Source organism: Coffea arabica, chromosome 11c (assembly GCF_036785885.1).
Source record: "Coffea arabica cultivar ET-39 chromosome 11c, Coffea Arabica ET-39 HiFi, whole genome shotgun sequence".
NCBI classification, from domain to species: Eukaryota; Viridiplantae; Streptophyta; class Magnoliopsida; order Gentianales; family Rubiaceae; genus Coffea; species Coffea arabica.
The window spans coordinates 28,695,105-28,767,193 of NC_092330.1; the positions used below are offsets into that span (position 1 = coordinate 28,695,105).

General features: G+C 34.8%; 1 protein-coding gene, 1 long non-coding RNA gene and 1 pseudogene across 5 annotated transcripts; 1 reads left to right on the top strand and 2 right to left on the bottom strand.

Annotated features, from left to right (window-relative positions):
* Window positions 1-9,218: 9,218 nt before the first annotated feature.
* On the bottom strand, window positions 9,219-12,139 carry LOC113715482 (uncharacterized; annotated as a pseudogene).
* A 4,329-nt stretch (window positions 12,140-16,468) lies between these two features.
* LOC140016732 (uncharacterized) lies at window positions 16,469-26,860 on the top strand. Its single transcript, XR_011822938.1, has 4 exons — window positions 16,469-18,022; window positions 18,213-24,515; window positions 24,832-26,290; window positions 26,500-26,860. It is a non-coding gene; the product is annotated as an uncharacterized lncRNA (long non-coding RNA).
* LOC113717221 (ADP-ribosylation factor GTPase-activating protein AGD4-like) lies at window positions 19,241-51,869 on the bottom strand. Of its 4 annotated transcripts, none has more exons than XM_072070363.1 (20): window positions 51,611-51,869; window positions 51,393-51,469; window positions 49,762-49,862; window positions 48,630-48,713; window positions 47,151-47,221; window positions 44,651-44,713; window positions 43,980-44,024; window positions 41,203-41,268; window positions 38,005-38,052; window positions 37,802-37,897; window positions 37,667-37,708; window positions 36,900-37,115; window positions 36,617-36,748; window positions 32,558-32,776; window positions 31,981-32,064; window positions 31,614-31,883; window positions 27,962-28,083; window positions 27,630-27,714; window positions 21,827-22,284; window positions 19,241-19,749 (listed from the first exon to the last, which is right to left on the bottom strand). In XM_072070363.1, the coding sequence occupies exons 1-20, from the start codon at window positions 51,656-51,658 to the stop codon at window positions 19,635-19,637; spliced, it is 2,442 nt and encodes an 813-aa protein (XP_071926464.1). In that variant the 5' UTR covers window positions 51,659-51,869; the 3' UTR covers window positions 19,241-19,634. The 4 variants fall into 4 exon arrangements, with proteins under 4 accessions (XP_071926464.1, XP_071926463.1, XP_027097733.1 ...); XM_072070362.1 differs by having other exon boundaries at window positions 27,630-27,717; window positions 51,611-51,868; XM_027241932.2 differs by lacking the exon at window positions 48,630-48,713 and having other exon boundaries at window positions 27,630-27,717; window positions 51,611-51,867.
* Between the last annotated feature and the right edge of the window lie 20,220 nt (window positions 51,870-72,089).

Consider the following 72,089-nt stretch of genomic DNA (forward strand, 5'->3'; position numbering starts at 1 on the left):
GTGAAATGTTCTTTTTTCTTCTACCTTTCTGTTCATTAAGCACAACTATAGAATATACCAAAGCCTTAATTTGTGTTGTTTCCTTTAAAATTCAAAGTTATTAAGAAAAGGCATTATCGTCGTACCAGAAAAGAATTTCTTTTGATAATAAAAAGGGTTATTATCACTTTACTTCCTAAACATTTGGTGTCACTATCAATTTCCCTCTTAATGTTATATTTTAGTCATTTTAACCCCAAAACTAACAGTCAAACTTAATAGAATTTATTAATTCAAGTGATAAAGCATGTTTAGCCTTTAAAATTATTATCATTTTACACCCATAAACTATAATGTTATTATCAATTTATCCCCTAGAGTTATTTTTTTAAGTAATTTATCCCACTATTAAACCAACTTAATAAGTTTAAAAACTTTAGAAAATAGTACCCTCTTTTTGTATAACAAAAACAATGAAAAATTTAGAATGGCTTGAAATCCTTTTTAGTATCAAGAAAAAAATCAAAACATTAATCTCTTTCTTCTTGAAAATCTTATTAATATTTAAAAAATAGAAGAATATTGAGAGAGAGAGAGAGGGAGCTCAAATCTTTTTTTTTAAATATAAATAAGAAAGAATTTAATATTTTTTTATTTTAAAATTACTTTATTTTTCGATTTACTACCCAATTCTAATCCTAATTCCAAGGACGTTAAAATAATATGATTATATTAGATTCTTCCTTATTTTCTTTCTTTGTAAAATCTAATTTTCCATCTCCTTATGTTCTATCTCTTTTTCTTTTCCTAGTATTAATAAGTGTGAAAAAAGAAATTTGAGAAAACCCTTTATTTTTATGTTTTTGGAACTCTTAGAGTGAAAAAAAGAAGAATAACCATTCCAACTTTTCTATTTTTAATTATATATAAAAAGGGTAAATACATTTAAAATTTTTTGAACATGCTTGTTAGATTAACGATATGGTAAATACCTAGAAAATAATGTTAGAGAGTAAAACAATTGTATTACTATAATTTAAAAGAATAAAGTGATAATAACAATGTAGTAATGCTATAAAATAAATGGGTATTTTTGTCAAAAATTTGTTAACAGGCTGCGTTGAATTACCTATTGGGTAAAGTAACTAAAAGATAATATTATGGGGTAAATTGATAGTAGTGATATAGTTTAAGGGCATAAAGTGATAATAACCCTAATAAAAAACTTAACTAGTCTAAATACTTGAACAGTTTATCGGGCTAGAAAGCAAAACTGTCCAAAACTACCATTTCTTTTTTCTTTTTTTTTTCATGAAAAATTCCTGTTGGGACCAAAATAACTGAAACAAAAACTGAAAGCAATTTATAGGAAAAAAACTTATTCTATCTAATTAAATCAGTAACGCGCAACTTACTATAGTTACCAAGCATTTGCATATACTGCAAGCCCAAAAAAAACTTCATACAACGACATAAATTTTAGATAACATTGAGACCATGAAGTTGGTAGAAAAAATTTGGGTAAATTACCTTTTATTCCTCTATGATTTGGTGTTTTATCATTTAATCTTCCGATGACTTAAAAACTTATATATAACCTGTTCATGGTTAGATTAAAGTGTCACCGTTAGTTTTTCCGTTAAAACTAATGACCAATAGTAAACAATCAAAATCAAACTAATGAATTGACAAATTCATCCTTTCACTACCTCTTTTTTTTTTCCCTTTTTTTCTTTCTCTCTTTTTTTTGGGAAGAGAAAAGATGATTTTGAAAACCTATACTTTGGTCTACAAAATCTTAATTTTCTCCAAATACAAAAGAGATAGAAGTATAATAAAAATAAATAAAAAAGAAACAAAAAAGATGGAAAGAAAATATAAAACAAATAAATAAGAAACAAAAAATTACCAAATCTTTTTTACTAGAAGTATTGTCATAGGTTTTTAAATCAAATCTTTAATGGTATTTTCTATTTCTTGTTTATCTATTTTCATTTCAATTTCTTCTTTTTATGTTTGGCGGAAAAAAAAGAAGTAACGAAGAGTAAATTTGTTAATTTATTAATTTGATTTTGAATTTTTACTATTGACCATTAGTTTTAATGGAAAAACTAACAGCAATACATTAACCCAAACCATGAGGGGTTTATATATATGTTTATAAACTATAGTGGGGTTATGTGGTAAAAACACCAAATTATAGGGGGTAAAAGGTAATTTACCTAAAAATAAAATAAGCTCTAATATTTTTTGTTCTTGTTGTTTCATTTAGAACAAAACATAGTTCTAGATGAAGAAGATTGTTAATTGGATATTTTACTTTTCTCACAGTTTACTGAAAGCAACAATATCTTACAATGAATCACTTCACAGGTCTCTTCACGTGTCCCTTCACACTCATTGGGAAAACGAATTACCTTCAAACTCATCTTTCCATGTCCCTAATGGCCCCCAAGTTACTCTGCAAGAGCTTTTCATTTGGAAGAAACAATCTTAAGCCTCCATACCAATACCAACCACTTGGAGACTATGCTTGGAACATCTTGTGGTCTGAAAATCTAAACTTCATACTCCACTGGCCTTGTGAATTTCCTAAAAATCTGGTTCTTAATAATAATACTTAAATCTTGTTTTTAATAACTGTTTTAGGTCGTACATCGACTTGGAAATATCTACATCATGGTCATCACCTATTTTGTCTTCGAGCAGAGCAGTCTTTTCTCCCTAGAAAATCAACTCCTCAAATCTAGGACGGTATTAGTCCATTCATGTTATATTATCACGTGAGAGTAGGATTATATAATTACGAGAGTATAAATTTATATTATTTGTAAGAATAAATTAGTCTAAAATTTTATCATTTTATCTGTTAGTCATCCCGGGATGACTAATACCACATCCCCTACAGGATTATTTTATCCCATGAATAGGAGATTAATTTGGTTAGTTAGGATGTGTCATTCCATATATAAAATGCACTTAAATATGAAATTATAAAGGATGATTAATCTAATTCTGTGTCATTTCATGAACTAAATGAACCCTAAATGCTTAACAAAAAGGGTACAGTACGATGATTTGAAACCAAAACAAACCAAAATTCAAACTGAAAGTTGCGACATGGAATCGGTCCACAGTTGTTGCTGTTAGTAGACTATGACAAATGTATACCAGGACAAGAAAGCCAAAAAAGCCTAAACCCTGTCATATCCTCGAACATTGCTTCCACCATTGCAGCAACTGAGACCTATGAACAGCGAGAAAAAACTATAACTGAACTTGTTGGAAAGTCAAAGTAGCTTTTTGTTGAGGATGGTCTACATTGAAATGGTTCTAAAACATTTTTACTATTGTGTAGCACCAACTAATTGTCACTCCAACCCAAATATTAATATTCTTGTGAACTAGACCATATATATGCTAAGCAGTAAGCACCACTAGGTACTCCAATTCAATTTCTTGAAGTTTTTGCTTATCCAATACGCACAATAACTAAGTACTATCTATAAGTATAACATAGTATTTATAAAGACAAACAAAATTATGTGCAAGATAAAATTGTTAAAAGATGAACGAAGCATACATGCATCACCATAAAATATTAATTCACAGGTGCAAATTAAGTCAATTTGTTTGTAGGATTCATAACTAAATAAGAAGTTGGTTGATGCGAAAGTAATGAACTAGTACTAAGTATAAGTATAATGTATTTATAAAGGCAAACAAAATTATGTGCAAGATAAAATTGTTAAAATATGAACGAAGTATACATGCATCACCAGAAAATATTAATTCATAGGTGCAAATTAAGTCAATTTGTTTGTAGGATTCATAACTAAATAAGAAAATAAGAAGGTGATTGATGTGAAAGTAAGAACTTCCTAGTTCATGACTGTGATTATGGCATGAGCATAAAAAATAGTAGGGAAGAAAAGAAAAACTAGCAAGGCTGCCAATACAGTATTAAATCCTCTCCTTACAAATTAATTGTTTATTTACTTACAACAAAAGAATTAATAATCATCTAATCATATTATTATCTTAATTTTAGCAACTTCACCAGCATATTTAGAAGTTAAATCATCTATTAATAGTTTGCCACTAAAGTTGCATGAAACATTTGGATAGTGTACTAATCATTGAAAATCAAAATTTAGTCAATTTAGTTTAAACTTTTAAGTATAACAAAATAACCTACCCAATGTATTGCGCACCATTTTGATTCTAAAATATAGTTTTAAATATAATCTTGTTAAGGTGTAACAAAGAGGAATTCTCTCAAATTCAGAGGTGCATATCCTTTCAAGATTACCACCATATGTGTACACTAGTTTGAGCTGAAATTTTAGGTTTTTTTTTTTTTTTTTGGGAAAGGTTAATAAATCATCAGATGTATAAAGCTGTGCATGAAAACGCAGCCAATGTCGAATTTTAGGGTTTTGTTCAGGAGGGTAACATAATTCATTAGATGTCAAAAGTTGTGCATGAAAACATACCAAATGTTTATTGTTAGACGAGTGTTGCTAGATTTAACCCGTTTTCTTATGAACATATGCCACAATCTTTGATGATGCAGATTTAAATCTTAATTCATTTCTAAAGCTTTTGAACAACATTACGGAAGTGCAATTGAAGTGTAGAACTAAAGTGAGAATATCTAAATTCTTAAAACTTAGAGATTCCAAAGCAAGATTATAGGTACTTCCCTTTCCATTTTGCTTGTTAAGAAATTTATTGAGAAAATTTGCCTTATGAGTGGAGGAAGAATGGATTGCTATGTAGAAATAGATGTAACTTTTTTATATTAGTAAAAATGGAATAGGTCACTGTTATAAAAAATAATAAATAGTAAAAATTTATATGAAATTGTGCAAATGCCCTTTGGGGATGAGATTATGGAAGTCTATACTACACTGCGGACTAGTAGCTTGGAAAGTCTAATAGTTGGCTTTTGACTAATGAAATAGAGCTAATTGGACAAATAAAGACCTTACAATTTTATTTAAAACTATTTTATGTGGAATTAATGAGCCCAACAATCTCATTATGAGCATTTTCATTGGTAAAAAATCAATTACTAGGCTTACTAACTAGTTGTTTTGGACCGTGAAGGCTCGTGGGCAAGCTTAGCTTGAAAACAAAATCTCAAATGTGTAACATATTATTACAAAGATTCCTATGAAATGCTAAAGCATGTACTGCATTAGGATTTATGCATTTTTTTTGGGGTGACGGTTTGAGGACACCCCACGGAGAAAAAAGAAATATCTCCTCATAATAAAGAAGTATTTCCACATAATAAAGAATGGACATATGAATTAATCCACTAGGAAATTACCTTCAAAAAGTTTCTATGTCAAACATTAAAATAAATAAAAATAAAAATGAGAAAACATCTTAATTTCTCAATTTTTAAACTATGACTCTCTTTAGCCACTACAATGCTTTCACAGCCTACTTTTCCATTACACCAGTTATCCATTTAATTCATATATATGATTTGGTCTATGAAAGTAATATTTAGCTAAACTATATGATTTTTTTTCCATAACAAAATATCAAATATTTATCCTTAACTCTAGGTAATTGTCTTTGTTGGATCCAAACTTCTGATTTCCAAATAGGTATCTTTGTACAAAACCCTTAACATTTAATGCTTAGAGGTGGATGTAAAGTAATAGTTGTTTACCTTTTCTTTTTTTCTTTTTTGGACAGCCCCATATATAGGGGTGGGATATTAGTTCAAATTTTATTAATCAAAAAAGAAATAAAGAGGGGGCAAGAACCTAACTTCCAATACTATGCATGAACCAAGTAATAATTTATTACCTATTTTGGAAGGAAAAAAAACTATCATTAAATACACAGTGACATGGCAAAGGATTTTTAATATAAAAAATATAACAATGGTGGCTAGAGAAACTATGCCAATGACCAAAACACTATCATTAGTGATGCCATAAGACTATAGCTTTGATTATATTTAGGCGAAAGAATGGTCGAAAAAAAGATGGTATTTTGGGAATTTTATCAAAAAATTTGTTCCAATTGACACAATTTACTAGTGGAAAATGTTTAGTTAATAAAACTGTTTGGCAATTTGAATCATTGGACTAATTTGGACAAAACCTGAGGTTCACTTTGTCATTTACACAAACTTTAAGGGTGGTAAATATAACTTGGACAGACCCCAAGGAAGTAAATATATTCAGCTTAATTTACTGATGTAAGCATCACTTCTAACGGCAAATAATATTAAAGAGTACTTGATAAATGTTTCATCATTTAAGGGGCTTAGTTGTAATTTGATCAAATTATAATGTTGCTGGGTAATCCGTCCAAACTTCAAGGGAGATGAATGTAATTAGACCAATAAATGATGGTACTTATGGTAATACAAGGAATAGGACTATCAACGGGCCATGTCCAAGCCCAAACTCAACTCAAACCCAGTCCGTTTCTCCAGATCGAGGATAAGCAATACATTTAATCAAACTCAGGGCTATTCTAGACAGCCTAGATATGGATTTAAATGACCGGACTGATTTTGTATCCGTATCTAATTAATAATATATAAATTTGCAAGGACCATTCATCATCAAATACTTTAATACCTTACGCGGATACATTCCTCATTTTATAAGTATCCTAGAAATATAATTTATTTTCTAGAGGAGATTTCGAATCCTACAAGAGAGAATAGAAAAATAAAATGATCTAAAAATTGAATCAAAGATCTCACAATCATCTAATTAAACATTCCTGCTAGCCAAATTGGGTTTTGAGAATGACAAATGAAATTTTTAACAACATATATGGAGTCAAAAGTTCAGGGTCTGCCCCCTTTTTACTCGACTAACGAAAATGCCCTTTCATTTTCGCCAATGCATCATTTGTGATGATATTTATGCTTAACTTGACGTCCCAAATGGTTACAAGAGATGAAAACATGCGCTGTTAGATTCAGGGGCAAAAACAAATATAATCACTAATTCAAGGACTAAAAAGTGTACACAGTTAGAATTTCAAGGACCAAATAGATTTCTTTTTCCCTCTTAGACCCTCTTTATATAACAAAAAATACTAGTGATCATTGTTCATTGTCCTTGCACGGCTGAATTGCTCCTGAAATACTTGCTGCATTTTACTACTTGACAAGCAGGTCCTTCAAGGCCTGGCCCTGAAGCCAACCGTTCAAGCCAACACGACATTGTCCCTTTTGCTTTATGCTCCGCTGAAAGTCGCGCTCTGTCAACCACCTTGCAGCCTCCACATGAACTAAGCCCGTAATGGCAATAAAAATGACAATAACCATTAGAGCATCCACGATGCTATTACACCTTGTGGAGTGTAATCCACATACCACGTCAGCATTTCACTTTCTCCTCTTTTATTACACTTTCACTCACAATGGATTACACTCCATAAGGTGTAATAGCATGGGTCCACAATTAAATCAAATATTTATTTTAATAATGCATAACTCATATCTCATAAATAAATAAAATAATTTTTAAAAATAATTTTGTTATTTTTAAAAAAAAAGTACTAACTTTCATTAAATTTTTTACATTTTGAATTTTTTATTTTCTAAAAATGATATTATTAATTTTTAAGTTTAAATAATATATCTTTTTCTGTCTTTCAAAAATAATATTGAAAAAATTGGATATGTTTTAAGTGTGTGAGAGAGTAAAAGAAATAATAGAGTAGAATAGTGATATGTTTTAAAAAAAGTGTCGTGTGTTTATATAGAAGGCTAAAATCTAACCGTTGGATATAACCATTGAAAAACTAAAATGTGTTGTGTGCTGGCAAATTTACCGTTGAACCAAAAATTGGATGTAACCGTTGGTGGCTAGAATTATTTTACATTTAATCATGAGTCCCATCTTCTAATGGATTACACGCATCATGGATATGATGCGTGTAATCTCCATCCATGATGCGTGTAATCTCCATGACACGGCTCCAATGGGAGGCCGTGTCATGGAGCCGTGTAATGGCCCTCCATTACACCCGGGCTGCTGTTGCTCTTAGAAGAATGGTTGCTTTTCTGAGATTCATTTTGAACCCCAAGTCACCTAAAATTCGGAGGAAAAATGAACCAAATTATTTGCTTAGTAGCGAGTAAATTAGTATTTTGTTAATATTTGCTATGGATGTTCGTCGCATTTATAATGGGGCGCTTCTTGTCGTTTGAGTCTTGTTGGAGTTCAAGCCTTTCTGTAGTTGAAATTCAGCAGAATATCCACAAGAAAGTGGAAAAAGGCGACACCAGAAGGCCACCTAATAACGGGGGTCTCAATGGTTCAGGTAAAAGACGTATCACCATGTACTACAATTGATTCTTGAATCCAGTTGGCGCTAGAATTGACTAATGGATGCTTCTCCAGAAGAAATTAACAGATGAACAAAAAATACGTGTTCTTCGTTTCCAGATTCTTCTGTTAGTAATACGAAGAATAAATAATATACGAAGAATATGAGATGGTGTCCATGAGTAACTTTGCTTCCAAAATAACATGACCTGATTTTAATTGTCAATGAACAGATGCTAAACCCAAAATTTTTTTTCCTGCAACTCATAAAGACCCAGATCCCCACACATTTCCTAGGTAGTTCATCAACAGTACCAGTGAACGTGCAATTACCAGAAATATAGTGATAGTAATAAACATTTTACCATCCATACTGAAACATATATCACAGACCCAGCTTGTCCGTAACCTATTTTATCATTATTTTGCTCGATCAAAGTTTAGAATTCATCACACCCAAGTCCAATGCATATCAGACAGCAGCAACTTCTAACTTGAAAGAAAATAGTATCACAATCGCGCAATGGGAGATGTTGTACTCGTGTATTTAGAAAAATGGTTATTTGATCAATACAACTAGGTTTGTTGCTCTAGAAGGCATGCATCTATGAAAAAGAAATCATGCAATGGACAGGGGAAAAAGAGCAAGCAAAGCGGGTGCTAATTTCAATAGAGAATTGAGTAATAGTATCTAGTAGTGCAAGCAAACATAAGTCAAATATGTTCCGTCATATTTCAGTGTTCTTATTTCACATCAAACTCATTATCTTCCATGTCTGAACAGGAGATATCTATAGTTTAAATAAGCAAAGCACTTCTGCAGACCTGTTTCAAAGCAAGACTGCGATCATTGGAATAATTGGAAATGGAAAGCCAGCAAAATGTCAATAGAACCACAAACATCCCAAACCTCACACGGAATCAGGAATACATAGAAAAGTAGATTTCATCATCAGGTTGTAAGAAACTGATTTTCATGATCTCATAGTATCTTTAAGAAACATATATCACCATTAATGACAAGCAAGCTTAGCAAGCTATTAATACTAAGAGAGAACGCGAGAGGTACCTTCATGCTGGCCCCTGATGGATGTCACAACAAACTATCAACATTCTAAATGTGCAGGTAAGAAGTCCCAAAACTGAATGTTCTTCATATCTCACCTAGATAAATCTGCTTATCACTACTACAAGAACCAATAACAGGTTCACTAGGATGGAAGACACATTCATTTATGGATCCAGTATGACCAGGAAGTTTATACAGTATACGCCGAGAAGTTGTATCCCATACGTAAACCATGCGGTCAGAACTTCCAGCTGTGACCTTGCTTCCATCAGATGACCAGCTGCATTTCAACAAGTTCTTTTCAAAATTGTGCTGGTGACCTTCTAAAATCTTCACACATCGGTTCTGAGGGGCATATGGACGCATATCCCATATGCGAAGTGTACAGTCCATGCCATTAGTAAGAAGATACGAACCATCTGGACTTAACTGCATACCAGTTATCATATCCTGATGGCCTTGCAGTGTCATAGTAACTTCATTTCTTCGCAAATCCCAAACTTTGACATCGTTGTCTATACCTCCACTGTAAATCTTATCAGATGCATCAGAAAAACTCACTGCAGTAATTTGGTACTTATCTGGAAAAGTTTGTATTGCACCCCTTTGACGCATATCCCAAAGTTTAGCAGTACCATCGTCAGATCCACTGACAATTAAAGGAGGACCTCTTCGAGCAGGACAACAAGAATTTACAAAGGAGGAGTGTTCTGCCATCTTTTTTATCTGTTTTCCGGTCTCAACATCCCATGCCCTAATTGTCTTATCTGGGCTAGCTGAGACTATTGTCAAGCCATCAGTAGTCCACTGTACATCCAAAACTGCATTCTTGTGTCCTTTCAAAACCATGTAGTTTTTGCAATCACCGTGTACATTCCACAGAAATATTTCTTTATCATGAGAACCAGATGCAATGATGTTTCCTGCTGGATTGAACTTCATTGTATAGATGGCACTTTGATGGCCAGTCAGCAGCATTATAGGTGATTCCAAACTTGATTTTCGCTGCTTTCCATTAGTATCAGGACCAATATTTGGAACAGTAGATATTTCCATTGGCCTTGAACCAAGCACAGAGAGAGCACTTTCAGTTTGCATCTTGGCTTCCTTTTGATGTCCAGCAACAGCGGTATAAAACAACTTTTACCTGAAATAAGTGCTTACAAGCTCAGTCAAATTGTATGCAGGGCTAAATGATACATTCTGCTTAGTTAAACTAGAAATAACACAGAAAGAATTGACTCTGAACCAGAGGCCTCAATGGAGAAACAAAAGTTTTATGCATAAAGCACAATATTTAAGCACAGGGCATGCACACGCAACCATGCCAATTAAAACCCTTGTCCGTGCAGATAAATTTGATATACTTGAAACTGACGCAAAATTCATTCAAGAAAATAAAGTAGCACATTCTGCCCACTGCAAGAGGGCTGCAATGGAGAAAGAAGAGGACAATACTAGAAAACTTCACCAAAAACTAAGCTCAAGGCAACAGCTATGGTCCTATCAGAGCAATTTTACTTCCAAGCAGGATATACTACTACTTTCTTCTTCAGTGACATGCACATATGACTGTTGTGGAGCTTTAAGGAAATAGGCATCCTACACATTCCCTACACCAACCTGTGATAGTGGAAGATAATATCATGCAGTAAAAAAAGGTCAAACTCCTCATTGTTTGCCAACTTATTTAGACCTACTAAAGCAAATTGGGAAAAGAATTTCCCATCTGACTTCAAAATTACACTATTTTGCCTCTTGACAGTCTGACAGGGTCCAACAACCAAAAACTTAACACACATTACAAAAATTGAATACTAAAAAGCCAAAAGAAACCCATAACTCAACGAAAATTACAACCTAAAAAGTGTGCAAATAAAACTGAATCAAAATAATTACAAACTATGAGTAGTCAGCCAGAAGTTCACCCATTAAATCATTAACAAAACCCAGCCTAAATGAATGCTTAGTCCAACACATTTGGTGCCACAAAAAAAGAACTCACAAGCCACACCCAAAATAAATATTGAAACTAAACATAAAAAAAAACATAGTCTCCCTTCAATTTAGCAAATTATCGGCACAACAAGATCAAAAATTGTCTAAGCACTTCCACATCATCCAGAACAATCTGGATTTCATCGATAACCAGGTTCAATTCTTTCCCAATATTTTCTCTCTTTTATAATTTTCTTTTCCCAGAAGGGGCATCACAAGGCTCAAAATAAGGAATGGGCTCTAGGAATACGAACCCTCAATTGGACACGAGGAACAAAGACCCTTCACTACTGAGCTATACCCGATTCTGCAATACTCTTTCCAATATATTAACCCCCCCCCCCCACCAAAAAAAAAAAAAAAAAGCTCCCACCAGATCCTGGAAACCTAGAAAACTAAAAACTAATACAAAAGCAAGCTAAGGTTTACCTGGGAGGCAAGTAAGACTATATACTAAAAACCCATTTTCTACTATTCACAAGATATTAAATCTTGGTGCCTAACTGCATAAAGGGCGTGATTTCAATCCTAACAAAATTCTTGACATTATAAAAAACAAAAAAAAAAAAAAGAACCGTGTTAATCATAACAGCTGAAATGAGCAAGAAATAGTGAAATTTATAGAGAGGAAGAAACATTACCTGGATTGAAGGGTTAGCAGAAAAACCCTAGAGGAATCTTGAGGAGAAAAACCCCAGGTTTCAAGAATTTGCAATTTATCGGCTTTTGACTGAACTGTGATAATTTTTAGGGCTTTTATACTGTAGTAACGGTCAAGACAGTATTGGAAACAATTTGTGCGTATTTTGAGCCTGGATGGGGCAGGACAGTCAGTGGGTCAAATTTTGAGGCCCAATCTAAGCCCTTTTGTTACACATTGGGTTTGCGGCCGAAATTGGACTGGCCTAAAAGGTTTAATTTGTCATCCGTAGAATTTACTTGAAGATATATCTTTGTCCAAGAGAGAGACTAATGGCTAGTTTGCGAGTTTGGGATAGAAAAGAAAAGATGGGAAATGTTAAAGAAAATAAATAAATAAAGTTTGATGTTGTTTGGAAGTTTAGGAAAGAAATGGAATGATTTTAGACATATACGTCATTAAAATTGTATTCAATGGCCATCTAAGGATAGAATTAGCAATTAAAAAAAATTTAGTGAGATTCTCTCAACTTTCCATTGTTTTCCCCCCACATATTTGGGTCGAAAACCTTATTCAATTGTAGCTACAAAAGTATTCTTTCAAATCAGTTGGTTTCTCTTCTTTTGCATCCTTGAAAATCTCTCGAATGATATAAATCTTCCTCAATCTGCCATTTTTCTTTCTTTTCTGTTGAAATCTCAACTTCTAAACAAGTTGTAAGAGTTGAATGTAGTGATGCAGGTCTCATCTTCTCTATGAATTTCAAGTGCAATTTAACATCTTTGTAAGGGGGTGTTCAAATTTCCAAAAAAATTGAGAAATTGGTCGATTCAATTTAGATCAGTTATCAAATATCAATAAAATGAATTCCTGATTAGCGTTTGAATTATTGAATTTTATATGTTAATAATATATTATTTGTATTAATTCCTACTAACGTACTGTACTATATGCTAATCCACTGCTAAATAATGTTATAAATTATAAGGATTAATCTTGTACATACTATTAATATATATAAGATTTATTCAAATTAAATTAATCATGTTTAAACTGACAGTGTATATATACTGACAGTTTTAGATGAATGACAACTATACAAATTTAAATTTGAAATCTAACTTTTACACATGTGTCAAGGATCAAACAATGATAATGCCGTCAATGTATATAAAATTTATTCAAATTATCTATACCATATATAAAAAAGGAGAGAGGGCTTTTGGCATCAACAAAAATCGGTCATTTTATATACTTTCAAAACTACTATTGATAACTACCCACTATCAATATGGCTTTATACCAAGCAACGTGTAATTTTTCATATTCTCATTTTAAATTATTCAATAAATGTTATAATTTGTATTAGCAACTACCGCCTATAGTTACAAATTACTACCAAATAACTATTTTTTATACATTTTATATCTGTAAATTTTCTATGTTTGTTTTGTCAAAATATAAAGTCAATTTTCTTAAACATAATTTCAATAAAACTCAAAAAATTCTACAAATATTTTTCCTATTAGTTGTACACACATTAGTGTGTGCCTGGAACACTAGTAATTTATAACTCATGATACAATAAACTTATTTTTGAACTTTTATTTGTATTTTTTATGTGATGATGGGAGGAAATTCAAGATTTCTTATTTACTTTTTAAAGTTTTAGATATCACTAAATTACGGATTATCTGACTAAAATTCAATTACTAACATCCAATTTATCAAATTAAAGTTTGGATAGAAAATGGATATCGGTCTTGTAGGAAAAAAAATAAAAAAATTAATATTTTTAACAAAATTCTCGATTACCAGCTACATCCTTATTAATATGCTTTTTTTTTTTTTCTAAATGTCCATTCAAAAGCTTGGGAACGAGCTTTGCCATTATTGAGGGAATGGATGGGTTTGACAGTTTAGGAGGAGGAAGTGTAAATAAAAAGTTTCGGGTTCGATCTCTCACACTTAGGGTCTGTTTGATAATATAAAAAAGTGTTGAATCTGAATTTTTTCAGACATTCAGATGTTGTATGTATTTTTTTCAGCACTTGGATGTTCAGATGTTTTTTAGGTGTGTCCCGCAGGGAGTGGACCCCGCAGACTATTCACCACCCTCACCAACTTGCTGGCAGCAAGGTTCGAACCAGGGACCTGAAGCTCCATCTTCAGCAACCTCAACCACCAGACCAAGCCCCTGAGGGCTTGTTTGTTAATTATGTTCAAAATTTTTATCTAATTAAACAATATAATATTCTCTATCTAACGATTTTTAGTTTCTCTTTTCTCCCTTTTTAATGACTTTCACATCTTCTCCATACTCATCATATAATATATTTCATATTTTATATTAATTTGATTTAAAAATAAATATTATCATTTTCATACCTAACAATTTTAAACTAATTAAATCATAGATTCTATTTCTTTTTTGAATGAAAGGATATAAGGGCAAAATTGTCAAATTAAACTTATTAATCATTCAGCTATAAATATTTATCAAACAGTATAAATAGGTTTAGCATTAAAATTCAGACATTCATATATTTTTTTCAGTGCTTAATATTCAGCAAATTAATTGTTTCAGTATTCAGATTTCAGAATTCAAACTTCAGAATTCAGATTCAGTTTTATTAAACGGAACCTTACACTTAAAAAAAAATTAAAAGAAAAGGAGCTTGGTCATCATCATGGTTTTCACACATGCAAATATAGATTCACAATTAAAGCATCAACAGTTAACAGATTTCATAATTAAATGCTACATGAATTTAAATAATCATTAATGTAAAAAGGCTCTTTCTTGACTTTGGTTTTATTAATCTGATTTCATCTCAAAATTTTAGTCTTGGATGCTATATATTTCTGACTTTTTTCATATATTCAGGAATTGAGACTAGGTTTTGGCTTAACCTAATTTAGTGTTGGCAAATTAGGCGTTGTTTTAGATACCTTATTAACATGTTTTCAAAGATTGTTGCTTGTTTTTCCTTTGAGACGACAGTCATTAAGCATGTTTCTATGGTTATTTTAATCTTCTACGATTTTTCTATCAAAAAATTCTTATCATTGTTGTTGTGATGATCAAGTCTTTCCTTTGAGGTCTTAATTGCAGAACATTGAAGTTTTGAAGTAGAACTTTTACGGGTAAAGAAATTTAGCGGTTGGTGTGCGTTTAAATAAAATGTTGGAGGAATGAATTGTGGCAGTGGGATTTCACTATGCAAGAAATTTTATTAATTCCTTTCTTCTTCTTCCTTTATCCTTTCTTATTCTCTTCCTCTCCCCTCTTCCGGGTGAGGAAAACCCTTGGTGATTCAACTCAAGTGAGTAGCTAGGAGCTTGGAGAACTTGGTATCAATGCCAGAAGCTGCCACTATCAAAATGGAAGGTAATTTTTACTATATTTTGATAGTATTATTAGTTAAACAAGTTAATAGTATATTTTAAATATATTGCATAGTCCAACTTTCGTTTTTCATTGTACTTCTTGTAGTATTTGACATTACTAATACCATAGCCTACTAATTTTTGGATATTGTATAATTTGATTACTTTTTGACACATGTATTTTTAGAAATTTATAATTTACAACTACTTTATAATCATTTGTGCGAACCATAGTGGTTAAATGTTGAAGTTTTATTTAGATGAGAGGTAATTTTTAACATATTTGATAAAACCATTACTCAAATAATTTCTTTTTCCTTTTTAGAATTTTTACCATATGGGGTTGTGTCTGGTTTTGGCCCATTGATGAGGTTTTGATACATCAATAAAATAGCTAACTTGGTTTTTTTTTTTTTTGAAAAAAGAACAATTAGATAGTTGTTTTTACTATATTTGACAGTACTATTTTTTATTTTCATAGTACTTCTTTTTGTATTTCACAATACTAATATTATTGCTTAATGATCTTTTGAATGCTAAAAAAAATTTAACAATTCATTTGCACTATATAGTCATGAAATATGTCATTTACAACAATTTCATCATTATTAATGCAAACAGTAATGATGAAATCTCACAATACTATTAAGATGGAATGTAGGTTTTACCATATTTTGATAGTATTATTAGTCAAACAATTATATAGTACATTTTTAGTATCCTAACAAGACTAGTTGCAATTTTCACAGTACTTTTTTTAGTATGTGATGGTACTCCTTTTTTCTTTTTTCTTTTTTTCATAACTTTATCACCACCTTCATATAGGCAAAATTTAAGCCAACAAGGAACGTGTTACAGATGATCAAAACCACTTGATTAACCTACTCACTAACAAAGAACACATAATATTATGTAGTCTATCGAACATTTCAAGGAACACAGATATAAATAAGATAACTTAAAAACAATCGCTAAAACTAGTTGTACATGAACCTAAATTTAGCAGCATTTGCTGTTTGCAGCTATAGAATCGAAAATTCAACATGTGAAGGTATTAATCCCTCGAGCTGTTGCTTGGCACAAAATCTAGCTAACTTTTCCTGCTTCTTTTCCCTGCGCGTTTTGGGCGAATTGACTTTACGTGGATCACGAGGGTCAATTGTAAGTTTCTCGACGACAATAGCATTGTCGAGAAAGTATTCAACAAGTTTTAGTTCACTTCTGCGACCATAGTATCCAAGTAACTCGACCTCTTTCAGATGTTGGAGCGGAAAGCTGGCAGCTTTCTTCAACTTTCTATCTCCCCTAACCATATCATTCCACCATGATTCCAACTTCAGCACAAACTTCTCCAAGCTGGGCGAAGGCCTGATCAAAGAAGTAAATCCAATCAAACTGTCATCTTTTGATGCAAAAGCTATTAAGACGAACTCTTTCAGATTGGTAAGTTGAGGAAGCTCATGAACAATTCCGTTTTCCTGTGAAACTTGAAGCTCTTTGGCACGTAAAGTAAGAATCTCTAGTTGTGACAAGCAGCAAAAAAGCCAAGAAATAACATCCCTAACCAAGAAACCCATATGAAGAGGTGATTTCTGGTTTGGTGAGCTGTGCCGACCAGTTGGGGATTTCTTCCTAAACGGGGTGCAGCTACCTCAAGAATCACATGCTAAGATTACAAGAGACGGGGCTATGTCTCCCCGATTCTCCTCCGACGGTCTAGTTAGTTTGGATAAGAGTCAAAGTGGAGGGAACTATTGAAAGTGATTCTTACAGAATATTCAGTTGCAGAATATTCAGTTGGGCCCTTCTGAGCGAGGGGTTTTGATATTTATATGAGACAACTTGGAGGGAAGGATAGTGGGATCCAAGTTTCCAAAATCTGACTGAGATTGAGCGTATCAGCTTGATTTGACAAATCAGTGCAGTAGATAAGTCCTGTCAGATGTCACGTTCATCCTGTAGGTATCAGAATCTTGGACATGACCTCAGTTGTCATGTCAGACATAGTGCCAAACGAAGATGAGAGTAAATGTAGGAGCCATCTCTGTCATCCATGTGCAGCGTGTAACCGAGGTGACTAGAATGGATAAGGGCTATCCCCAGAGGTGAGAGGATTATTTAGGTACGACTGAGCCGATGTGACCATTATAAACGTCCATAGGCAGGTAGGAGGGCTTGGCTTGGTAAGCCGAGCCGGGATGACCATCCTCACCATACATTCACAAGCATGGGGACATTGTGAAGTAAAAGATGATGTGCTGCAGTAGTTTTAAGGGAGACTAAATTTGTGTCGCTGACAATAATGGATTGTAACCTCAAACAGCTGCATACCTCCAGATATTTCAAGGCAATAGATGGACCACAAACTCGAAGGTTGATCAAAACTGAAGAGCCCCCCACTACCAGGCGCTCAAGAAATGGACAGTCGATAAAGAAAAATTCTAGTACCTCCACAGTTACATTCAAACTTTTCAAACTCAATGCTCTAAGGGACTTGAAGCCAATCTGTGCATGATGATGGATTTCAGGGTAACCAGGTTGAGATTTGCCACTGCTACAGCGAAGAAATTCATGATAAAAAGTATATGATTCTGGAGAAGAAGGCGGGCTATCATCTGGAAACAGGTCCAATTCTAGCCTTTGCACTCTCCTTGCAAATGCATGCTGAAGCCATTTATGAGTCTCATCTCCATAAAAATTGTCCAAATAAAAAGCAACTCTCAAATAATCTAATGCCAAAGACTTTGTCTGGTTGGAGCAGCACCTTGTCAACCCATTCAATATACTTACGCCTTTCCTTTATAACAAAGTCCAGATACCTTGCCCCGTTGCGCATTGAGACCATCTTCTTTAGCACTTTCGAAGCATCAAAATCAAGGCAAGCCATAGACCTCCACAGATCTATCCAACGCTATGAAAGAACACTTGTTCTGGCAGCTTCTTTTGGCGTTAAACAAGACAGAATATAAACGAGGATTTCATCCGGAAGCTGACTAAGCTGATCCTTGAGGGGCTGCCTTGTCTTTGGACACTTCCTCGGTCCAAAACCAGTGGCAAGTATTGCCCTTGATTCCATCAAGATCAAAATTTTCTGCTACCTTTCCCCTGCTGCAGCCCACCATCGAGCCAGGGGAGATAAGTACAACCACCGTTCTAAATGCCCGGTATCCACTACTCAAATAATTAGGTAATAGCTTTTTATAATATTCAAAGGTACTTTTTTTTTATTTTCATAATGCTTCTTTTTATATTTTACGGTGCTAATACCATAGATTAATGATCCATTGAACACCAAAACACATTTAACAATTTATTTGACGGTAATGGACTTATAAAATCGGTCTCTTACAACTATTCCATGATCACTAACATAACTACTATATCCCATTTAATATAAAAAGTTTTTACTTGTTTATTGCGTTTTAATTTATATTGACATAATCAACAACATATAATATAATTTTTTAATAATATTATAAACTTTTAGTTTTTATTTTTGTTAATACAAAATAAAATTGCTATTACCTTCTCATATATGAAATAATATCATATGAATTTCTTATAGTTTACAGTACTTCCTTTGTGCCCACGGATCTTATGGCATTGGCATTAAAAAATATAATTATTTTTTGAAGAAACAAATTAATAGTTTATTTTGTTACTTTGATATCCTACATGATAAGACATAGATCTTTATCCCCCATCCACCATGGATGGAGTAGCTCATGTGAACCAAAAAAGAACAAAAAAACTATAGATCTATCACACAAAATGATAATCATAATCTATTATAGCAGGTTGCCAAGTATTTGGGAGGAAATTTACCATGTAGCAAACTCCATATGACCAAACGATGTGGCATCTATGTATTGGATTTGTATTGAGGGAATGACTTCCCTTGAAAACACATATGGTACTGTAGAATTTCCCAAAATATAGATGTACAAGAAGGAAATACAGTGACAACTTGACTTCCAAGTTCATAATGTGATTCGAGTAATTTCTAAGCTGAAGCAGCATTAAATCCGCCTCCTAAACCACAACCTGAAACATTCATGTTTCTTTTTCTCTTTCTTTTGTCAAAACATTATAGATCGCGTAATGAAGATAAGCAAAAAATGACAGAACAAAACTGAATGAAGACAACCCCTTTCTGAGTCTGTTCGATGAATATGAAATGATAACTCATCCAGCCCCTATTTGCTGAATTCATAGACGTTGCACAGTACTTGCCAATTTAATCGCTCTCGGAAAGCAGGACAAACAGCTCCTCATCAGTGATTGCTCCCATTTCCATAGCTCTTTCCAAAGCACTAAGGCCTCCAGCATCCCTTATTGATGCACGTGCACCTCTGAAGAACATACATGTTAATATACCACATGATAGTGGAAACAAGGATATAATACCACCTTCAAATTTGAAAACAATTACAAAGATTTCTACAGATGCAAAAACACAAACGAGATTTTTATGGCTACCATTCATGTTAATGCTGAAGTCAACTGCTCCAGCTGCAGGTTAATTAACAAGGGACATTCAACATGGCTGGGAACCTATATTGGGAGAACATAAACAATAGACGAAAAGTTTTTAAGCGCTAGCCAAAACTAGAAGTTTCTTATGACTTTATACTTCAGGTCTAGAAGAATCTCATTTTCTGTAAGTTACAGTTGGAAAAGGATGAATGACCAGTCTGAGGTTTCCAAACGCACAGGAAGTAAAAGATAAGAAATAATGTTTGAACGTTGGAAAGCAGAATACTAGTGCATTGAGAAGATTGGCAACATATTCTTAACATGTTCAGGTTTAAAAGGCTAACCATGCAGAAATAAAGAAGTTGGACATAATTATGAGACATTAGACCATCCTGCAATTGAAATCAAACATCCGAGCTACAACACTACGTAGCACAAAATTCTTTATGGTCCAGAAAGAGACAAATAGAACTAGCATAGTTGGATAACAGTTCATAGAAAGTCAGACCAGAAAATCCATTAGCTTCTCAAAGAGGCAATAAATTGCCCTTCCGCTTAACAAGTCCTTCGTCGTGTCTTGGGCCTCAAAAAATGGTTTAATTATAATCTAACCAATCTCAATGAAATTTTACTTCAATTAAAAGAATTTATAATGGAAGCTAGGGCATAATGTATATTTGATTCAATAGCTTTGCTAATTAATGATGCTACCAGAAAACCTGTATGGGTAACCTCTATCTTAAAGCAGGACAAACTTATCTTGCTTAAAACTTCATAAAGATAGAGCCATTCCGGAATATTAGTTATTCCAATTAAGGTTCTCTCCTTTTCTGCTTTCATATCATTTTGCGTCTCCAATTTTATTTGTGTAGTTGGCTCCCTTAATTATGAAGCTGATGGATATAGAAGGATCAGGCTGGAAACAAATCAACCAGCAATCAATGAGTCACCATTTATTTCAGCTCGAACCCAGCATAGTGATTAATGTATTGCACTATCTAAGAGAAAAGAGAACCAAAACACAGGCACTGAACCAAAATGAGCAATAATTTTGAAGCAGGCTGCCAGAGAATTAAAACCAAGCATTTGGTTCAAACACTAACATACAGATTAGGTTTAGAATGCGACCTGTACTAAAATGGCATCTGATGATACTCATAAATGTCTAAACCTATGCTTTATCAAGTCCCTGTATACTATAAAGATGCACAGAACCACCATAATACTTCAAGAGGCTAATAAGAAAAGATTCTAAATCAGCCTGTGGCAATCCCAAAACAAAGTTCTACTACATGACATAAACCAAAAACAGAAAAGGGTTTAGAAAAAGAAGTAGAGCTGTTTGTTTTATGTTATCCATGTTTAGTCTCTGAAGCAATCTAAAAAGCAAATCCTAGTGGTCCAATCCATCAACAAGCAAAAGTCTCTCTCAAAAGAAAATCCATAAAGGAACATATTGTCCCAAATAGCAAGAGATGTGTTCTCGATGCAAAACATTCTGTACCGTTTTATCAAAGAAAAATGTGCAAGAAAACTGTGTTACTTTAGGGTGCGTGTTTCGGATTTTGAATGCATCATCAATTTAAGGTGTAATAAATTTCTAACAATAACTCTCAATGAAATTACTGCTGATGCACAACACTAATACCCCTTTGCATTGATCTTTCAGCTTCTTGTCCAGCACATTGTCATCAAATTCATTTATATAGATTAATGATAGGCAACCAATCAAAACAGAGAAAACCAATTTCTGCATTTCCCTCTTCCTCCCTGACAACCTCCCTTCCAGACTGAAAGTGCAATATAAAGAAAGCATCAATTGACAAGAGTTGTATCTTTTGTTTCTTTTTGGCTCAGGACTCATAGAGAATTATTTTTCTTCTCATTTCTGAAATGCAGCAATAAGTAATATCATTTTTTTTTTCGAGTTAATAATAGTAACAGAAGAGTTACCTTCTAAGCAACAACTTTGCCAGATGGCTGTTCCCCCTGGCTATACAGTATTGCAAAGGAGTTCTTCCATGGAAATCACACCAGTTTATATCAGCACCAAACTGCAGTAGCAGTTCCAGCATTACTGCATTGCCTGTGTGGCAGGCTAGATGCAGCAAGGAAGATCCCTGAAGGCAATTTCCAGCTTCACTAGAAGACTTCAAACAATCTACTGGATGATAATTTTTCTCTTCAAAATTGCTGGAGCCTTGTTCGGGGTCCCCTCTCTGAACATTATGATACAGATTGGCACCAGCTACCTCATCATAGGTTGAGTTGATAATATTTGCATTTGACACCACGATTAATCTATATACTTCTTGCAAATTGTTGTCCAACACTGCTTCCCAGACTCTAGTGGCTAGAGAGTGATTACTAGAGGTAGTAGCCTCTTTATTCAGGAAGAGTTTTTCAACGTACTGAAGAAAAGACCACAGTTATGCTTTGTTAATAGATCATTGAATCACAGTGAAATATTTCACTACAACAATAAAAAAGAACGATCATTTATATCACATTAGCTGTAAAAAATTTGCAGCACTTGGAAATGAGTTCCATATCGACCAATCTTAAATCATGACCAAAAAAAAAAGAAAAAAGAAATATGTAATGAAACAGCAAGTGCAAGAATTTTATCTTGATTGAAAGCCAAAATAATCTAGAAATGCTAAAAAAGAAAAGGAAAAAGTTCGGTTCATAATTCCAAAAGAATGTCTTGAAATGGTCAATGGTTTGTTAATTTTGTTGAAGTGTGATGACAACTTCTAGATTTTCTAAACAACACGATGATCTTCAAGAATAAGAAATTCAGTACTACTTGGGTAAGTTTTATTTCTGCCCTATCTATGTCTCCTTTTTTTTTTTTGGCTGTTTGCTTTTCCTTTTCTAGGTTGGGAAGGACCATAAATCCCTAGATCAAAAGGATGATACCAGGAGAAGATAGCAGATTCATCAATAAAATGCTGAAGATATCATGTAAGCTAGGAGAATGAAACATCAACTCTAAGCGTAACCAGGATTTCCTGTCTTGGCAATTAACTGACTGGAATAATAGGTATAGGTCAGAACCTAGCTATAGAAAGAAGTTGGGGAGAAGCGCCATCACTGAGGCAAAGATCCTTAGCTGGGAAGTGATTGCTTTAAAGTGGATAATCAATTCACTTTGCACAAGTTGCAAAGGTAGGTAGTCATGGAATTTTAAAAATTAACTCTTAGTAAAACTTTTTAAGAATTGAGATTAATGTCAGATGACAATTTTGAGCATGGTAGAGAGAAACAAATAAAAAAAACAAACTAAAATGGAAAAAATATTTGACTAGTGCTGCCTGTTGTAGGACCCAATTTGGAATTTGTAATGTTAACTGTTAAGAGAATATAAGTATTCTTGTAGATAATAAATTAGTAAGGATATTCTTGTATATAGTTTGTTAGGTTTGTATTTCTATAAATACTAGTTGGTCACTCATAATACGGTGATTAGATGTTTTCCTCTTAAAATACCTATTTTCATGGTATCAGAGCTAAAGTCCTAGAGTTAGGGTTAAACATCTAGCAAAAGTCTTGTTCACGTGATACTATTCATTGAGCACTGTTCACGCGGCACTGTTTATCTCGAGTTTTGACCTTTTTTTGGTTTGAAGTGCTATTCGCTATGGCTGAAAGTTTATCAAAAGGTATCGTGATGTCTACTAATATTATGCCAATGGTGATGCATCAAATAACAAATTGGAAGTTAAATGACACTAATTATCAACAGTGATCAAAAACCGTTAAGATTTATCTGACAGGCTTAGGAAAGCAACGATATCTCACAGATGACTCTCCTATGAAGGACAACAAGAGACTAATGTGGATTCAAAAGGATGCCCAAATTCTTGGAGCGATTTGGAATTCTATGGAGCCACGAATTGGCTTACATGTGTTCTCATTGTGAGACAACAAAAGAAGTTTGCAATTATGTCCGATTATTATACTGCAGTAATCTTTCACGGATGTATAATATTTCTTTGGAGTATTTTCAGTTGCAACAAGATAACAAGACAGTAACTGAATACTTTGCTGATCTTAAGCGAGTTTCAGAAGAATTAAATGCTGTAATGCCTCTCTTAAGTGATATTACAATTATGCAGAGGCAAAGAGAACAAATGCTTGTGCTCAAATTCTTGGTTGGCCTCAAGTCAGAATTTGAACAAATCAAATCTCAAATTTAAGCAAGTGAACAATTACCATCATTTGCAGAAGCGTATGCTCGGGTCTTACGTTCTGCATCTAAGGACAATGCATAAGGTGATGGTGCTCTAATTAATGACAAATCTGCTTTTGTTGCTAGCAACAATCGGATGGAGCAACTTAATTTTAGACGTGACCCTCGTGGAGGAAGAAGTAGAGGAGGTCGTGGAGATCGTGGAGGTCGAGGTATCTGTGAGTGCACTCATTGTGATTTAAAAAATCACACTCGTGATGCTTGTTGGAATTCAGTTGGAAAACCTCCTCAGTTTGCTAATGCAGTTATCACTGATCAAGCTGAATCAAGTTCTTCAACACAAGGGTCCCAAAAGACTTTTACCATATCCGAGGAAGATTATGTCAAATTTCTACAGTACCAAACTGCAAATCACACATCCCCTCTCTGCATCTTTAGCACAAAAAGGTAATGCTATGGCTTGTCTCTCCACATCTTCTAATTTTGACTCATGGATTATTGATTCTAGAGCTACTGATCATATGTCAGGTACCTCTAAAACTTTTTCTAATTTTCAAGAGTCTACTTCCTTCCCTCATGTTATTTTAGTTGATGGATCTACAACTAAAGTTAAAAAACTAGGCACTGTAGAAATTAACCCATCTCTTCCGCTATCTTCTGTTCTTTACGTACCCAATTTGATTTTTAATCTAATGTCCGTTAGTAAGCTTACTAAATTTCTACAGTGTTCAGTTATTTTTCTCCTGATTTTGTTGTCATTCAGGATTTGAAGACAAAGAAGTTGTCATTCCTGATTTTGAGGACGATTGGTGGAGGGCATGAGCATAATGGTCTTTATTTTCTCAATTCCAATGGTCCGATTGCGTGTCCTGCTACTATTTCTCATCTTGAAATTCACTGTCGTTTGGGTCATCCGTCTGTACAAAATTTAAAGAAGTTGATTCCTACCTTGAGTCAGTTGTCTTCATTAGAATGCGAGTCTTATCAATTAGGAAAGCATCATTGTGTTTCTTTTGCGCCTAACGTCAATAAACGGGTTTTGAAACCCTTTTTGTTAATTTATTCTGATGTTTGGGATCCTAGTCAAGTCACTTCAAAGTTAAGTTTAAATATTTTGTAATCTTTGTTGATAATTTTTCCAGAGTTACATGGTTTTATTTAATAAAAGATCGTTCAGGACTATATTCCATTTTTTGTGCATTTGTTGCAGAAATAAAGAATCAATTTGGTGTACGTATACTTCGCAGTGATAATGTGAAAGAATATTTTTTCACTCTTTTTGATACCTTTAAGACTAAGTGCGGTATTCTTCATCAGTCCTCTTGTCCCCACACTTCACAACAGAATGGAGTTGCTGAAAGAAAAATTGGACATTTAATCGAAGTTGCTCGAACACTTTTGTTGTACATGAATGTACCCAAACAATTTTGGAGTGATGCAGTTTTAACTGCATGTTATTTAATTAATCGCATGCCATCCAATATTCTTGGAGGCCAATTACCTCACTCCATTCTTTTTTCTCATGAACCTATATTTAAATTACCTCATTGTATTTTTGGATGTGTGTGTTTTGTTCATCAGCTTGCTTCCGGGGTGGATAAATTAGATCCTCGTGCTATTAAGTGTATTTTCTTATGGTACACACGAGCGCAAAAAGGGTATAAATGTTGCAGTCAAGTTTTAAATTGTTTTTTTTTTTACTTGTGTTGATGTTACTTTCTTTGAATCCACTCCTTATTTTATGAAACAAGGTATGTCTTGTAAGTTAAACCAGTGTTCCTCTTTTCCTTCTCCTGTTTTATCAGTCCCTTCATCTTTATTACCTGAGTTATCTAGTCCACCAGATTACACAACTCGATTATCTCGTCCTAATTTTCAAGTTTATTCTCGTCGTTCCGTGGTTGAGAAAGCTGATATGCCACGCACTTCACCAATTAATTCTCAATTTTCAAATCCAGGTATGACGCCCTCCTGTGAGTCAGATCTTTCTATTGCTTTACGCAAAGGTAAGAGACATTGTATTTCTCATCCTATTTCTAATTTTGTTTATTATTCTCGTCTCTCTCTATCATATTCTTCTTTCGTTACTTCCTTTGATTCTATATCTATTCCTAAATCTATTACTCATGCTCTCAATCATCCTAGTTGGAGATTAGCTATGCAAGAAGAGATGTTTGTTTTGAAGAAAAATGATGCTTGGGATCTTGTCCTTCTTCCTTCTGGTAAGTGGATTGTTGGTTGTAAATGGGTGTACACTATAAAAGTGCAGCCTAATGATTCTATTCATAGATTCAAAACTTGTCTGGTAGCTAAGCGATTTACTCAAGTGTATGGAATCGACTACTTAGAAACATTTTCTCCTGTAGCAAAGATTGCCTCTGTTCATCTTCTTATCTCTTTGACAGCAACTTATACATGACTATTGCATCAGTTGGATGTGAAAAATGCATTTCTACATGAAGATTTGGAAGAAGAGATATATATGGGGCCATTCAGTTGGATGTGAAAAATGTGTTTCTACATGGAGATTTGGAAGAAGAGGTATATATGGAATAACCTCCTGGATTTGTTGTTCAAGAGGAGAATTCGTTGTTGGTTTGTCATCTAAAAAAATCCTTATATGGATTGAAACAGTCTCCGAGGACTTGGTTTAGCTAATTTGTTTATCAAGAGTTTAGAGAGCTCTAGGGTGAAATATATTTGTAACAAGTTAGGTGCTTATGATATATATGCTTCAACTTGAGGGGGAGTGTTAAGAGAATATAAGTATTCTTGTAGATAATAAATTAGTAAAGGTATTCTTGTAAATAGTTTGTTAGATTTGTACTCCTATAAATACAAGCTGATCACTCATAATTCGGTGACTAGATGTTTTTCTCCTAAAATACCTGCTCTCATTAACCATATAATACAAAACTTTATACTTCCGACCTACACGTACAAGAATGCAAGTAGACAATTTTGACTTGAGTTCAAGGAAAGGATAAGGGGCAAATTGGTTCTGTGACTGATGCACAAAAATAAAAGAATTAAACCACCATTATGGCTACCCCGGAAGAAGTATAGACATGAAAAGATAAATCTGTTGTCTGAAAGTAATTTATGCTAAATTATTTTAGTCTCTACTACAGATTATCTATTACTAGTGGGAAAGGCACAAACTATGTGTGCGCACATTAAAAAAATTCGTAACACATAAAAAATTTGTTAAATAAAAAGATATTAATTAGTTGGTGATTATTTGAAATCTTATTGGGCTTATAAATGGGAATGTACTTTTTTTTAACAAGAAAGGAGGTTATTGACGCTTTTCGGAAATTTTATTCTAGTTCTAGTTGTAAAAGTGAGAGAGACCATGTAACAGCGTTGCTTAATCATGGGGTATGGAAGATGAGATGTATAGTGCTCCATCAAGCAAAGGTAAAATTGGGATAACAAATAATGACAGAATTTTTTAACACCAAACTCAGAACAAAAGGTTCTTGAATATAGCAAAGACAAATCAGAATCTTCAGTCCAAACAGGAATGTAGTTTATGTGCCAGGAGATATAAAGACATACCTTAGCTTGAATGAACTTCTCTTTTTGATGAGTGACATCTTTATTACTTGGTTTGGAAATTGATGGGAATGAATTAGATCCTTGGCTGCTGTGGAGCGAAAAAGATGTCAGTAAAACCGATGACTACAGGTATTGTAGACAGACAGATACAGGGGGAGACAGACAGAGACGTGCGCACGCACGCACACACGCATGCAGAGTTTGTAGAAGACTCTTTCGCTAACAATATTAAACTCATTGCAATTACAAATGAAAATATTATATCCTCTTCTCATCGAGCAATAGCATACCATATATCAAATTTTAAGTAGCAACAAACTCCAGTATCTTACCCATCATTCTGAGGTAAAAGCAGTTCCTCCCAGATAGAGTTACAGTATGTATTACCCAAAGCTTGAAACAAATCCAAGACTGTAGGTTCCCAGACCTTAACATCCAGATTTATGGATCTCACCTGTAATTTGATAAAAGAATCTCTAAATATTTCTTATTCCAAAGCTGTAAAAACTACTTAGCTATCACTTTCAAATTCAATCATTGTGAAAGCAAGCTTGGGATTTGATGTCTGTGTAATCCTAAATTATATGTCTACCAGGTACCGCAACTACATCTTTTACTAATTTGACAAAAGGTCATCCATAAAACCAAAATGCACTTTGGAACCATAGGTGCAACAAAGCTCGTGTAAATTTTTATCTAATTTTGTGCCATTGTGAAGTGATCAAATTCAAAATTAAAGAGCCATGTACTAGGAATTGGTACAAGAATATACTGAATATAGACAAAACAGAGTCTAAAAATTTGGCATTATCAGATTCCTAGAACCTTCAATCAAGGGACTGATGTAGGCTAGTAAAAGATGCAACTCAGATTTGGAGCCCATATAACAGCGACGACAAAATCAACCATATAGAACACAGACATTTATGTCATAGATTACGACTTGATGACACATAAACGTCTGATTTTTGGGTATTGCAAAAGCATTTTCAGTATCGAATCTTATCCAACTCTCATGATCCTGATCAAGTCAAAATCTTATATTTTCTCAAAAGCAGACTACAGGAGAGCCCCATCATCCAGGAATTGTAAGGAAACCACTTAAGAATTTTTATGTCATCCCAGAAAGTCATGTACAGGAAATGCCCCAAGTGTTGTCAAGGTAATATATGGTAGAACTAGACACAGTGCCATAGCTGCACGTATATACTTTTTTGCTGTCAAAGTATGCCTAACAAGGTTGGTGTAAGTAAAAATAATCCTCCAATTCAGGCCATAAACATCCAAGCGGCTAATGGAAATTTGGAATTTATTTACGTGATTGACAAATGTATAAATGTTAAAGATGAACCAGCAAGGATGTTAGAACTTTGTAACATGAAAATCTTTCTCAGCATACAGGGAATGTGAATTCATTTTGCTTCCTAGCACTTATTTTGACAATAGAAATATTCCTCTGACTTGTACAGAAGAGAAGGAAATTGTCAGCTTGCACCATAAGGTGCTAGGGAAAAAGCAAAAAATTTGAGAAATTAGATGCAACACAGGACAATAAGGATGAACACTGGTTTGGCAAGCCGGTAATTTTTTGCTTAAATAGTTAAAAATGCCCAAGAATTGTCATATTTATTGGAACCTAAGAACAACCCTTGTAATGGTTGAACCACAGAAGAGATCCCTATAACTCTGCCAAAGTTTCTAAAGGACTATAATCTCTACAATTGCCACATATATTATGCATCCATGCAAACTAAAGGCCAACTTAAGACAAGCCTTAGCTAAATTTTTGTTTTCTTATTAGTTCTATGCCATTCTGTTAAGGAAGTAAGGTGCTTTTCTAAACACTGATAATGGACTGCTACTGTTCAATAAAGTGCACAACAAATTTTATAACGTACAACAGAGATAGTTCAATGCTATCCGTAATGCCTGTTGTTCACTGTAAGTATCAAGTCATAGGATTTTCACAGGTGAATCTTTGTTTCTACGGCTGCTATTGAAGCCCCAGTTTATTATGAATCCTCAGATCCATCAGCTTAACTACCTTCTCCAACTACTTTACCATCAAAAACCCCTCATATAACCAGAAAGCTACATTTATATTTAACATATAATTCAGAACGAAATTAATTTAAATCTAGCAAGAAATCAACAGTCACTGAAGAAAGCAGTAATTAAATGTACCTAAACTGAAACGGTGAATTTTAAACATGTTGTTTCCTCGTGGTAGAAAAATTTTTAACTGTAGCATTAATTTACTTGAAAAGTTTAATTTTGCTGAATGTGAATGAAGAGACTCAACAGTCTAGATAGGTGATAGAGTAAGCCAAGACTATACTATTCACAAACTATAACTTAAACCTAAATCTTTCACATTAAACAACAGTAACAAACTTCAAATCAACTGTTGCCTGGATATTACTATCCAAAATCTGGAACTTTTACATGATAAGGAGTAGCCACTTAAAAAGAATAGTTCTTGCAATTTTTTTTATTTGTACAGTTAACCTAAAAGTAGGTTAAGCAATATCATATAAGATAGATTTGGATGCTAAAATACTGTCAGTTTTTTTTTTTTTTTTCAATTCTTAGGAGGTGCCTTGTAATCCTTCTAACCCCGTCCACCGACCACAACAATCTTTTCCTTATTTTACGTGCTTCAATAAAATTCTTTCTCCAGCCTCATATCTTCCATGAAGTACTTCCTCTATTCAAAACTGTTGTTCACCTAAGGGAAAATTCACTTTTTATCAGGAGTAAGCTACTACAGGCTAATTTTCTGGTTTTCTCCAATTCTAGCCATAGACAATCTGATCATAAATCCACGTGGATGGGATCAGAAGAACGCATGTGAACTGAAATTACAAGTGAGGCCTACTCAGCCTGGAATACTATGCTGGAATTAAGAGGGTGTAATGCCCTATGGCAGTATGCAGAGAATATACAACCACTTGTGCTAACAACAAAAATTTTAGGTTAGTCCAAATAGAAAGCATGACTATGAATGGGAGGAGGAATTACATTACGACACCAAAATAATATCTCTGTACAATAAAACTAATTTCCAAGATCAAGACAAACATGTAGCATGAACATTAATTTTGTGAAAAATAGGGTGTGGAATTATTTCTAATTGATCTATTTACAAGAAACTCGAAACAATTTAAGTTTACAAGGGAGTTTTCAATTTTTAAAGTAGCTCTTTAGTAGCAATCTATTTACTAACCCAACACCACGTATCACAGTTGCTGCTCTCTCTCTCTCACAAGCTCCTCCGGCTCAACAACCAACCAACCCACATTAAAAAAGCAGTACGTATGGCAGAACCACCATGCCCTCCACTAGTACTATTTTTGTCAATAAATGCTGTTTTGGACACTCAAATAAGCAATTGGACAAAATAAATTCAAGAAGACTGATCTTCTTTAATTATGAAATGTTTATTTTTTGAACTTTGTTACTACCCAACACCACGTATCACAGTTGCTGCTCTCTCTCTTTCTCACAAGCTGCTCCGACTCCCAACCAACCAACACACTTTAAAAAAGCAGTATGTATGGCACCATGCCCTCCACTAGTACTATGTTTGTCAATAAATGCTGTTTTGGACACTCAAATAAGCAATTGGACAAAATGTTTATTTTTTGAACTTTGTTCCTCACTGCAAGGTTCTGATGTTTGCAGGGCTTCAGCAAACTTGAAGGGTAGAATTCCTGGTTTTGTTGACATGTTGTGCAATGCAAAAGAATACGAGGCTCTTTTAGTGATGCAACCTTTTCCATTATGACCTGGCTCAAAATTTCTAAATGAATTCCACAGTGAATAACTAGAATTTTATATCAGACAATCTAGGAAGTTCGTGAGAAAATCATTAATCCAGTTGTGTAACCAACTCATCACTGGAATTTTCAGCCTTTTTAGTCAAAGTTTAGGTGAGTTTTACAGGTGAATGTTTAGAGAAAATAAGATTCTAAGGTGATGCACCTTTGATATGTGAACACCCAGATTGCGGTGAATGCCAGAGCATTCAATGCACATCAAGATGCCAAGATTTAGAGATGCCCATTCAGGATCAGGAGCTCTGCATTCTGCACAATGATCATTTCCCGGTATCTCCCGAAGAATCTTCGAAACAGAATATGCCCGATTCGATCTCATGTCATCTGATGGATTCTCACTGTTACCCAATAGGCTTAAGGCAGAAGAAGCACCAACTGAACCATTATTTCTGTCAACATTTTTCCCTGAATCTAACTGCAACAGGTAGAAAAGAAGTTAGTTATGGTAGGTTATTTGGCAGTCTTGTGTCTTTTTTTCATATAATTGTTTGATGTATCAATTTAAAGTCAACCTGCTGCAAGTGAGAATTCAGGAGGGATGCAATAACCCCTGTAATTTTATCCATCCAGTCAATTCTATCAGCTTCATTCTCAGCCTATGCATGATGAGATAATGCTTCATTAGTTTGACCTGAGTTATTTTCTAATATTATGAATGGATAACGACATAAATTAAAAGAGAGCAATGGTTGTTTATTACAAACTCACTAGCACATTAAGTTACTGGTTTGTGAAAAGCCATAGCATCAGAGATGTCACTTTGCACGACAAAAATTAACATACTAACAAAATATGCCAAAACAAGAAGAGATCTGAAAAAAGGCAACGTAAAGTCATTTGATCATAAAGTATTCTCAAAGCTAAATACTAAACAAGTCAGCATTTCGCCCATATTAAACAGAAGGGTAATAGGAGCTGTGCCAGTTCACTACAGGCTACAGATGTCAGATGTGCAATTCAAGTTGCACCTTATCTAAGTTCAATGTAAACATTTCAAACCCTTTTACTCTCTAGATAAACAAAGTTTTAATTTTCATCATATGCCAGTGCTTAAATCATCATATGAATAAGAACTGCGAACCATTTTACCTGCAATGTATACGTTTTCAATGGTGAAATTATTCTAAAGCACAGCCGCAACTCTGCATCTTCAGCATCCATTTTGATAATGGAAGTGTGGAGATCAACAGTACGACTACCTAAAGTCTCCTCATTCAGGGATGATCCTCGCTGATGCCTTGCTCGGAATCTTCCAAATACACGAGTACCATGCTCACTTGAGCTAGTGGGATTTAATGATTGAGAACCCTGAGAGAGAGGGAGAGAGAGAGAGCCCATAAGAAGCAATTCAAAATGACTCAAGCATCTTCTCACACAAACTTCCAATGTACGGTACATTACAGAAACTACAACAATTGGCTTCATGCCTTATAACTGCACTGTACAAATAATTTGATCACTTGAATATCTTCCACAGGATATGAACCAAGATTGTTTCACTCATCAGAATAGAGAGTATAAGAGCTTTTCTAATCCAATATAGCATTGTCAGACAATGGAAATTGATGATCTCATATCAATAATTTGCACCACCAAGCTCTTGCAAACCCCAAAACAATATAGGAGATTGGGTTTCCAGAAGGATAACAGAGGAGGATAAGATCCAAAAAAGGTGCAATAAAATTAGATTTCCAACAACATCAGATTTTAAATGCCTTGTCCTCTTTCACTTCGTGGAAAGAGTAACAGAATAAGGTTTTACAAATTTCTGAGAAGGTTTGAAAGTTTTCTTCAATCATGCTCACCGCACTTCAGCACAAAAAGATATGGTAAGTTATTCTGCTTCCCCTGCTTATTCCCCAAGGAATGTAAGAAGCAAAATAAAACTGAGTCAAAGAATGGGATTAAATCCTGAATTAGGAATCATTGAGCTTTCAATTTTCTTTACTTTCATGTATGCACCAGAAATGTTTAGATACAAATTTAATTGAGAAGAGAGAAATGTCAAGGCAAACTCATTTGGAACACAAGGCCTACTGTGCTGTTTCTAAAGAACAAGTGCAATGATTCCCAAATGATTCTTTTTTCTACCCCCTCTATCTGCAAGTAAATGTGAGCAGACCTACACCCTTTTATCTTTTACCACCTTACATTATTTGATGGAGTCCATTTCCCAAAGTTCTCATCTCTATTCCTATTCACTGAATGTTCCATTTAAGTCCATGGGCAATTTCATAAACAAGCCTAATCAATCAAGAGATAAGCAAAACAGCTGCACACACCCCATGAAAAATCGTAACAATAAGAAGAAAGAAATCCAAAAGACAAGCACAGGAGGCCTTCAGAAAAGGTCTTTCTGCTCCACCAATTAACATGCATCCCCCATGATTTCAATGCCAAAACCTCCTCTTGCTATATTATTGTGATTAAATTAAACAAAAAGATAGGACACAGGAAGGGTAAACAGTTGAAAGTAATCCTCCTCTTGCTTGGAAGATATTTCATGTAGAATAAGCAACATAAGTGAACACAGAACGATTCTACTGGAAAATTCTTTGTTACTTCTAATGCTGCGCCCCGAGGTAGCAGCCAGCAGACAAGACTGAGCTGCCGCTGCGAGGCACAACTTGTTTTGTGTTCTTGTTTGCAAGTCAAAACAGGATATCCCAAGTAGTACGTGAGCACTTAGCATCTCACTTACATAAGCCAATCGACATTATCCTATCATCTGGATGCGGGAAAACACAGGCACAGCCTCCTCCCCATAGAGACAACACAAGCTCAATGGAAAACACAGGCTCACTCTTATGCCATAATGTTACACCCCAAGCTGCAGACATGACGCAAGCCATGACTCTAAGATGTAACATGTCTGATATTATTCCTGGCATGCCAAATTGGATATCCCAAGTTGTGAATGAATACTTGCACTCTGAACAACTTTATCTCAATTGAATGCTATCCCAAAACAGAGCAAATCCAGAAGCAATTGTCTGAAAGTGCTGCAAGCACAAAGGGGATGAAGGTCCTGCTTACAACCTTCCAGTTAAACACACACTGATATTTTAAGCATGGAAGTTTGTTATATATGCTACTATAAGATCTGGGCAGGAAATCCAAAGACTGAGACAACTAGGTTGTGTGTTGTAGCTATAACTATTCTTCTTGATTGTGTTCATACAAAGCACCATAATTACAAGAGAAAAACCAAAGATCCAAAGACAAGTACACTCCTCTTGTATTAACAATCCACATTCTCATGAGGTAGAATCAAGTGATGCTTTTGTGCACTAACAGCTATGAAAAAGAAATATAACAGTCAAATTCTTGTTAGTCATAATAATAGGGGCCATGCAGAAATTGTATCAGAATACCATCCATAGTGATAAACACTACCAAGAACTCTTCAGTGCGTGTGTATACATATGTATATATCTCCATTGATCAACATCAAGCCCCATGGAACCCTTATAAAAGTTTTGCAAATCAAAATGGACTACATTGTTGCCTGAATATATCTCCACTGATCAACATCAAGCCTCATGGAACCCTTATAAAAGTTTTGGAAATCAAAATGGACTACATTGTTGCCTAAATACACACACACATGGATATACTCAAATTCTAGTAATGACTTGTATTTTCTTTGACCACAATGCCCACAACGCATTTTGAGTTTAATACAAGTCATTATTAGAGTCTGAGCATATACATATCCATTGATCAACATCAAGCCTCATGGAACCCTTATACAAGTTAATTTGCAAATCAAAATGGACTACATTGTTGCCTGAATTTATGAAATCAACTTGGTTGTTGCGCTCAGTTAAGAGAAAACTTGACTTGGGGTGCGTTTGGTAAAACTGAAGTTTGAAATTTGAAATCTGAACTCTGAATCCATTAAGTTATTGAATTGTTAAGTATTAAATCTAATACATTTGAGTGCATATCACATTCAGTGATAAGTGAATAGCTTATCACTTAATTTTGGAAGCAAATTTTCCCAGAAAATTCAGTGACACTTAATTAATTTAGATGTTCAATTTTTTGTTATCAAACGGTCTGAATATGTTAAGATCTGAATCCATTAAGTTTAAATGTTGAACTAGGTTATCAAACAGGGCTTTGGTGTCCATGGTTTCAATTGGTCAGATGTACAAATACTGCCCCTCAACTATCACTTCACACTCGCACCATATGCCACTCTTCCATTGCCTCCGTGTGTTTTTTTCCTTCTACACTTCATACACAAATTTAAAATACACAGTTTACCAGGCGAACACACATTGCAGCAAGGTAACAAACAACAGAAATATGGTCAGCGTGTTATTGCTCCAGCAAGGAACTCCCTCAATGCTTTCTTCTACTCAACTATGTTTGCGTAGAATACCATGATTGTATGCTATTCATTAGCCTGCCACCTACCCAAAACAACGAAATAAACCTAAATATAAAATTCCAATCAGCTTCAAACTGAAAGTTCTTTCTGAATTTGAGCGTCTTATGTTCTCTAATATTCCAACCATTTGTATCCAGCGTCACATGAAGATAATACAGTAACGTAGAACCAACAAAACTATTTGGTGGCTCATGTCTAAAAGTAGATGAATGTATGTATGTGTCTAGAATTATGCCCTAAGGGTGCCTAGGGAAAACCAATATATGATAGAAAGAAAAATCACTGGAAATAAAAGACTGCAATTAGAATCAAAATCTTATTCATGCACAGACAAATGTTTAATTGTGATATCAACTTCGCATCTTATTCTCCCTTTCATCACTGATTGTGTTCATTACTTTTGAGGTAAAAAATTTAGATGAAATGTGTTGGACAGAGATCCTATACCAGTACTAATGTCACATCATGTCCAACACGACTACAGCTGGGAAAAAGAATAGTCCATGTAACAATAGCATCAGAGCAGAACTAAATGTCGTGTCCAGTTAGGAGTATTGTTTCCCCCATGATACAATGCAACAGAAAATTTAGAATACTTCAATAGATTCAGCATGAGATTGGGTATGATTACATTTCAATAACTTTCCTATCTCCATTAAGTTTATATGAGAAGCAACAGAATAAAGAGTCATGGTCATTTTTTCACAAACATGTGCAAACCAAATCACCATTAAGATTCAGAAACATACTGATGATTTGGTCCCCTTCTCTCTGTAGTAATATAAGTTCCCAAGACTGTCAAGTACAAAGAATCGCCTCTTCCAATCCGCTCTCAAACTTGAAGATCTTTTCAATAGATATCCTTGTTTGATTGTCCGAACCTATAGAAAGTAAGTAGCCATTAGGATAAGCAGTAACAATTACTAGATAGATTTGCAAAATTGAAAAGATGCTCTTATAAATCATAATTAAAATTACTATGCTCACGAAAATGGTGAAATAGAAATAGACGACACAGGATGAGTTTCTCACCTCGCCTTTTGAGGTCGCCTGCATGATTGCTTCTATATTTTTGTAAGAATTCACAGTAAATCCACTTGTGCCAATACTGCTTGTTGATGTTTCCATGTTACTAGATGCACGCATATGATCCAGCTGTTCTTGTGTTCGGAACTCTTGAATTCGTTTTGCAAGTCTATCTTGTTCAACATTAGCCTGTTCCTTTGATTGTTGAGCATATGCCAATACCTGATTTTAGAATTTGTAAAACATATAAGATCTACAAATCAAAATATTCCAAGAGAATCTGCTTTATTTGGAGAATTATGACAAGAAAGAAAGCACGTATTCAAAGAAAGCATTTTAGCTTCTAATCACAGCGTATCTCACATCAGGGACTTCATATTATGCATCAGAGATATCAGGGGATCTTAACCAAGTTTCTATGACAGGAAACAAGTAGTAAAGTTTATAGTCGTCCGATGCAAACTGTGCTAATAATTCATGGAGAACTATGCATGGAGAAACTTATATTTACTTAGTAGATATTGGCAAAGTTTTTGTGCATCACAAGAAGCAATCTTGCACACAAAAGCGAGCCAATTTAAACATTATCAAGACTAAGTGAGATGAGCTTCAACAAAGTAACAAAAACAGAGAGGAGAAAAAAATAAGCACAATATGATGCAAATGGAAAGTAAGATAATGGAATATACTTGCTTTACTTTTAAGTATCAATGGTGCATTCCTCCCATCAGGAAAATATATAATTCCAAACAAAAAGAAAAATTAATTTTTACCTGGTGAATGAATGGTTCCATTTGGCTCAACAACTCATAACCCTAAAAGAATAGAGCAACAAAACTAATTAGCAGAAGCCAAGGCATCAACTAGCCACGGCAACACGTTAAATATCTATAGCAATGGAGACTCACCAGCTTAAAGTATCTCAAGTGAGCATCCATAATAGCACTAAAAGATTCCAAGAACTCATATTTCTTTTTTGCCTCAATATTCATCAGAGCATTCACCTGAAATCCTTAGGACAAGGAAGCAAATACGCTTATGACCCGCAGGAGAGAAGCGACAAGAAATTAATAGAAGAGTACCAACAGGATCACTTGGGGCTAAGACATACTAGATTGAAACGACTTCTCTCGAATGTAGACTTTGAGTTGTGTAAATCCTGTCAAGAAGAAGCTAATAAGCAGAAAAGCCTTCAACAATAAGGATGGCACATAGCAGAAGTGAGACCAGTCAATAAATAATTTAAGTGACTAAGGCAGATGAAAGCCTATTAAACAAAAGCTTGGATTACTCCATCAAAACAAAAGACACACTTTTCAACAACTCGCATCCCCACCTGCTAGAGAAGAAAAACCAGAAAACCCAAATGGCAATTATATGAGAATTCACAGGAGAAGCACAAGTATAGCATCACTAGTTGAGAAGCTACAGATAGAATGTACTTAGGCTTAATAAGAAAATTCACAAGAAATTCCCAGTATCACAATCTGCTTTCAACTCAAAATGCATGAATGATGCAAAGTTCAAAAATGAAATGAAATGAAGATTTATACTTCTAATCTACACACCATAATTATATGCATAAAATGTAATCAGTTAAGCATATGCTACCAAATTTGAAGTGCGCAAGTCCCGACTAGAAATGAACATAACTCGGTCCATATTAGTTAATCATTCATATGTTTTCAAAATTGAATAATAGCATTAAAACTGTTTGAAGGAGGTGGATTTTTTCATGTCTTTTCTATTTTATTGATCTTGTTTCTAACTTCCTGCCTCTTTTGGGCAGGATGTAGGCTTAGTCAAAGGGATAAACAGGAGAACAACGGTGAATTTCAGAATAATAATATCCTCTATGACGATCAAAAAAAAATATGAAGCAGTACAGAAGAAGAATGAAAGGTACAGAACCATTGGCCCAAATAATCTCTTTCATTGTCATCTAGGCTGTGTTTCTCAATTCATCCACTATCTATCAGCAAATTCACCAGAGATCTCTAATGTTTTGCCTCATTTTCCCCAAAAAGTTGTGCATTTCAGGATCTTATCATCAGTCATCAATAAAGGGGAAAAGTTCTTGGGCTTATCATCTAAAAATTGATTTAACAACAGTGACAAAACATCTAACATTTCCTAGTGCTATCAAACCATTTGTTCAATATCAGATAGAGCATATCCTTCTACAGGTATTTTGAAGATATTACTTCCTAGATTTCAGCATTTATTCATTTACCTTGCCAGATATATCAGTTTGCAAAACATCAGGCTTCATCCTATTTGGCTACGGTCAATACATGGGCTCTCCACCCTTTGAATTAGTGCATCCTGATGATACCAGTCCTTGTCCAGGGATCTCTGAATCTAGTTTTCAGTGTCTTGTTGCTTTAGTTGGTTAACATTATCCTCTTACTTGGTTATATCTTCTCTGTCTTCTGTGCTGAAACTACAGCACAATTTCAATGCTTCTGCGCATACATCTCGAACTATAACAATGTTTTTCTTATAGCATTTAGTTCCTGCATGTCACAGAATGTTGTTCTCCATTAGTCTTGATGCATTGATAGAGACCTCAAGATGGTGTTGCCAGAAAAAGTACGGTGGTAGTAGTGGTTGGTAGAACACTATTTTCTAAAAAAGGTCTGAAAGCAATTCTAGGCTATTGCTGTTCCGACAGCATAATTGGCTACAATTCCTGTGCTGAAGCTTCACAAGGAACCACGCACCAAAATAAAAGGTAGCAACTTTCTGATAGCATACTGAATCAAAAGGGTGAGTTTTACCATGATTATGGACATACTGTCCCCTCATTCTATATTGGTTTTCTTCCTAATCCTTAACCGCGTTTATTTGGTTCTATCTGTATTGTTCAAATTGTAGCCCTCAAGTGTCTAATTTGGACTCTTAAGTCTCTCAATAATGTCTTTTGGGATATTCTCTTCTTCAGATAAGGTATAGGGTTTCCTATTTTGTGCCGTTAAGTATCTCTGCTAATATTACAGCTTGTAAGACAACACTATTCTCTAGCGAAGTCTGGCATTTACAACAAAGAAAAGGTTGCAGAAGATATTCTGCAAAACAATGTAACAAACCACAGGCAGCTCCCTATACCCCAGGAGACCACCGATTATTCGAACATATTCACCTCATCCACATATAGAGGCTCACATCCTCCACAGAGTCCTCTGTCCACAGATCTGATTCTTATTTATTTTTCTAATGCTCTTCAAAAAGGTAAAAAGCAACATTCTCACCCTCTCTCATCATTTGCTTGGTATGAGCAATTTTCTCCTTTCAAAAAGTTCATTACTTCTTTAGATTCTTATTCTGCTTCTGAAAATCTATCTGAGGCCGTGTCTCACCATAATTGGGTGGGCTGCTGTGGAGAGGAGATGAAGGTTGTAAAGACAATAATGGTACTAGGGACCCATGTAAAACTATGAGCAGGTGGCAGGCGATTGGTTGTAAATGTATGTTCATGATCAAAGTTAACTCTAATGACCCTGCGGCTTGTTTATAAGCTCATCTCGTGACAAAAAGTAAACACAGACACATTGAGTAGATTATTCTAATACTTTATTACTCTGCTGGCCAAATTTTCATCTATTTGATAATTTTTGCTCTCTTGCTGTTACTGATAAGCAGCTTTTACACCATCTAGATGTCAAAGATGCCTGCCTTCACGGAAATTTGTGAGAAAAGTGTACATGCAGCATGATAGTCAGAACTGGAAAAATCTAATATCATAGATGTGGTAAAATGAATTCTCTGCAAAAGATAGCTAGGAGGAAGTAAATGTAAATACAAAACTGAAAGATTTCAGAGAGCTCTCTGTAATTTTCTAAAAATGATAACAAGCTCTGCACACCAACATACAACTAGATGCCGAAGTTGCAAAAAACACCTTAAAGTTCTAATACATCCTATCTTTGTTTAAAGTTCTAATCCTTATCCATAAAGAAACCAGAAAAGAGTAGCTCTCCCAAAGAAGACTCAATTTAAAAAGTCAAACATAGATTAGAATATATATCAGATTAAATAGATAACATTCTATCCCTGTATCACATTCCTAATACTGGCAGCAACAAATGCAAGCATCTCAGCTTGTATTTTAAAACTCAAGATTGGGTTAAGATTGCAAAGCAATTCGACAGCTTGGTCAAAGTGCACCATAGGAACAGCATTTCATTGTGCACCAGTATATTTTCCAACACAGCCACTTCATAGTTGAAAAGATAAATAAAGGCAAGTCAGAAAATGCACAATTCTTCTAACATAAATACTTCATGATGTATCAGAGGGCAGAAATTACTTCTTCTAGTTCAGCAACAATCTCATCCCGGGTACTCTTCTTCAACGAAGCAAACCTTTCCCGTGCCTAACAGTCAAAAACAAAAATTAGTCGTCGAAGTAAGAGTTAAGGTGACAAATACATGACCTGCAATTTCTATAGCAGTAGTTAAAATTTGCTTAGCCACATACTAGGATATATTCAGTCAAAAAAATGAAGATAAACATTCTACACACAAGGTAAAAGGACCACAATGCTTCTTTATGAGAGAAAACACTCTAAATATTTCACACGAGTTTCTTAAAATAAAAAAATAAACAGGAAAAATCTAGATGACAGCCTCAAAAAAATTGTTTCAATGTTTCCCAAAATCAACAAAACAGGGAAGCCACTTTGAAAAAGTATTGCTATATATCTACATGCACCACTTATCAAAATACCCAGCAGTGGTAACCACTTTCAATTTTATGTAAAATGATTACTAATTACATTGACAGTGATTATGCCATCTATAATGTGATCTACCCTTCAAAATATACAAAACCATAAATCCTGTAGAGGTTTAATTCATGCATCCATCTAGCACACCACAGGAGACAGAGATTGACAATTGAAACATTACACAAGAATCTGATCAATGGGACGACGAATATTAAGCTCGAATTCATATGTTGATGGTAGAGAGTACAAGATTCTCACTTTGTCTGAAAAAAAAAGCAAAAATAAAAAATAAAAGAAGTTTTCCTCGGGAAAAAATAAAAATAAATCCCAAAAAATTGTTTATCAAAAATATTAAAAAGAAATTGAGAAAAGATTGGTTATTTTTTCAACATTATGTGTCACTTCATCTGTTCAATTTGGAATTAGGCAAAAGGTGTTTTTATTGCGCTCAGTTTTTCAATAGGTTACTGATTCCTGACCTAGAACAATAGAAAAAGACAAAATGGAGCATGTTAACCAGCCATTATTTTCTCCTCTTTTTCAGTACTCTTCATTCCAGTGTTAAAGAGTCCAATCCATTCTTCTCGTATGGTATTATACACTATGGTACCATTCAATTTCAACATGCATCAACCCTCCAAGAGCCTGTTTGCCCCATCAGGGAACATATTGTTACATGACACTGTTGATTGCACATTTACTACCCAATTTGTCAAAAGCTTGCTACATTTAACTCTGATTGTCCTTGGCTTGTAGAAGTAATTAAGAGGAATCTGATTTTCAAGAGTTTTGCTGCACAGAATAGGCACGTAAGACAACCCCATACTCTGAGAGTCCTGGATTTTTAGGATAGCAATTCTATAGATTCTTTTTGCCATATTTGTCTAGAAAAGGTAATTAAGAACTTAGCAACTTTTTCGACTTAAGTTTCTAAAAAAATTCTCAAATAGAAATTCTATAGGTAACATGTTATTGAAGAATTTTGCATTCTAGGACAAGTCTAAGCAAGGATCTATTAAGTCATCCATCAGCACCCTTTTTTCAACTGCAAACTTTTACTACTGAGGCAATACATGCATAATCTTTAACAAATATTCGGGTTACTATAAACCAGATCTCTAATACCATACCTTATGTGCAACTCTGGAAAAACATTCTAAAAAATCTGAAAGGTGTCGTCACATGATAGCAAGACTCAAACGCTTTAACCACCCTTTTTTCAATTTATCTATGCTGGTAAGATGACAAAGTTGATGGCATCAAGAAAACAAAATATTCATACAAACACAATGACCTGAACACATAACCTGTAAGCAAATGGTTCTAACTATTTGATATACTTTCATGCACATATATGTCAACTTCATTGAGATCCTGAAATTCATCTTAAAGCAGACAATAAGGTAGCACCCCATGTTGCAAAAACTGTCCAAAGACTATTTTGTCTTTCAACAAGTCTGTGTACCACGACTACAGAATTGGAAATTAAAGTAAAAAATTCATGTAGTATAAAAGCTGACTGGAATATTTTGTCACAGTTCCATTGATTAAAAACAGAAGGAACTCCATTTCTTACTGTATATGAAGTTCACAATTTCTTTCAAGACACATAAAACATCAATCGGTCATCAACTTACAAATCAAAGAGTGGAAAAAATAAATATGATAAGTTCATAAAGCAGACTTTTCATGCAACACCTATTGGTGTTTCCCGTTTTCTAAAAAGGTTAATGTTAGGCATAGTTTTTACACATCACTCCCAGACCATGTTATATTTAAGCTTCTCATGTAATCATAATTTGCATTATCATCTATGAGAAAATAGAGCAAAAGTACTTATGATAATTTTTTTAGTGGGGAATAATGTATTTATGACATGAAGCTGAAGTCAGCTGGTTAGTTACTACTGGCTTAACCAGTTAATCTGATAGTCCTCCAACCATAACTTACTAAGTTAACCTAATCAATATCATTTACAAAAATATACCATCTTTCCCTAGCAACTCAGTCACATGCCTGAGGCCTCACCTTTCCAGAGAGAGAGAGAGAGAATTTGCAACCACTACCCAGTTTCACATGCCAATAGTTTATCACTTACATGAATGTAACTACTAGCAGTTTCCAGGGCTTAAAAGATTAGTTAGGTTGAAAAAGTAAAGCACATTTTTCTGGTGTTGCATTATGTACCAACAAAATCATACTTAAAATGGACAAAAATGTAAAATCACTCTTTATTGAGTAATATCACAACTTGTTTGACTTTAACATGGGTGCCACCTATAGGCTCTTCTTAATACAAAGTTAATCAAAGAAAGTATGAATAATTTAATCCTCTTCCCCTTCACCACTTTTATTACCTGGTCATAACGAGTTACGTCTTTGTCAAATCGTCGACGGGATTCCTGCAAAGAAAAGCAAAAAAAAGTAGTGAGCAACAAAGGAACCAATGTAAACTATTTATCATTCTACCTCGCCCATGAAGGGACTAAACTGCATTTACTGCAACTATTTGTACAACAGGGGTTACTGCCAGTAGTCTTTTCTAGAATAAAGAATTAAAACTACACAAGTACTTCAGATATGATCATCAGTCAAATCAAAACCAGTATTATGAAAGATCTAATATAGAATCATCAGCATATCTTAAAGACGAATTGCAGCTTCAGGAACTCTTCAAAGTTCTCCATGATAATTCAGTTCCAGATTTTTTCTTTTTTGGTAGAGTGTTAATTAACAAACTCTGATATAGCAAGTAGCCTGATTTGTGGTGCATCTATTAGCTTGATCTATTCCACTCACTTGAAGTTTTAAGAAAACTGCAAGCAGTATATTTTCATTCTCTTGATTCAATAAGAGCCAACTAATCTAGGGCCTAAAATAAATGAGTATGAAAATATCAAAGTTTTAACCACATTCCATCAATAATTGGCACATGCCACGGAAACAGAACCTATCCGTCATAGGACACTGATTATCATACTAGTATGGACACGAGTAACACCCAATTCAGGCTAACAGTGGGAAGTACCTTTGCATCTTGCAAATCAACAGACAAAAAATGAGTCAGCCGATCGACGAGAACATGCTCTACCTGTAAGACATATATCCAGCAAAATCATCTGTCATACAGCATATAAACAAAATCCACAATAAAGAACTTGTGCCATTATCAAGAAAGTACACAAGTTAAAATTTAGCGGAGATAAGTTAGGTGAGAAAAACATCCACCATAACTTTAACTGACCCGTCAAATTTCTTATATTCTCTACAACTAGAGAAGATTAGCCCCAAAAAAAAGAAGCAAAAGCAATGTTCTTCCCTAGGTAAAATACCATAAACTACCAAGTTTGACAATTAAGTTAATTTTATCTAGGATTTGTTTTTGTTCAAGAGTCACACTAAAGCATATTGATCAAACCTTGGTGCACTCCAGACGTTGCTGGCAAGTCACCATATTGTATTTGCACCAATGTGTTTTGTCAATCACACGTTTGACTTCAGATAATCCAACAGGAAGGTTGTAATAAACCCCAACAGCACAGAGACAATTTCTTACATACATTCAACAAAGTAATACTTGATTTTCTAACCAAGAACACAGTTTTATCAGTAAAAAAATTTTTATTTTCATCCCTCAATCTGTTAGTATTGAATATAGAGCAAACAAAGGATATGGACACCATGAAAGATTCATCCAGTAAGCTCTTCAGTTCTAAAGACTGTTAACTTATAAAGCAGGTAGATACCTAGACCCAACTCAATGGCTAATTGCTTGAAATTGCTATAACAACCTACTCATTTACTTAGCCCATTTTGCTTCACAACATGAGTTGAGTGTCCAAATATAACTCAAGAACCCAAACAACATCACTCTGAAGATAAGCCAATATGATGTAGACCCCTACTATAACATGAGGAGCATGTTACATGGGGGGTTTGAGAAAATAAATAATTTCACCTTTCAAACACATGAGACCATATTTCTAATGACTAATTCCTCAGTCACCATGTATATATCCTAGCAAACACAAAGTATGATTATTCAGTATTCTCAAGTGCTAGACCCGCAATAATGTAGGTAAACTTTCATCCTCACAACTTCTACTGACTGCATCATTAATAGATGGCAAAATTTATCAAAACTAGATCAAATAGAAATTGTGATTTTGCAACTTGATATACCTCTTTCAACATTAAACACAATTTAGATTCTCTTATTTTAGAGCTAGATGCAGGGACATACTACATTTGTCAGAAAAATTTTGGTTCCAAAAGCTAGTATTTTCATTTAACTTAAGTAACTTTCGAGAGAAACAGGATGAATAAAACAAAGAAAGAGAAACAGTCTCTGCTTAAACCTAATTTAACTAGCCAAGCCACAATATCAGAGTTGCAGCATAATGGTTGAGAAGAAGCAGGGCAGAGCTACAATTATCAGTAAAAGTACATTGGTAACTAGACAAAAAAAAGGTCATACAATTACATTCTTAGTCTCATTTCCAAGTGGAAAAGTTACCAAGAAACTGGAAATCCATGTAATTTGTGATGTAAAGTATAGTTTTACAGACCACTTACAGAAACACTAGTATACTATCCGTGTACATATGTGAAAAACTTGCTCCTTATCTGCTGACCTCTATATGTGCTGACCATGTTTTTATATCAACTAAGGAAGATATCTTAAGAAAAGTATACAGTGCTTAGGTATTCATTATTTTGGTTTTAACATACACAATAATTTGTAGCTCAATTTCAACAATGCATACAAATATTGTCCAATCTGAAATAACTCATCAACATCTCAGGATCAGGAGAATATCAAAAGCTTCTCAAACCTTGAATGAAACATAATTGGAGCCCTTATGCACATAACTTGGAGGTATTTACGATGAATTGCATTTGTACTAATTTTTATGTAAAATGTACATACTTTGGGCACAGGTATCAGCATTTGTACAAAAGAGACAATCTAACTCCCTGATATAATAAGTGGCCCAAAACTGAATCCTCTTCACCAATTAAGGCTCCAAGCGCCCCTTTTACTAATTTTTAATTTTCCCAATAAAGTAAGCATGGACATGCTTTTGCTAGGATTAACTGATATACATCCAATAAAACAGGTACAACCTCACTCAGAGATGTAACGATGGGAAATCAAGGAGTTAAAAATATCGTGAAATCACTGAGGCAAAACTAAGAGGAAGATCAAATCATAATATCAAAATATTTGGAGAATCATAAAATTCCTCTAGCAGCTTTAAAGCATTATGAAACACTACCTCACACATGTCACCTTTTTAAGGCTGGTATAACCAAAACTTTGCAAGCATGAATAGGATGTCAAAGTAGTTATATGTTGCACAAAGTCGAGATAACAATGATAAGAACAAATTAAAATCATGAAACGTCTACAAGCATCTTTTAGAAGTCACAATGCACCATGAAGTTCTCAAAATTGAATTTTTTTCTAAATATTTTAATGCCATCTTGCATTTGAAATCATAAGGAATGATGAAGTATTCACTCACCTGAGTACGAAGAAGCTCCTTATATGTAGCAAGCTCACGGAATGCAGAAATGAACTTTGACATTATTGGACCTGTAACAAAGTTTGAAACATAGATTGGACAATAAAATAGGATTCAGATAAAGGTGAGAGGGAGTCTGCAGTTTAATCTATGACAGCAGTATCCCAAACATGATTTTCTTAGGCACAATCTATTAATCTGTTTAGAGAAGAATAAATAGAAAGCAAAAGAAACAGGCCCACTATCAAACCCAACGAAATGAAACCTGAACTTCATTCTCATGCTTGAACAGAATACTGAGTGTTAAAGCACTACAATAGATAGTGAAGTAAAAATAATGCAAGATCTTCTAAGTTTCAATTTGAGCCTCATAGCTTTGCAAACTTTATTATGGTAGTTCGAAGAGGAATTGAAGTAGAGTAGATTTACTTGAGCTAGTGTTAGAAGAAATAGTAAAAGAAGAGGAAGGAGGGAAAAGGAGAAGAAAAAGAAGAGTTCAGATATAAAAGATAGAATGGTGTTGTTCTTAAACTTTGTTCATTCGTCCATTACATTTTCAAGAAACTAATGCATGTTTTTGCAATTCACGAATCTACCAAATTAGGTGACTTTAATGAACACATGGTTGGCCAAGGTAGTTTATTAAAGCTGCTCCTTTGGTTCTGACCACTGGACTTCCACCTATGGTGATCCTTGATTTTCCACCAAGGATGACCTTGAAGTTCCACTCGCATTTGACTCATAAGATTTCTTCAATGACTACTAAATGGGGCTGCTACTATGGTTTCATATTCAACAGCAGGCAGCAACTGTTTAACTAACAAAGGCTGCTAGAAACAAGCAGGCTGCTAGAAACAAGCATGTACAAATTTCACTTGATATACACTGAATATCAGAAGAAAAATTACAATGTACAGTTCCAAATCAATTACAGACTGGAAATTTATCATAATGAAGTTTATTTTCTTCAACTAACTTTCATAGTTTTCCTATCCTGCATCAGAATTCAGGGAAAAATTGCTTGATGGAACAGTTAAGTACTGAGTGCATTACTTGTAGAAGTTGTTAGAAAAGTTTTTGCATACACTCACAGTTAAACTGATGCCACAAAATTGTACAGCAATTCCATGCCACAAGTTTCAAATAGGCAACCAGAAGCACCTTCAAGTGCTTTTAAACTTTCATTAGTGGGAAATCTTATCATTAAATTGAATGCTATAAAAGTTACTGAAGGACATCTTTTTTTTTTTTGTCCTATTTGTGAGGCATGTAAAACCAAATGTATTAAACACTAACTATTTTTCCTAAGTACTATGTAGTACAAAACATATTTCAAAAAAGAATTACATGCAGTAGCTGTGATTAAATTAGCCTACTATTTTGGTTCTCATCTAATCTTGAAAAGCAATGATTTTCCAATAAATAGGCATTTTTCTGTTGACTCGTGAACAAAGATAATCACAACTACAAAATTCTGACCCGTGCAAATCTGCAAATAAAAGGTCGGCTTAAAATCTGTCCACATCCCGCTGATCATCATTACATAGATGATTTCACTTCCATCTAATTCAAGAGGCACCATACAATTATCAGGAACATTTTATAAAAGATACAACCTAAATCACAAAGAAGGTTGTTTAACTCTTTCACATGATATGTAAGTTATCAATTGTAGCAGCATAGTAAGGTTTTTGATGATCAAATCTGACTTTAGGTCATACCCCTAAGAGATAGACTACCAGGAACTTAAAACCAAACTTGCAGTCTACAAGCGTGCGACTTAGTAAGAATAAGAAATCACTCCTCAAAATACTATAGCATCCCTCGAAACTAAATATTGCACCAATTTCACTGCCGTAGAGAATCACTCCTTTAAATGAATTTGCAGCAGCTGTTAAATTTAACAATGAAATTGAGCATAATTGCAAGTAGAACAACTAGGGGAATCTGGAACCGCACACAACTTTTAGAATCTACTATGGATAGCACCAGGTAACAGTAATGATTCACTCCTTCCAAGAATTTGGGGCTAGACAATGTCAAAGGCAGCATTACTTTTGTCACAAGTTCACCCTTAAAACTAACTCCACTTGTTCCTCTCAATGGAGGTTTACATAATTTTTCTTATTTGGCATTTCGACACTATTTAGTATCATGACTTTCCTGATTTCTACTATGAAAAAGATCAAATATCTATAGACACAATAGTAATACAACCAAACAAGCAAAACATGGAGTTAGACATACGTATTGACCTGCATAATAATGGGCTTCAGCATCAAAGGTCTTAGAATTTATGAAAACCCAAAGGCTCAGTTTCTACACTAAAGATAATCATAGCATGCAATAGACCTTCATCGAACTGCTAACATCCAAACCCTATGAGCAGGTTGCCGATAACAAAGAAATTGATATCTTAACTGAATGTGTACAAGGATCATCAGAAAGAAGAGAAATATACATTTTGATTGCATCCATCATGTAGCTCATACTAAAACCAAATAAGTGCATAAGCGAGCCAGTCTCCTTTAGTTTGGTGCCATGCTTTGTGCAGAATGATATTTTGAAGAGGGAAAATGCAGCAGAAATTAAGTATTAAGATTTATATAACCTCCTATTGAAACGCTAACAGGATCATCTTGTCCACCACCAAAAGCCTCTAATGATTCGGCAAACACGACGTCAGCATTGCAGGCTTCTCCAAGTGTTTCCCTGGCAACATAAAGAGAGAAACATAATAAATATATGACATCCCAATTATCCTAAGCTCTACTGTTGACCATTGATACGCAGAAGATGGAATGCAACCATGATCTACTGAAGATGGAAAAGCAGAATAGGAAGAATAGACGAGATAGTGCAGTGGAGGGGACAAAGAAGAGTTAGAAATTTGAAAAAACATGGATTTACGTAAGGGGAAGAGAGAGGGGGAGAGAGAGGCTTAATGGAATTACGTGTTCTTGAAGACATAAAATTAAATACAAATAATAGCATACACAACAATGAAGGGGAAAACAAGAAGAAATTTAACCAAAAACTAATTTAAATACCAACAAGAAAGAGAGCGAAAGAGAGAGAGAACAATGCATGTGCTTAAACGATCTCTTATTCAACAAATTAAAACATGAGACGTGTACATAAACTAGGAAAATTTGATTGGCCTAAATATGTATGAAAGGGTCTCATAGAGCTCCATATCAGCAAGTATAAGCCGAGGTAACAATGCTGTCATTAGAAGTAAGAAGTACGAGTACAAAAATAGAAAAAGTAGCACAAATATTCCGCACCAAAAGAGAAAATATGAGAGGATGAACTACAAAGTAGCAAATTTAGGACATCAAGAAGAAGGACAATCTGGAACTTCAATAAGAACTCCTCAGGGTTCAATCTTTAGAAAGGATTCTATCAAAGCTTCAATAATCCCTACAAAGCGGGAAAGGATTACCATACGGAGAAAGGATTTTAAGTTGTGTCGAACTTTAAGTAAGAGCATTGTATGACGAGAATAAAACAGTAAGACTTAAAGACCAAGCAAAGATTTCTCAGCCTCTGAAACCAAAACAGTTCTCAAGAAAAGCCTTTCCTCACCCATATTCATCCTCCCAACAAGCCATTAAAATTATTCCAACCTGATCTCTTCATAGACCATTTTCCTTCTTGACCCTCTTCCTAAGCTCAGAAACCAAAGATTTCCCATCAAGATCTAAAGAATAGCCATTCATCACACATTTGCCAAATAAGGTGGCAACCTAAACAGTTCTGGCAAACATGACAGGTACATAAAATAAACTAGACACTAAGTGTACATTTAAGGTCAAAGTCGTATATTTCTTGCTTCTTACACATGAAAAACATGAAACTTTCATAACATGGAATTAAAGCAAAACGGCCGGGTCTCCACAGGTGAGATTTGAATGATTTTATAAAATTGCACATTATGCTAGAAAAAACTCCTACAATTTTTTTAAGTCACCCAAAATACCACCAAATTTCTTCCCGCATTGTCATCTTCCTAGCATCGGCAAATTTAAAAATATGAACTTGTAATTAATAAAACATTTCCCACCATCAAAATTTCTTCCAAGCTAAACCTTTCTCTAATACAACTCATCTGTTGCACTGAAACTATTTCTCATTCTTGTGCCCAATTGGCAAATCAATATAAGATCGCAGTCAAGATTTAACTTGCCAAGCAACAAAAATAACAGAAATAAAGTGCAAAGAAACCAATTAATCACTCACATATACTTCGCACAGCCGTTATAGAGCTTTTGGCATCGATCTTTAAGCTCCTCCGACGTCTGTTCCAGAGATCGCACCTAAGATTTCACAAAATCAAATAAATCAACACCAGGTCTCTTGCTTAATTTCAGCTCAATTAATAGATTATTCAAATCCAAAAATCCTGGAAAATGACACAGAAAAAAATTGAGTGTGTAATTAATGAAGCGTATATTAACCTGCTTCTTGAACATTGGTGAATCCTCCAGCTTGATGAAAGTCGCCATTGCTCTCACAGTTATTGGGTGTGTGTGGGTGTGACCCTTTTTTTTTTTTGGTTTCTGACTTTCGGGATGGAGTTTTGCTGTTGTACTTGAATCGGACGGACTATTAAATCGATTGGAGAAGGAAGCAAATTTCTGAGCTGGTAACTTTGCCAATTAGTAAAAAGAAACGCTGTCGTTATGAATTTTATTTTTGATCCTTCCTCCGTGCGCAAAGGTGTCGTCGGCTTGAACCGGACATCTTCTGTTGCTTTTAGGGCTGCAAACGAATCGAGCCGCTCGCGAGCCGCTCGAGTCGAGCTCGATGTTAATCGAACTCGAGTCGAGCTCGAGCCGGCTCGAGTCGAGCTCGAGCTCGAGCTCAGAATATTAACCTCGTTAGCTCGCGAGCCGGCTCGCGAGCTTGGGTATATATATATATATATATATTTTTTTTTTTTTATTTAATAATAAAATTACGTATATTATATATATATTTTTTATTTTTTATTTTCATAGTAAAATTACGTATATGTCCTTAATATTTTATTATTTATTAAGAAAAAAATATTATTTTTTTTTTAAAATAAAATATTTATTTTTTATTTTTTTTCGAGCTCGAGCTCGGCTCGACTTGATTCGAGTCGAGCTCGAGCTCGAAATTTGCCGGCTCGTCGAGCTCGAGCTCGAGCTCGAGCTTGGCAAAATTTAGTCGAGGCTCGACTCGATTAGCTCAAAGCTCGACTCGGCTCGACTCGTTTGCAGCCCTAGTTGCTTTAGTTAATAGAACCGTTAATGGGTCCGGCAAGTTGAGCCCGGCCAGCTTGGCCCAAAAAGTGCACTAAACCTAATGTTTAATTGGGAACTGTTTGGACAGTAGATTATTTGGGATTATTTTTAGGTTTCTTTTTAAGATTGCGTAAATATGAAATAGGCATTTGGATAGTAAGTAAATCGTGTAAATTAGCATTTGGACATGTGCTCATTATTGAATTTAATCAGTTAACTTTAATTTCGAAAATTTTGACTTTCTGAGTTAAAATCTAAATCAATTCACACTTAATACACATACCGTACACATTAAATTAGTAGTTGGAACAAAAGGCCATTTTAAATACACTACATCCATCAATTGTACTATTACATACAATTATAAATTGCATGTTTGAATACGATCGGTTAATTCCAAAAACACCTAACGGCGTCGTCGCTCCCGTGCTACGTACATTTGAGTCGCTATGTAGTCTCGCTTAGCCTTCCATTCCGCAAGCTCTGCAGGAGATACATTCAATGCGAACGGCTTTGGTACTGGCCCGCCTACTTCTGGCTCTTGATTTAAATGCACATCCTCTGATTCGAACCATTGACAATAAGCATCTTCTGGCTGGTGCATCATTAAAAAGTTGTGCAACGCACAACAAGCAATGACTATAGTTATCTGAGTATTCATAAAGAAATGATGTACCAAACCCTTTAAAAATTTGAATCTTTTCTTCAGCAGACCGAACGTACGCTCAATGACATTTCGAAGCTACGAATGCCGAGTATTGAACAAGGTCTTTGCTGGAGATTCGGGGCCCACGTTCTTATACGGGGGCATGAAGCCAGGAACATTTCTATATGCCGCATCAAATAAGTAGTAGTGGCCTAATTGAAAAAGTTATTCTAGTTACTAAGCGAGCTAACTAGCAGGAGTTTAGCATTTAAAGCATGCCATTTATTGACTTGGAAAATTCTTACGATTAATTACCAGGGGCCTGTTTGGAACCTGAATTTTTTGCGAGTTTGTCTAAAACTTTACTGTAGTGCACTGTAGAAGTTTTTAAAAAAATTTTGTAGAAGTTTTTGTAAGGTGAAAAACTTTTTTTTTTCTTTTTTTTTCTCTTTCCCTTTCTTCTTCTTCTTCCCCTCTGCCCCTTCCCCCTCTCCCCCGCCTTCCCCCTCTCCCCCGTCGCCCCCATCTGCGCCGCCCCCCTCTGCCCCTTCCCCCTCCTGTCGCCCCTTTCCGTCGCCCCCTTCTGCCCCTTCCCCCCTCTGCCCCCCTCTGCCCCGCCTTCCCCCTCTCCCGCACCACTCCCCTCTGCCCCTTTCCCCTCCCCCCGCCTTCCCTCTCTCCCCCGCTGTCCCCCTCTGAGCTGCCCCCTTCTGCCCCCCGCACCGCCCTCCTCTGCAACACCCCCTTCTGCGCCGGACGTAGAGATAAAAAAAAAAAAAAGACAAGAGAGGATGATGGTAGGGGAGGAAGAGGGGGAGAGGGAAAAAAAGGGGAAAAAAAAAAGACCGGCACCGGAAATTGGTGACAGAGCTAGCAATGGAGGTGATGGTGGGGGAGGAAGAAGAAGAAAAGGGGAAGGGAATTTTTTTTTTTTTATTTTGGATATTTTAAGTGTGTAGGTTAAAAATTTTGATAAGTTTTTTGAGATTCCTGTAGCAAAAGTTGTTAAAAAACTAGTTTTAAACAAACTTGATTAAAAACCAAGCTTCCAAACAGGGCCCAGGTTGCGGCAGTGCGAAATCGGATGGATATGCTAATGCTAACTCCAATACTCGCGCATCATGTGCACTACCCTCCCATCCAACATACATATAGATGAAACACATGTCATAATCACACACTGCCAGAACATTTTATGATTGAAACCCGTGCCGATTTGTATATACCATTTGCTCACCTGTCGGAGGACAAGATAAGGTGTGGGTGCCATCCATCGCTCCTACGGCATCCTAATATTCATGAAAAATATATATTTGTTAGTTTGTAATGATAGAACAACAACGATTCTTCTCTAAAACTCTTCCTTATATATTACCTTGAATCATGGATAAAAATTTGTTGAGTTTGCAATTTGTGGATGAACTGTAGTTTGGTCACCCGGTCGTATTATTTCAGCTACAAATAGACACAAGCCTCGGAGCACCTTTCTTATATTCGGTTAATCATCTCGATGGATCGATCAAAAATAGTCCCCAACACACGGTGCGTATGCTTGTGGTTCATCAACATTAAAGTCATAGCTAGTGCCTCTTGTATGGACACACGTTGTTGGTAATTGTGTGGAACGTACTGGCGCTCCACATGGATATCGAACAGTTGCATAAAATTATCAAATGTGATACACATGTTGTCTATTGATCGTCTATGATGACCGTTCAGTAATCGCTCCACGCATTGTCTATTGGTAACTGAGCCATCATGTTGCGGAATTGGTTGATTGTTGGTTATGTGTGCAAGAGACGGATGCATTAGCATTAACGAGGCACTCATAACTAGTAAGGCCTCATCTTCCTCATCTTGTCTCATGCGAACTGAATTGCGTCCCCCAGCACCAAAGCAGTTGTTCCATGCCATGATAATTGAGTATATATCTGTAGACATTGTTATATAAGTATGTTCATGTGTATATATCTAATTCCATAAACTTATTTATATACGTGTTTGTATATATATATAATTGATACACAACACATAAAATGTCATTTACTTAAAATACACAGCATATAAATAACATAAAAGTCTTCATCATTCTTTCGTACTAAAAATGAAAACGAGATTAGTTTGCACCAAAAACAAAAAGTAAAAAATATTATGCTACCAAATAATATGACTAATATCACAAGGATAACACATATTGAATGATACATATTCAATTTGACTATTTCGATTCAATTTTTGTAGTTCAAATTTGTATACTGCATTCAATTTTAGTATAAAAGTTTTCCATACAAGAAAGAAAGAAGCACAGAAATTGAATTAAGTTTGATTGGGCACAGAAACTGGGTTTGATTACATTTTACTTTTCAAGCTACTACTTACCTAATCCACGGGTACACCAAGTATTTGTAGATTGCTACACCCTTTCGTCGGAGAGCTACTACTTAGACAATAACGGGCACACTAATTATGAGCAACTTGGCCGGTCATTCGTCAGAGCTCTTTTGACTCTAAAACTGGTTCTTTCTTTTGTATACCAAGCAATTGGAGTGAAGTGCATATGGTACTACCACATATTTATAGCCCGTACGCCTGAACTTTAAATATCAGATAAAATTTTGAAAAATCAAATAACAGGTCTACATAGCAGATGAGCACATGCATTTTCGCATTTTAAGAAACCTGTATGAAGTATAGATGATAGACTTAAGGCAGACATGACAAGTTCCTGAAGAAAGCCTGGGGAAACATGACAAAACTCTGACATAAAATATAATGAAGCAATGGGCAGCTACTTTTTAAGATTCGTAAGAACAACAAAACTAACTAAGATACAAATTTTTATAAATAAAAAATTCATCTTGTTTGAGATTCCTGACAAAGCCTACTCCACCAAAGTGGGGTAGGGAAATACACACCATAGAACTAATTAAAATGATTGCTGACCCCTACGTTACATGCATCAAAATTGGGCAGGCTGCCCACGGTAGAAGTTATACCTTGCCACAAACCTCAGGCCAGCAACAAATAAAGAAAAACTGACTCCAAGTCTCAGCAACACACATAAACTAGTACAATATAAAATTTTCAGCAGCTACAACTCAAGCCAAACCCTTCTCCTGCATCAACTTAAGGATATAGCTGTATCGGTCTGCTTCAGAAGCCCTAAGGAACACAACTTGTTCCCCCTCTCTATCATTATTGGCATAATGACAGTTAGCATGTATTCTCCAATTGTGGGGAATCTCTATTGTTTTGATCATGTTCTGACATTGGATTACATTATATAGGGATTCGAACTCCATCCTACTCTGTCTATCCTCAAGTACAAGTTCGGAGTAATTTTCAATTTTGCTAATAGTATCCTCAAGACTAGTAGATGACCTTGTTGATTTTGACCCTCTAGTCCCCTCCGGATCACCGCTTGTCCCTCAGATTGAGGCTGACCATTTTCCTCCAACAGCCCCTGGAACTAGATGAACATAGTAGACTTCATCTTCATCCCCTTAGTCGTCCATGTTTGCCGGATGAGGGGTTCTCGAGTTAGAGGCTTTACCTTTTCCCTTCCGGCTCCTAGTAGAAGTGTTGGCCCTTTCACGGCAAGGCGGTTCCAATGGTACTACCTCGCTTGTAGATTGGACACAGTTGCCTATGGCGTGTCTTCCAAGCAGTATTGGTGTTAGCCGATCATACCAGTAGCATGAGTTCTCTTTTTTGAATTCAATATGTGAGGAATTAGTCTAATGAAAAGCAAAATCTAAAGTCAGCACCAAGGAAAGAGGCCTGAAAAACTACTTAACTACTGAAATAGAAGATATAACTCCAATAGAGATGCATTTCAGTTAATATACGAATCAGAAAAATGAAAGCCAAGGCATGTTTCTTCAAGGCAAACATCTCAGCTGGATCCACTATTTGGCAGGGCATTCCTAGCTATTCTAAGCACCTAAAGGATAAAGGTTCAGTGATTTATCTGCAGTTCTTATATGCTTATACTTTAAAAGCATACGTCTAACTGATTCCTGATCCAAACAAATGAGTTTCAAAACTGGTGAACAGTACATAAAGCAGGCAGCCAATTTGCATCAAAATAAACAATTATAGCAAAAACTTCCTTCAAAATACCCTATGAAGAAAAATGTCAAGTAAACTGTGCCAATTTCAAAATCACCATAATATCTCAGCCCACATATTAAAAAGGAAACGCAAAAGTTGTTAGAATATATAATGATGATCTTGGATATACACTTTAGCACACTAAGGCAAAGACAAAAGACCTAGCAGCCTATCAGTATTTCAGCTCCACACGCACACAAGCACAAACACAAACAATTGAAGTGAGAAAGGAGGGAACCAATCTTGTTTGGAAAAGAACTCAGTCCAAGACAAAATCCGGAAAGCCCCCAACTAAGGCACAATAAACAGAGTCTAGGTTTCTTTCCACGTTCTGCTCATGATAATCTTATTAAACTCCCATCTAGTATCCATTTTCTACTATTGTCACAACATTCAAAAGAGTAAAACCTTGATAATTTTAACGCAGGAAAATGAGCATAGATCAGAATATGGCTAGTCAGCAAATGTCAAATGCTCAGAAATCAGATAAATTAGAGAAGATCGAGCAACCTTGTAGGATACACGACAAATTAAGACAACGAATATAGGTACGTATGAACATGAATAAATATACAACTAAAGCTCCACAAAATGAAAACACTAGCAATGACAACCTCTGTTCAACTAAAGCTCAAATATACGAGTCACCAAATGTCACACACCAAGAGGAAAGAGGGAAGTAGCAGGCCTAATAGCACAGCAACAGTTGCTAAACTTAGATTCAAGGAACAAATTATGCAAGAAGAGAAAGCAATAATCAATCGAAGGTATTGAGATCAAACTAATAAATGCGCAGGCCAAATGCTTGAATAGAAGGGAAAAGAAGTCCTTTCCAGCAGAAACATATTCTAATCATGAAAGTAATTAATATCATTTAATATTTGATAGTTATATATGCATGGCTACTGCAATTTATAATTTAATCATCTGAAAAATGACCTCTAACCATAGAAGTATTCAGGATGAATCTGCTTGAGCTAGATAGCAGAAGCGAAAGATAAAGAAGTCACGTTTCTTTTTCTTAGACAAGTAGTAGTAGACAGCACCAACAGTGTATATTGGAGAAATTTTATCACAGTACAGACCAACTACTTGGTGAGCCTAGTAGTTGGTCTTTTAGCATATAATTTTCCCGTTTATGCCCTATTTGAGACTCAAGTTGATGCAATTCTAATGCTCTAAAGGAGACAGTTAAACAGAAATCCAACTAATCGTAGTGAAAATCACCAAGACACTAACTAAGACCATGGATTCAGCTAACAGCAAAGAATCATTTTGTGAGGACTTGTAAAATCCCTTATATATATATATATATATATTTTTAAATTCCCTTTCATTTGGAATTTATTATTTTACAATAACTTTACTATTCATTCACTTCCCTAATAGTTACAATTAATCATAGAACCAAGGGTTTCCCCTTTACTTTCATCATTAAGGTAAACTGGGGTTTTTACATTTTTTCGTAGTGTGAGTAATCCGTGCGGAGTGTGTACTAAATTTGGTGATTAAGAGTGTGTTTTAGATAAGAAAAAGTGTGTGATCAGAAGTAATAATAATAAGTTAGTGAATCATAAGTTAAAACCCTAGTACGCGCGATTTAAGGAAAAACGGTTGGAACCGACGGGTACCTTGTGTTATCAAATGAGTGCACCACTTGAACACTACTTTATTACCTTAATAGCCTTGCTTTTATTTCAGTTAATTAACCCTAAAATATCTCTTAAATTAGCCACAATTTTTTACCAAAAGAAATAAGAGAAAAGTCTAGAAAAAGCCAAGTGTCATGAAACCTATGGAAGTTGGACTTTGACCAACTTGTTTTAACTTTCCTAAAACAAAAATTTGACCAAGATGTCTTCATTTTCTTCTTGTTTTGGCCGACCAAGATGCTCCATTTCTCCTTGTTTTGACCGAAAATGGTGAGAGGAAAAACAAGGAGGAGCACTTCATACTACAACTTCAACCCTTGCTTGAATCTTCAAAATTTCATCCTAAACTTGTAATCCAAACCATAGAAAGTGACTCTAAGGAAGGAAGAAGACTTTTGGTGGAGAAAGTCGGGGAGACAAGGAAGCTTATGGTTGCTCTTTTCATAGAGTTTAAAGATAATCATGTTTAGAAACCATCTCTTCACTTTTAACTTGCATTTTAGTAGATTTAATGCTTGTTGTGGTAGATTCTATGAAAAATTTCATGGGTTGTGAAGTTAGTGAAACTTTTCTAACTTTGATTCATATTTTTCCAACCATGAGATGGTTATATCCAGGTTTGTTATAGACTCGAGAGAGCTGATATGAAGATTTCTAACTTTAATATGCCTTTTAGCTTCCAACTAAGAATTTTCCAACTTTAGTAGAGAATTCTGCCCTGCTTCTTACCAACTTCATTTGTCCATGTTAGAGGCCGAATTAGACTTAGATCAAAACATAAAAGTTGTAGGAAATGATGTTATATAGCTGCCTGTAAAATTTCAATTCAATCTGAGTACTATAGCATGTGAAATGACTGAAATACCCTTAACTGCCAAATGTTCTTTTCTGCTGGCAGTTTTGAGATTTCACATTTTTGGCTTCATTTTTCACTTTGATCCGTATCAAATCAGCATTTGGCCATAACACAAAAATTTTAGCCCTATATTTCAGCTTTCCAACGCATCTGAAAACGCCTCAATCGGAATTTTATAGTTTGAGTTATTGCTATTTAAATCTAGTCCTGATAACCAGATTGACAATGAAATTCTGGTTCTGTAATCTGCAAATTTGACCTAGATCAACTGTAAACTGGGTTGAGTTGTCCTCATGAAAGTTGTAATCTTTTGATTTAGCTTCGAAATGGTATAAAGTGCACCCCAATCCGATAAGTGTAGTTTCTGTTGTGACTGAAACGTTATGAGACGTTAAACCTGTTATTTTGTTATTTATCTTAAACATTAGTTCTGTCAATTTGCTAGCATTGTTTTGTAATTGAATGACATTGACCCTATTAAAAGGCTATTGTGGTAAGATTATTTGCGTGAGGTTTTGGGGCTGAATTGAGAAAAATAATGAAATCATAAATGGCTAGAAAATAGCGAAATAAAAAGGGCATGCTGTCCAAATTTCTATTATTTGCTCTTATGAATATTAGTAAGATGTAAGGTTTGATTTTAGAGTTAGTTGGATCTTAAATTACATTTTCTCACTTCAATTTGGGATTGGTTATTCTTAAGGTTTGTCGGTGATCAAGGGCGAAACTTTTGACGTTATTTTGGCTTAGACTGGTGAGTGTTCTTTGTGTGTTTGTACAATAAGTGACTATGTGACTATTTGTAAATATTTGCTTGAATGTTAAATGCTTTCTAAGGATTGCTAAATGGATATTCGATGGACGAATGTGTACTTTATCGCACTCGACCCAAGCCAAAGTGAATTTCAATGATTGAATGCTACTTGTGCATGAATGTAAGCCTTTTGGCTAAATTGGGCACTTGCTCTTCGTTGCCAGTCGACCCGAGCCAGAAGCGGACTCGGTCGGGCGGTTGGTGATTCTGGGACAGTCTTTTGGTATACTCGAGTATGACCACGAAGTCTGGTGGAGAACTGGCCAGTGAATTGACTAGTGGAGGGAAATGAAATCAATAAATGAATGTCAAGAACTGAAGGAGTTTTCACTTGCAAATGTTTTTCTAATGTCGGAGGGATAAGGAAAATGATTGGCGAATGAATGAATGAATGGCTCTAAGTGATCGCGTATCCTTTCAATGATTGAGTGTTTATTTCTTGAATGATTGGATATTACTATGCAAAATGTGTAAATTGTTAAATGTAACATTTCCCTGATTTCTATTATTAATTACTTGTTTGGGAACCTCACTGGGCTTTTAACTCATTCCTTTAGTTTTGTTTTCCTTACAGGGGATATGAGCGAAGGCGTGAGACTGGTACGGGCTAGCATAGTCTAGTTTTTGAATGTTTGCGATTGTGCTCACGCTAGTCACTCGATTATGGTTGAATGTATTGAGAGCTTACATCTATTGATATATTTGGGATTGTATGGATGTTTGAGATAGAAATGAATGTATTTGTACGTTCCAAACTTGGGACCTGTTATTTCCTTCATTATTGAGGTTGCATCATATTTTCTTGACGTGAGTGAGTGAGTCTTGGCGAGAGTTGGGCAGGCAGTCTGCTAAACCCTAGGGTACGCCCTAGGAAGAGGTGGGGTTGTCACACATTCGACACATGCAATTGTATGACCATTTTTAACAAGCAAAATGTAATACTTCTGAACTTTAATTTCACAGCATAGTGACCAAGAGGCAGTTACAACAAGTGCTAGTATCTTCTCTCCCCCTTTTTTTGGGGTGTGTGTGTAACAACTCTAAAAATGAGGACAAAAGACATATTTTCATCATCTTTTTCTCATTCAAGAGACATTTTGAAAATGAATTCTTGAAATGGGAAGTAGTCGTTTGCAGCTATAAGCATCCAAGAGCATCCTAAGAAAGTAAATTAACAGAAGTAAAGGCAGCTATGAGTCCATACCTGTACCAAGTTTTTCCAGTGTTCATCATCAGCAATGAAACAGTAGCTGTTCGCACTCCACCCAACCCTGGTCTTTGATTTTGAGGATATCCCATGCAGATTACAGAACAAGTCCCATTTTTTCTTGATGTGATAGAATCTGGTCTACAATTGCTGCCCAGTGATAGCCATGATGCCATTACTAACCAAATGGCCTGCCAACATGTCATAGTTTGTCTCAAGCGACTTTTTATTGTCCCACCAGTTATCTTCCCTAAAGCTAACATAGGCTATGAGAAAAGATTCGTCCATTGCATCGGTCCATTGAATCCTAGAAGCCATTTGCTGAAATGTGTGGAAATAAAAAAATGTAAACGCAAGTTGGATATTAAAAAATAGTTTAAAGTGCTTTGGAAAAAAGAAATTGACAAATAATAGTTGGGGAAAAACAGGTCAAGCAGGAACAGTACGAATTCACTTGCCTCAATGTAAGTGGAAAGGCAATTGATGTAGTTGTTAGAGGCAGTTGACGAACGGGAGGAGCAATTGGAAGTACAGCTAACAGGTGAGGCTACAAAATTTCAACAATAACTAGTAAGACTCAAGTAATTGGCAGCGAAAATTACTTGAGAATACATATACACATGGAAGAAGGACATACAATCGCAAGAAGGCTTCTTCCTCTAGTCAGTGGTTATAATCGAAGATCTAATAGCGTCACCACCAAGTAATGGCAGCAGCTAGACATATGTATTATTATTCATCAATAAAGATCAATTTTTTACAATTTTCTTGTTGTACAGATTAACAGTAAGGGCCAAAATCGCATATCCTAACATTTTCTGGTGCGTACTTTGTTGTTAACAACCAAAATTGTTTTAGGATTTATGACAACCTCTTCAAGATTTGAAATTGGTGAAGTAAAAATGAAAGCCTTGCAGCCATGTATACTCGAATTGCAGCCATAATTTAATTACTGACTAGAATGCCCTCCCCCAATCACATATTTTGTTTACATCTAACATTTCTTAGCTGCTTTCCTTTTTGTTATTTTGTTTATTTTTCTTTTATGCCTTTTTCCTTTCCTTTTCCATTCTTCATGAAAACTCCCATGTCCTTTTCCAGCAAGCTCTTCCATGAAAACATACCCATACTAGTAGAGGCAAATTCAAATTTCCACTAGTCCTGAATCATTTGCGAGTACACATCTTTAGCTTAACATTTTGTACACCAATAGCATGGATGACCTTCTTCTCGGATCAAATCAAATGCAGTTAAATAAAACTCTTAACAAACTTATGGATTTCATCATCAAATACATGCCTAATGCCATTTGAATCACATTGTTCTGACTTGTCAGTTCTGAAACCGAAGTTGATGGATAACATACAACCATGTCCCTTTGAAAGCTTTCAGAGAGTCAATCATTTCGCTGTGTTCCTAGCGCACAACTAACTCAATAAACACTAATTCAACATCATAGACGTCCTTCTTTCAAGAACTTGACATCCATACTTTTCATAGTGATTATTAGAGTTAAAACCATCTAAACATTTATTTTACCCAAAAAACAATTTAACGGACAAGACACTGAGTATGCCCACTATTTCTTCTTTCGGTCTCTCATCTTTAGCCTTAATTGTGAAGTTATGCTGTTTAAAATTGACCGCAACGAGGAAAAGTTTCTCCATTCATATTAGTACAGAGTTGATTAGTTCATACTGTTTGAGTTAGAGAATTACAATTAATTAGAAGTAGTTTGCATACTGTCCAGGAATACACCTGCCGGAGAGCTTGTCAGAATCGCCACTGGAGTGTTACAAATTCAAGTCGCCGCCGAAGTGATGCAATTGACAAGCTGAATGAAAACCCAGCACCTTCTTAACCGCAAGCTTCCTTATATTTTGCAAGTTGTTATTGGCCGAGAAGTCATCCTGGCTGGATCTGCTTGGAGCTTTTTGGCCTATGGGATGTAGAAGAAAATGGGCAAAAAATGGGACAGAAGAAAGGATCACGTGAAGGTTGTTGGTTTCTTTGAAGAGTAAATGGCTTTACTCCTGGCAGCCAACAGTTACTTTTACTTCACTGTTCATAAAAGCATGCCATGTCATATGTCTTTGTTCTTTAGTAAGCCTTTAGTACAAAAGGCTGCTCAAAATGAAGGAATCCAACGTCTATCAAATAGGTGTGAAAAAACTTATTTATTCTATACAGTCCAAACCCTTATTTTAAAAAAGGTTAAATAACAAGGAAATTTTACATTCCAAACAGTCCCTGGGCCAGGCAAAGTTTGTGCTTGAATCAAATGTGAGTTGAGATTTAGTTCTGTCAGGTTCAGATCTGATTAAAACTATTTGGTGTATATAAGTATAATTATCTACATAAAATATATATAATAATATTTATAATTTATAATTATACATAGTAGGATATTAAATTGTTAATAATTTAGATATAAATTTGCATTAATTCATAATTATTAAACATATACTATATTATAATTATGCATTTAATTATGAGAACCAAAACTTATACAAGAGTGTGAATTGAATTTGAGCCCTCTAGTTGGGCTTGAACACGAAAGCTAGAAAACTCTATTTAGTTTGTGAGTTGAATTTGGATTTGCCAAAACCTAACTCTTTTTTTTTGTCAAAACGATAACATTTTATATAGATTAAAACTTGATATTACAAGTATATACTTACAAAAGGGGCATGCAGCTCTCACTATCATTTTACACTAGATATTTTATCCAGCCTGGGAAGTTTGTTTCTCATTTTACATCATTAACTAGGTTCAAAGCAAATTTTGCTAGGATATGACACAACACATTGCTTGTTCTATGGACAAAGGAGAAAGTGCATTGATCAAAAAACTCCCTCAGCTCTTGAATATCCTTCAGTATCACAACAATGTTGCAATCGTTGCAGTTGTTTGCTGTAATGCCATCAATCACACATTTGCAATCTAATTGTATCTCAATCTTTCTCTAGCTTGCTTCTTTGCCCATTTGCAGAGCTATTCTGATTGCCAGGGCCTCCTAGTTCTCCAACCTTTTCATCTACTATTGCCCAGACTTTCATAATTTCTCCTTTCCAGTTCCTAGCCACTTTACCTTTTCTTGTTCTAATCATTTGCAATAATATTGTAGCACCTGTATTTATCTTGTGCACACCTTCCATTGGTGGTAGCCAGCTTCTATTGTGCTAAATGGGAGTTGTTTCAACAATCCTTCTTCTACCTTCTTGTTTCTCAGCTTCCTTGAACTCCATCCATTTTTGTTGAGCTTTTTCATGATATTGATTTCCTCCATCTTGGAATTGTTGAACAAGATCTTGTTCCTTGCTTTCCAAATCTACCAAAGGATGTTTATTGTTAACTCTATATGTTTCTGCCCATTGGCTCCTTGTGTTGCTTCTAACAAATCTTCCCACCATCTTCAAAAGCTTGCTTGTTGGTCTATCAGTCCATCCCAATTGAGTGGACTAAGTTTCCAGATCTTCTTGGCATAATCACACTCGAAAAACAGATGTTCCATTGTCTTAATCCCTTCCCCACAGCTTGTGTAGATATTGCTTCCTTTCCTTGTCTTTTTATGTACCATTTCATTAACTGGGAGACAATTCTGCAAGCATTCTGTATGAAATGTTTCAGTTTGTGTTTGACATTAGTTCCCACACTTTTCTCCACAGGCTCTCTTTCCTATTGTGGTTGCTTGTTTGCTCCTTGTTCTAGCCTATTTTTGTTGCCTGTGTAGTCATTTCCCTTGCTAACACATATCCAGATTTTACTGTATATACTTCAAATTTAGAGTGATTCCACATAATTCTGTCTTTTCTTTGGTATATGTTGATTGGGATATTTGCAATCTTCTGAGCCTCCTCTTTATCAAAGATTTTGCTTAGAAGATCTTTGTCCCATTTTCCCTGTCTAATCAGGTCTTTTACATAATGAACCTCAGCTTGTCCTGCTTTATTTGACTTCACTTTCCTATTTCTTGAGTCTAGTAACCATCTGTCCTGCTAGACCTTGATAGTATTCCCATCTCCCACTTGTTTCATAATCCCATTTATCAATAGGATTCTGGCACTTAGTAGGCTCTTCCACAAGTACGATGCTACCTTGGGAGCTTCATTCATCCACTCCTATCCTTTTTTCATAAATTTTGCTCTGAATACTTTGCTAACAAGCATGTTAGGGTGTACAATTATTCTCCAAAGCTGTTTTGCTAGCAAAGTTGTATTGAAAGTTTCCAGATCTCTAAAGCCTTATCCTCCATTTCTTTTGACTTCAGTAACTGTATTCCAAATAGTCCAGTGTACCTTCCTTTGTTGCTCATTTGCTTCCCACCAGAACCTTGCCATCTTTTTACTTATATTTTTACAAAGTTCTCTTGGAATTCTGAAACAAGACATTGTATAGGTAGATAGGGCCATTATCATTGAGTTCAACAGGTACTTCTTTACCAGCCAAACTCAGCAGATTTCTTTTCCAACCCTATAGTCTCTTTGTTACACTTCCTTTGACTTCTCCAAAAATTTGGTTCTTTGTTCTTCCTATGACCATTAGGAAACTTAGATATTTTCCACTAAAAACTCTCTTAGGTTCCCTAATAAGCTGCAAACTTCCCCTCTAGTATGCAGATCAGTGTTCCTATTGTAGTAGACAGTAGATTTGTCAAAATTGACTAGCTGCCCTGAAGCCTTAGCATACAAGTGTAAGAGTTCTTTACTTTTCCTTGTTTTCTGGGTAGTGGCCTTGCAGCACAACAAAGCCTCATATGTAAAGAAGAAGTGAGTGACAGGAGGCATCTTTTTCCTATTTTGATCCCAGTCCACTGCTTGTTAGCCCCTGCTTTGTTTATCATATTGGAGAGAGCTTTTACAACAAATAAGAAAAGGTAGAGGGATAAAAGGTCTCCTTGCCTTATACTCCTTTGAGTAGGACTATCAATAGAGTCGGGCCAACCCGAATCCGATCCGTTCAACCCGATAAAAAGCACAATGTGTCTACAATATCAGTGAATCGGGCTGAACTTGGGCCTCAAAAGTAGATTCACATTAAATATTAGTCGAGTTTGAGCTTTATTAGACTCAAGCCCGATATAGGTTCGGCCATATATATATATATATATATAATATAGGTAATACTTATAATATTTATATTTTGGTAATATAATTATATATATATAGGTATTATATATAATATTTATATTTTGGTATTATATTATATACAATTAATTAATTCTATATCAATTATATAATATTTAGTAATTAAAACTAACTATACAAAAAGCCTTTTGTCTGTTCAAGGCTTCGGATTCTCTTCTTTAAGATTGAAGAGTCTTCGGTCTTCACTCACAAGAAACAAAGAGTCAAAGTTCCACAAGACCACCGAAGTGATTCTTTATTCGTCTTTATTTCTTCAAAGAATCAAAATCACAAGAAGCGGGAGTTCTCCGAAGGCCGGCTGAAGCACTTAGTTTTGTTACCCTTTGATTTCCCTCACGGCCAGCCACTTCATCAAGACCAGCAATTTTGGACTCTCCGTGCCTCCACAAATGGCCTTGCATTTTGAAGTCTCCAGTTGCAACTTTCAATCATGGTCTCCATAACTCGAGGCAAGGTAACTTTCAATCCTGGTCTCTAAATCCTTTATCTCTCCGATCCAATGTGTTTTTCACTTTTTTGTTTAGAGTTTTTTTATTTTTATTATTTTTTATGGCACTTATAAACTCTTCTCCATAAATATAAATGATATTCTTAGCTTTGATCTTGATGAAGTATGTGGAAAAGCTAAAGAAATCAAGATCTCCCATAAACTAAAACATGTTATTTATGAACTTCATGATTTTTATGGATGTCAAATCCTTGGGTCATGTAATGGCCTAACATGTCTTGGTTTACTATTTGGAACTACACATTTAGCTCTAACCTTTGTGAATCCTTTAACTCGAAAGGAATTGAATTTACCGTGGTTCCCTAAATATTATCCTGAAGAAACTAGTCATCATTATGGTTTTGGGTAAAATGAAGTTACTAATGAATACATGTTGGTAGTTTTAGTTGAAAATCCTTCTATAGAAGTCATGATTTATAACCGTAATTCAAATTCTTGGAAGGTTTTGGGTTCACCATTTGAGGGTGCGACAGCTTTTGATGATCAAGTTAGAGGTGTTTTCATTGGTAAGGCTTTGCATTGGGTTATGAGAGATTGGGATTTCATGGATGTTTTTGTTGTTGCCTTCGATCTGCAAACTGAGCAATTTTATTCTATGCTATTACCTAAGTACCCCGATGGTAGCATTTACTAAAATGTATGTTTTGGGAGTTTGGGTGGTTGTCTTTCTGCAGTTTTTATTGGTAGATATCCAACTTATGTTGTTGATATGTGGGTGATGAGAAAGTATGCAGATGAGGATTCTTGGTTTAAGTATACTTTGAAACTCCCAATTTGCAAACTGTATACTTCTGTTGTTCCCATTGCCTTGACCAAGGGTTATCACCATCATGTTCTTTTACAAATTATGTTTGATAGTTTCAATGAAGACTCTAACTCTCTTCTCCTATACAACTTAAAGAGAAGGTCTGCAACATTCCTCCATAATCCTGTTACACTTTCAACTTTGGCTACATTTATTTGTTCTGGAAGCCTTTTTCTGCCTTCTAGTGGTCGTGCAATATTTTTAGTCCTTATTTAATACATTAAAATTCTCAAAATCATGAGTTATTCTATAAAATAGAAAGTGAAAAAACTCAAGGAAAAGAAAAGGGAAAAAAATTCAAAAAATTATAAAAGTGTATATCTTTTTCTAATTCTATAGGATTTGACCAATATTAAGGTTTGCCCGTTTTCATAATGAATTGGGTTGGATATCTAATTAGTTATTTTATTTTAACTTAAACTTGCTTATTGATTTTTTTCATTTCTCAATTAAGGAAAAAATTATTCTATCAATCTTTTGACTACTATGCATATTCGAACCACTTTCTTAGAAATCGAAACTGGAAAATTCTGAGGTATGAATTTGTTTTATTTGCATAGTAACATTTTTATACAATGATCGCTTTCTTATTCCTCTTATTTGTGTCAGTAAATATTTTACCTCATTAACAATGTCCTTTTTTGGCATTAGATGTCAGATGTAAACAATGAAAACATTGTTATTACAATCATAGATGTTGAAACAACAAAAACTGTAGCTGAACAAGAACCTGAAGGAGAAGAAGCAAATAAAGGTGAAAAGAGGAAAAGAAAAGTGAAGGTGAGGTCCAAAGTTTGGGCCCATTTCACCAAGATTCCACCAAAGAAGAGGGAATATACTTGCAATTATTGCAAGATAGTTTTCTCCTGCCGTAATAAAAGAGGAACAATTCATTTATATCAACATATATTTTGGGGTATATGTGTAGGCTACAAAAGAGCCATGGGTGGACAGTCGTCAAAAGGATAAACACTTCTTAGCTTCCCCAAAGGTAATTCAGTTCAAGCTAGTACCTCTGTTTGGAAATTTGATCAAGAAAGTAGTCGAAGAGATCTAACAAAACTTATAATTCATCAAGAACTACTATTCAATTTTGTTGAAGATAAATCATTTTAGAAGTATGCTCTGGGTCTTAATCCAAAGGTTAAATTTGTGTCTAGAAATACAATGAAAAGTGACTGTATGAAAATATATAAAGTTGAAAAAAGTAAATTGAAGGAGATTTTTTTGCAATCCAAACCAAAAGTATGTTTGACAACAAATACTTCGACATCTAAGATGGATCTTCCTTTCATGGCATTGACTACTCATTTAATAGATAATCATTGAAAATTGCATAAAAAATTATCAATTTTGTCTTGGTTCCAGAATCTATTTGATATAATTATCAATTGCTTGTTAGAGTGAAATATTGATAAGATATGTACCATAACTATGAATAATGCTTCAACTAATGATGTTGTTGCTAGATGCCTATAAAAGTATTATTTATTTAGAGGTGTATTATTGGTAAATGGGAGCAATATTCAAGTCGTTGTTGGGGTTATGTTCTTAATTTAATTGTTCAAGAAGAATTAGATGAGATTAATGATTGTATTCGTAGGGTTAGGAATGCACTAAAATATGTTAGAGGATCCGCTAAGAGAAAACTTGAGTTTCTAAGAATGTATTTCTAAAGGCAAAATGTTATCTCTAGATATAAGTACAAGGTGGAACTCAACATATTTAATACTTGAATCTGCATTGTATTATGGGAGAGCTTACGACCGCATGGAAACTCTTGATTTGAATTTCAAAGATCCTCCATTGGCTGAAGATTGGGAAGAAGTTCTAATTGTTCATGGTATTCTAGAAACTTTTTACACTGTCACAAAAATTTTCTCTAGCAGCAAATGTTACACAGCTAATATGTTTCTTCGTGAAATTTATCGTGTGTTCATGTTATTAAGAGAAACTTCTATAAAGGACAGTCCACTTCTTGGAAGCATGGAAGCTAACATGTTGGTGAAGTTTGAGAAATGTTGGCTAGAAAACGAGCCAAATATCTTGCTATCTGTTGCTTTTGTTTTATATCCCAATTTAAAATGAGAAAATTGAAGACCATCTTTAGCAAGATTTATGAGAGCTATTTGGCACCATATATGTTAGATTGTGTTCAAAAAACACTTTAGATTCTTTTCATCGAGTTTGTAAAGGCTTATGAAGTGAGTTATCAGCAGGATATAGCTTCACAAAACGAGAAAACTATAGGGACAGACAGCATCACTTCTTCCACAACAAAGAAGAATTATATGGATGATTTTTATAGCCTTAACGAGGAGGAAGAAAGCACTTGTAGCAAGACAGAGTTGGACTCTTATTTGGAGGAAAAGATCTATCCAAGCAAGCCCGATGAGGAAAAATCATTTGATGTATTGGATTATTGGAGAACTCATGCAACCAAGTTTTCAATATTGTCCATGATGGCAAGAGACATTTTGGCTATTCCTGTTTCTTTAGTTGCATCTGAGAGCGCTTTCAATACAAGGGGACATGTTTTGAACAAGTTTCATAACTCATTGTTGCCTTCAACTGTTGAAGCATTAATCTGTGCTCGGGATTGGATTAAAGATGCACCAAAGGAGATTGATTTTGAACAAGAATTTAATCCTGATTTTATTGGTTAGTAGCAATATTTAAAATTTTTCATTGATAATTTGATTTCTTGTTGATATTTAGACTAATAAGTAGTGTTTACTCTATCAACTCCTTCTCAGTTCAAGAGTTAAAATCAACTCCTCTACTAACTTTTTTAAAAGCCAATATTGGTAATGCATATCTGAAACTAACTTTTCTTATTCGTTGAGTAAATTTTTGTGTTGGTATAATATTGATTGATTTATTTTTATATTGGCATGTTTGGATTCATGTCACCAGACTTTGAAAAAATTTAAATATTTGAAAATATATTGGTTTATGATCACATGTTTTATTACTATTTTTAATGTATTTTGAACGAATTAGACATAAATATTATTGAAAAAATTATTGGTTTATATACTTTTTAAGAATTATTACTCGTTCATGTTTAGTTTTAATATTGTAGTCCTATGAATGTTAAATTAGTTTTACAACTTAATAATTATAGCAATTAAAATTGAGAAATAAGTGAGTTTGGACTAAATTCGAATAAGATTCATAACTCAAATATTATGTGAGTTGAGTATGAGTTTGATATTTATTAACCTAAAACTCAAAACCCGAAAATTGAATGTTTTACAAATTAAATGAGTTGAACTCGAATTTATGAAAATCCGGCTCATTAGATCCGATTGACAGGCCTACCTTTGAGGCTGGACATACCCCACTTTTTCTCTATTTAGATTAAAAGAGTAAGATATAGAAGAAAGACAGTTCATAATCCACCTCATCCAAGTAGGACAAAACCCATCTTTAGCATCATTTTTCCTAAAAACTGCCACTCCACTTTATCATACGTTTTTGACATGTCAAACTTGATTGCCATAAAACCTGTTTATCTTTTCTCTTGTTTTTTAGGAAATGCATAATTTCGTGAGTCAGTAAAATATTATCAAAAATTTGTCTGCTTGGAACAAAGGCAAACTTAGTTTTATTTATACATTTGGACATGACCTTTTTCAATCTATTTGCCAGGATTTTGGAGACAATTTTAAAAAGGACATTGTATAGACTAATTGGCCTATGCTGAGTGAGATTTGTAGGTGCAGACACTTTAGGAATAAGGGTCATCAGGGTTTCATTCAATGCCCTAAGCATGTGATCACTATGAAAAAAACTTTTAATAGCATTCACTACATCCAAATTGATGATATGTAAGTGTTTTTGAAAGAATAGAGAAGACATACCATCAGGGTTTGGTGCTTTATTTGGATGCATAGAAAATATAGTTGCTTTGAC

What these genes read in the sequence shown, in the direction of transcription:
- LOC113717221 (XM_072070362.1), bottom strand. Translation starts at nt 51,658, where the DNA reads ATGGCGACTTTCATCAAGCTGGAGGATTCACCAATGTTCAAGAAGCAG. An exon ending in TTATTTGCAGATTTGCACGG is followed by an intron (nt 47,222 to 48,629) that starts GTCAGAATTTTG and finishes ACTTTGTTACAG; the next exon opens with GTCCAATAATGTCAAAGTTC. An exon ending in ACGTAACTCGTTATGACCAG is followed by an intron (nt 41,269 to 43,979) that starts GTAATAAAAGTG and finishes TTTGACTGTTAG; the next exon opens with GCACGGGAAAGGTTTGCTTC.